We start from the raw sequence: 72,089 nt of genomic DNA on the forward strand, positions 1-72,089 counted from the left end.
GTTTTTCCTTTGTAAAAGAATCATCTGTTCTATTATTTGACCAAGTGAACTTCCCATTAGAAAAACTCAAATTATGAAGTTGACAATCATCCAACACATCTTTAAGCAGAGATGTGTTTCTCACTCCTTTTTGCACCTCCCTCTTTGTCACTATGAAATAAAATCTCATTAAAATCACCAAGACAAAGCCACATATGAGGGTTCAAAGTATTGAGATGCTGCAATATGTTGTATCCTTCTACTCTCTTCTCAGTAATAGGATGGCCATAAAAGTATGTAAGCATCCATGGAGGTTTTGGGGGATGTTGTTAACCCAACAATTAATATACCTTTATGAGTAAGTGTGGACTTCTAATGGGATATCAACATTCCATAACAAAGTTAGCCCACCTCCATGACCCAATCCATCAATAGTAAACATGCTTTGAAAATCTAAAATATGCTTCATTCGTTCTATCTTATTCTTATGTAATTTAGTTTCCATAACAAATATAATACTTGGCTTTTTATCCTTAACCATGAGGTTAAGGTCATGAGCTGTTCGAGGTTTGCCAAACCCCCGACAGTTCCAATTTAAAAAACCTTATTTCTTTTGGCGGGGCTAGCAACCAGCCTCCGCCAATACTTTCGCAATGCTTTGCTTCCTTCTCAACATCACTTTGTCATCCTTAATTTGATTACCAACATTGAGAAATTTCCTCTTCGTAAGTGGCAATTTTAGATCCAAAATAAGTCACATCATTAGTAGCGACAGTATTTCTAACCTTGTTCTTCAATTGATGTATGGAAGAAAATGGCACAGGTTCATCATTCTTTCCTAAGGCCACCAGCATCTCAGAACCAACCCCATCATCAATAATGGGGTGAACAACATGAGATAATGTATCAACATATGTAGATGAGATTCCATTTTGCAAGATAGGAATAGGTGTGGCATTTATTACAGTTGTAGCAGTTACAGTTGAGGAAGTTATAATTTTTTATGAGCAGCCAATCACATTCCCCTCCAGTTCTTTATGTTGTTGCCACGTATCAGTCACCTTCTCAACTATCACATAACTGTCCTTGCAGTTACTAGAAGGACAGGAAGGAGGTAACTGTTCTGCAGCACGAAGGTTGGATGGCTATCTCGATAACCTAGCTATAACGCCCAAGTCCCAGAGGGGTCGGAAAGTTACTACATTTCACTTAAAATCATATCTCACAATACAGATGTAAACTCCAATTTCTCAATTACACATAGATCTCATTGTTTTAAACCAACTACCTCAACATAATTAAAGTAAAACACTACAAAATCACAAAATAAATGTCAGCCTTTCATAATATCAAATCGGTAGAGCAAAACAAAACTACTAAATAAAGTCTCCAATAATCAAAGTACCATCTTTGTACTTAATCCACTATGCTCACATAGTCTTACCCATACTTTTTATTCTTAATCCTCAGCTGAAAGATCCAAAACATTTAAAAATATTGTGAAGATAATGGGTGAGTTATCAACAACTCAGTAATCAAAGAACATATACTAGCATGTAAACATGAACCTTTTCAGAGAGTTCAGGATGTAGAACCAAAACATTTCAATTTCAATATGAAAATCTCAAAACGTATTATCATAAAATTAGAGCGACATTTCAAATTGTTCATATTCAAAAAACAATTATTCATATTCAAAAACTATTTGGCATAACATGACTGAACATCTTCATCATATCATATTGTATCGTATCGTATCATATCATATCACCATTTCATATCATATACCATATTTAACCTCCGTGGTAAGGTTATGCTATCCCTGGTGGCCAAACTAGGTAGTATCAAGATCTAAAACTTTCCCTTATTCATTCTCGGAGCCCCGAGTGTGCACACATGAAAAAACACACAGAAAAATCACTTTGCTTCCAAAATGGGTGCACTGATATCAGAGATGTTAGTACCAACCATATAACAAAATCAGATTCATCATATCAGAAACACAATCATAATCATAATTGAATCAGAAAGTCATGCCAAAGATTTTTCAGATGCATATCATATCAAACAGAGTGTTGAACATATTTATATCATTTTCACAAATTAAAAACAGATTCAGAACATCTTCATATAATATGTACAAAACTCTCAAATTTAATATTTGATCTTTTGCACATTTTAGAAACAACATGTCAAAATATTGCTCATGTTTACACAAGTCATGCTATAAAACATTTTATCTTTTATACAAATTTCATAAGTAATGCAGAATATATAACTGATGTTTTTTTCATATTTTTTTTCAAAACATATCATGCACATTTTCATTTTCTTTTTATGCAAAGTCTAGCATAAGAACTTTGCTTATCTAAACTTTTTAACTTTTCTCACAACAGTTTCAAGCGAGTAAGAATTGTCACTTATAAATATGCAAAAGATTCAGAAATAAGCACATATTTTGCAAATTAAAAACCTAAAATGCTTAAAAACTCATATATCCTAAACCTAAAATTCTCTTATCCTAAAACATGGTCGCTCCCAAAATATTTTAATTTTCACATATCTTCTCTAAACTATCACATGATTAAACTCTAATATATATATATATATATATATATATATATATATATATATATGTATTTAACATCTAAAACCTTGGATTTACTTATTCCACCAAGGATCAAGGATGAAAAGTAAACCCATGATTACCCGAAACACTTAACACATGAAATCTAATTCCACCTATTCCTAAGCCTACCACATAATTTCTCCAAATAATTACACATTTAAAACCTACAATATCTCCTCAACCCAACATCCATTTTTCTCTTGGTTTTAAGGTAAAAATAAAATCATCAACCTTAAACAATTTATACAAGCTTGCATGTCCCTTGTGGTTAAACTCATAACCAAAAATATTCATGCAATGTAACCCATACATGTTACTATTAATTTTAAGCTTAGCCCTAACCCATTAGCATAAAACTACATTGGAGGGAGAAAGAGAGAGAGAGAGAGAGGAAATTACCTAGAGGGGTGGTTTGTCTTAGACTATGCAACCGTGAGGTGGGAAGGGCGGTACTAGGCTATCCATGGAGGCTGTGCCGAGTGTGGTTTTTCCCTGTGAGCCAGAGTAGCCAAGTCTCCATCAATGTGGGTCTTCGATGTTGTTGGCTAACGATGGTTGTTGTGGTTTAATGGTGTTGCGGCTTGGAGTATTAGTGAGATGAGGAAGTTCACGGTAGCGGCTTGTCGTGGGAAAGAAACAGTTTACGATGCTGTTTATGAGAGGCGATTAGTGCATGCTCTATTTTAGGTCATATAAAACAAAGGCTTTCGTGGCTCAAGGTTCATGCACTAGGGAAGGCTGGAGCTTTCTCTACCATTTGGTTTGGCTCGAAAGGTGGTGGTGTTTGAGTCTGTTATGGATGCTTACTACAGGCTGTGGAGAGGGACTAGAAGCAGGGATGCTCGCATGGGTTGGAGTGACGCTGTGAAGCTACTAGGTGATGCATAATCGTGGGCCATGGGAGCCTCATTTTCCCTGAGAAGGGGCTTTCATGGTTGGCTATGCAGTTGTGGTTTTTCTGAGGTGAGCATCACTTTGTGATGTCTCGAGTAGTTGGTGGTTTTTGGGTTGTTTACGGCGAGATGAGTCCCGAGAGAGAGATGTTAAACAATGAGGGTGATGTCCAAGTGAGCAACGTGGGAGAAATAGTGAGAAGAAAGAGTCTATGGGGGAGTGGGGAGAAACAGCGAGAAGAAAACTGACGGGGAGGAGAAAAATTGAGAAACTGTTGGGGGAAGGAGGAGAGAGAAAAGAGCAAATAAATTGACTTATCAAACGACGTCGTTTAAATTGGGCTCCTCCATAGGCCTTGGTGTTACACCATCAATGAATTTCCCCACACCACCACGTGTAACAAAAGAGGTGGCTCGCAACCATGTTCCATATTACATATTAGAATTGGATGAAGAGGTGGTGGAAACATATTTGTTCAAGCACCCAGGATTTCCATGCAGTATAACTACAGAGAAACAAAACCTTGGCAATCTTTCATATTGGAAAGGCAAAAAAAACATGATGATCTTTCAAGGACAACATATTTCTCTTGCAAGTGGTGTTAAAAGATCAACTTCTACTAGAATCCGCATGTACTTTCTCCAACCATTGCCATTTTCATCTACCTCCACATTTATGACTTTCCCAATCATTCTACCAATTTGAGATCCAACTGTGCGATTCATACACCCAAAAGACAAGTTATGTAATTGAACCCATAGGTAAGAGTGACTAAACTAACTCACTCGAGGAGTAAGACCGTCAAAAGACTTCAGAAAAATTAAGCTCTGGTCAAATAGCCATGGTTGGCTCTCCCATACTCTTTGAAGGTCTTGCTCAGAACTGAATTAAAAAATGAACAAATTCACCCCCACTTCTGTAATGCGTACTACATTCACAACTTTCTATACTTTGAGCATAGTTATTCTAAAGGCCTCTCAATCAATCTTCCTTTCAACCATGATCTTCCCCACAAGATAGGATTGGCTTTTTGAGAGTGTGTTCAACATCAGTTTCAACTACTACTGCACCCTTATTTTCTATGTCCGTAAGACTTAGTCTATTCCACAACATGATAATATCCTCAGCCATTATTAGGAGTGACAATATGTTATACAATCCGTTATCCCAACACGAATATGACACAAAATTAGCGGGTTTAGGTTTGATGTTAATGGGTTCAGGTCAAAATGGGTTGACCCGTTAAGACACGATTCATTAAAGAGTCACTAATGGGTCAACCCGCTTAACCCGTTAGTTAGACCCGTTAAAGTTTTTACTCAAAATTACAATTGTATCATTTCTAACCTAAAAACAAAAATACCTTAACCCTATTTCATATTTTCTATCTCTCTCTCTCCCCTTTCTCAGTTGAGTCAATTCTCACGAGTCACGACTGCTTCTCACACTTCCTCTAGATTGTAATTTTGGTGTTTTTATTGTTTGGATTGTAATTTTAGACTTATGTAGTTAGTTTTATATTTTTGGAAGATATTTTGATTTTAGATTTTATATGAAATTATGTTAATCAAGTCAAATGGATTATTTAGGTCAATTCAATCCATTTATATAAACAGGTTGACACGGGTCAAAACGGGTCGTGTCAACCCATTATTTTAATGGGTCGTGTTAGGGTTTAGAAATCTGACCTATTAAGTTTAATGGGTCTTGTTCGGGTTGACCCAAATCATATGATATACATGACACGAACATGACCCGTTAACACGATTTGTCACACCTGGCCTTTATGACATCCAATACAATCCAGAAAATAGAATTAAAATTCTTTGAAAATTCTTAAAACACTCTTGCCAATGTCAAGAAACAAACAGTGCCTCCCACTCAAGATTGAAGGCATAAAACTTCATCATCAAGAACCCCGAGCAAAGCCTTGAGAGAAAACTCTTACGTTGTAATCGCTTCCTTAATCACCAGACTGACTAACCCTTTTGTATAGCACTTCAAAATGATTATTTTTTCTTAAGGGTTAAAGATGTTTAAAACATGCTTAAAAGAAGAAAAAAATCATTTGCACTGGTGGGCAAATAAGGTGTGTGCCCTAGCATTGTCCTTATTAATTTTATCCACCTTATGAAATAGAAAATGCCATAACCAAAATTAATTTTTTATTTTATTTTTAAATATACTTAAATTAAAGTAAAAAAAACTTTTTAAAAAAAAAATCTTAAAAGACTCAAATAAAAAGAGAAAAAAAGAATTCAAAGTTGAAAATATAAAAGGCATGGTGTGGAGGTGTCCCTCCTTTCCAAGCCACTCTATGGTGGCCAAATTACGTGGATTTAGGTGCCATAGGGTGGTCGGCCGCCATTTGCCTATCTTTTTTTTGGCTCCCACACCTTAACAATCAAACTCACATGGTTTCACTTCTAGTAGCCTAAAAAAGGGCCACCACACCATGGTCACCTGTGTGTATGGTTGACGGTGTGGTGGTTGAGACTTAGGCTACCATGGGATGGTGGACCATGTCTATGATGGCCATGAGGCATGGCCACCATAGGGTGGTCGGACTCAACCCCCCAATAATGGTATGGAGTGGGACTGTTTGCCTTTATTTTTCTCTCTTATTTTAGTTTTTTTAAGTATTATATATTTAAATAAAAACGTAATTTTTGATGTGATAGGTGTAATAAAGCAAGGGCGCCTTTAGTAGGCGTGCCCCTGCTGCTTCCCATATTGGGATGCCAGGCATAACGCCTGGTATTACTCTAGGCTTTATGCTTGGAGTTAGCAGGAGTAATGAAGGTTGGCCTTTAAGGCCAACCGACTGTTATAATACGAGGACTGATTTAATTCCTCCATTTATGAGATATACACATTTTTTAGTTTTTATGAGTATTCTCTCAAAATTTGGATTCTTTGGTAAAAACCTCTTAAGTTGTGGGCATTTTGAGTGTGTTTCTAGATTTATCTACGTAGCACACTCACACACCGGATGGAGACGAACTTGAATCGAACGAAGATTTGAACGCTGGATTCACTCGTGGAACAACTACATAGATTGGCCTTGAGGTATTTTTTATGTGGTGTACGTTTCCATGAAATCTAACATTGGCATTAGAGATTTGATCAGTTGTTCCTAGTGATATATATCTCTATTTCTTGTTCATATAATACGCATATTGTTATTCTCTTGCATTTATATATCTGATCATGTATGTATTTTTAGTTAAGTCTTTGTTTATATAAACATGTTTGAGACTTTGTTTGATATGCCATGATCTATTATAGTCCGTGATATATATCTTTGTTTACATGATTAACCTTGCACCATTGAAAGATATATCTGACTATGTGAGTCTGTTTTTGCATTGTTGATATACATCTATTAATTTAAGATATTGTATTGTATATTTCGAATCAATCTATTTGTTTAATAAAAAAAATGAGAGGGAGGAATATGAACAGACTCACCATGAGAGGGAGTTCTGCCTACACAAAGGTGACTGCTCACACCGCAAGTTCAAACTCACATCATGAGTTCAGCACACTGTATCGTAGCACTACGGTGGTCCTTTGCTCACCGCGGTGATCCTGCAGGTGTTGCATGTCGTGATACTGCACACACTAGTGAGTGCTCCTCCAGCCTGGAGCAACATCGAGATGCGGCGACTCACAATGAGGGTGGCAATGGTACTTCTGTGCTTTTTTTATCCAATGGTACTATTCAGATGAACAATATCCTAATTCTATGGTAGAAGTTAACTTCAGTCATGTGTTAAAAAAGGGCCTAGGCTTACCCGACAAGTCTTTCTTAATGGGCTTAATTTTTTGGGCAACTGAGTTTTTTCTTTTCTAAGGTTTACTATTAAAAAATTAATTTTTTTCATGTGGGTCTAATGTTTTATTCACTTTTTTCAAAGCGATGGTGCGGTAGTTGCACAATTCACAATTGCAAATATATTTTCTCTTTATTTATTTACTAATTGTGCCAAAACAAATATGTTTTTCATTTTTTTGGCATAATTATTTCTTCATACATATGATTTATGAAATTATTTTATCACTGAATTTGTTAGGCTATTTATTTGTTTTGGCCTACAAATATTTTTTTAGAAGTGATATATAGTGGGAGTATAGTTGAAATTAAATTGTATTTTAGTCCCCATACAATTTAAATTTGCACAAAAATTAAGTTGAAAGTTAATAATTAGATATTGCGGCAACAGATGAAAATGAAGCCTAGCGAATTTTCGAACTTGAAACATGTCTAAATTATTTTTCTCTTTAACTTAGATTGACACGGCATATGAAGAGACTCCAGAAATAGCATCTAGACTAAAATTTGTACAATGTTTGATATGGACATACGCTCTTTGAGAAAGTAGGGGTGTAGAACCGGATCCGGATTTAGATATCTAGCCATAATCAGATCTGGATTTTAAAAATGGGGCGGTTATCCACCTGGATAAATCCTAAAACAATATATGGATTTATCACCAGTTTTTGGATGTCAACCAGATATTCGGGTTTATAATACATTTTTTGATTTTTTTTTAAATGGCTTTTTAAAACTTTTAAAAATGTTTTTATAATAGCTTTTTTTTTAAAAAAAATCGGATATCATGTTTAATACCCAGAATTTAAAATATATATATTTATATTATAAACACTTTTTGAAAGGTTTTTTTTTTAAAAAAAAAATCTTTTTAACAATTGAAAAGGCTTTTTTTTTTTTTTTTATAGGCCTATATGTTTATTTTTTTATGCAAAATAAATAATAATAAATCAACACACACAATACATGCAGAGCACTACATATTACATTGTTGTTTACATCATAATGCAAAACATCAATTTACAAGGAATAAAATAAATAATAATGCATCACAACTAATTAGACTAATACAATGCATAATACTACATTTGATATATGTACTGAATCTTCTTCAAAATATGCAGATCAAGTATAACAATATATAAAATGAGCTTCAATTAAATAAGTCCACCTCCTCATCTATTCTCTTCCAGGTCCGAGGCATGCATGTCTATCACCGACTTTGAGCATATGGGACAGCAATATCTGTGTGATGTAATAGAGTCAAGTTCAAGAGCAAACACAAATGTTTTGCCATGTAAACAAATAAAACTAGAGCAATAAAAAGTCGAGATTTCTTACAGTTGTCCTGAATTCAATCAAAAGCATACATTGCTCACAGAATCTAATTCAACTGGATGGGTTCTAGTTGTACTCAGCTTTCTAGACCTCCCTCCTGTTTGGTACTGGTGACATGTTTAAGTAAGATTATAATCATGTTTTCCAACTCTCTAAGGAACAAACTACAACTAATTGATTAAAGGGATTTATTTACAATAAAAAAAATTAAGTGCTAGCAAATATTTCATACAGCATGCAATGCTTACTGAATAATGATAAGATTTACCACTTTCTTTATATTTTCAACAAGCATGTACAGATCACCAAGCTATCAATAGACTTTAAAGTCTTCTTATAAAATCATACCTGACGATCACAATACACAAAACATAATAGCCCCGGCCCGGTCCTTATTACGAACAAAGAATGTTTAAGTTGCTGAAGTTGAAGGAGAAGGTTTACTTAAGACGAAGAAAAAATGTAGAAATTAAGTTAAAATTGGTAAATTAGTAATAAAAAATCAAAATTAACAAATAAAAATATTTACCTTTGATATCTTGAAAAAAAAAAAATTTGTGGCAAAAGACCATATTTCTTGTGGTGGCTCCTCCACCTTCTGAATATTAATTGGTTTACTATCCAACCAATTTTGAGTGCAGATTAATGCTTGTACAGTCTCCAATGCTAATGAGCTTCGAAAAGGGTCTAATACATGTCCACCGGTGCTGAATGCAGACTCAGATCCAACATTTGAAATAGGTATGACAAATACATCACTTGCAATATCTGCAAGGATGTGATACTAAATGAGTTCCTCTTCCACCAAGTAAAAATCTTAAACTCGGGTGTTTTTGGTTCAATTACATCTAACAATTACATATCTACCTCCGAGCTAAATACCGAATTGTTTTGCTCCTCAAGATATTACTCTAGAGTTGTATCAAAATCTCCACAGTTTGGGTCATCACCAATAATACTTGAGGAACTTCAAAGACCAATATTTGATCTTCCACTACCTAGCCCATGAAACTTATAGCATTGCTCAATCAAACGATTCATGAGAAATCTCACTTTGGCCTCAATTCTATCTCCCCATTCATCTCCTTTGCACATTTTCAACCAATATGTCAATGCTATAATCTTATATCAAGGGTTAAGGACAAAAACTACATAAACAATCATGTTCATCCTATTTGTGTTCTCTCAATATTTATCAAACTTAAGCTTCATATTAGACGTCATGCTTATCAACACAACATCCTCACTCAGACACATTTTGTTCAAAGTGTGCTCAATTGTACAAAGTTGTTGAAATAACATAATTGAGGTCAAGTACAATGAGCCGGTGATTTTCAAGGTGGCATCATATAAAATATTTAGAAATTTAATAAAAATTCGAGCCCTTTGCCAATCCTTATACGGAGGTGCCAAAAGTTGTGCATCCTTCATTCCCATTAGTACAAAAGCTTTTTCGTATTTTTTAGCAACATTCAACATTAGATATGTGGAGTTCCATCTAGTAAAAACATCTAGACACGCCATTTTGCTACACTTAATATTCAACTCGTTTGCACATGTTTTAAACATATCAAGTGTTGCCAGTGAGGAAGAAACCATCTAACTTCATGCCACAGCTTTTTCATTTCTACCCTTTTTCTCTCTAAGGAATAGGGTTTTTTCTGCTGCAAGGTTCTTGGCCTTCACGTGAGGCTGCATGGCAGTCGCAGATGGTGGCACCGGTCGGCCTTACTTTGCTGACCTGGTGGCTGCTGTCCCTCAACCCATACCTGAGATGGTGCTTGCACCCAGACCTCCGAAGATGGTGGAAGGAGAGGTTTATTTTAAGTTTTCCAAAGAGGAGATTGCATGTTTAGCGGAGCCATTTTGCTATTATGTCGTGCTCGAGTTTCTGAAGAATCTCCCTTCATTGGATGTTGTGTGTGCATTCATTCATAGTCGATGGGGGCTTACGGCCATTCTAGTAGTATCTTCAATAAGGAGACCTCACAACGTCTTTGTACGTATGGCTAATGAAGCCGACTTTACCAATGCATTGTCACGGGAGGTCTGTGAGATTAATGGGATCTTTTATCGTGCATTCAGATGGTCACTGGATTTTAATGAGGATGAAGAGCCTTCAAGGGTTTCGGTATGGGTTTCTTTGCCGAGTCTCCCTCCAAATTTTTATCAAGAAGCTTTCTTGAATATCCTTATGGCGCTCATTGGAACGTTTATTCGTTGTGATAATCTGACTCGTTGTGCTACGAGAACAGATGGAGCAAGATTATGTGTGGAAGTTGATGCTGCAAAACCCCCCCTGACTCATTTTTGGATTGGGGCGCAGGGGTTGGCCTCGAGTTGAAAGCAAGAGATCGTTTATGAAACGCTCCCTGCATATTGTTCTTCTTGTAATATGCATGGTCATAACTCGCGGATTTTTAATCTTGGGAAAGCTAGCAAGAATGGGAGAAGTAGAGTTGGTAGAAAAGGCCAATCGAAGACAAAGAAACTGGTAGAAGATAAGGAGATAGAGCCAAGTGCTTCTGATAATGTTGAAGTTCCCCCTCTTGTCGCTATGGAAAATACTGCTATTGTTGAAAATATTATGAGGATGGAAATGGAAACAGAGGATGCAGGGGTGGAGAAGATGATTGACTTAATCCCTCCATCGGCAGATCATGTGGTGCAGTTGGTTTCTGAGAAGGAAGATAATCCGGTGCAATTGGTAGACCATGTGGTGCAGTTGATATCTGAGAAGGAAGATCATTCGGTGCAGATGACTAAATTAATTCCTCTAGTGATAGATCATGTGGTGCAGTTGGTGCCATCTGCTGAAACAGAGGCTGAAAATGAAATGGTGTTAAATGCTAATGATCCAGATTGTGTTGGGAATGTTATGGGTGTGTGTCGAGTGGAGCATTCTATGGATAAGAATTAGAATATGCTTGAGGCCCAGATTGAGGACGTGAATGTTCCGATAATCGTGCAGAATTAACCATTGGTGGAAAAGGAATCTGATGAGGAAGTTGATGAAGAAATCCTGATGGAGGAAAATTTTTCTTCAGAACCAGAATTGAAGCACCATCCAGAGGTTTTTTCATAGGATAAAGAATATCTTACAGAATCTGAGGTGAATGAGAGTAAACAAATGTATAAGAAAAAAATGTTTATTAAAATGCGAAGTTCTTCTCAGGTCCCTTCCCGAAACTCCAATCTTGCTCAATGATTGATTCCATCTTGGTATGGAATATTAGAGGGGTTGGGACCTCTAGAAGTAGATTAAAGACATTGGTTGGAAGATACAAATTGAAAATTGTTGCTCTATTAGAACCTTTTCAAAATTTAGAAGGTGCTCGTAAATTGGCAAGATGTCTAAATTTTGATAAGGTTATTTCAAATGAGGTGGAAGGAGGAAAAATATGGATTTTTTGGAGTAGTAATTATAAGGTGCAAGTTGCCAGGATGGGAATGCAATTTATTTCAGTTGTTGTAGGTGATGGTGAGGAGAAGTTTTTGCTATCTGTGATTTATGCCAAATGTTCATGGGTGGAAAGGAGATATCTGTGGGAAGATCTCAGCATTAATAATTTGGGTTCAAAACCTTGTGTATTTGTGGGAGATTTTAATATTATCCAGAACGATTCAGCAAGGAAAAGAGGAAGACCTCGGCCTAATGTTGCTATGGATGATTTTAATGATTGGATTCATCAAGGGGGTCTTATGGATATGGTTATGAAAGGGAGTATTTTCACTTGGTGTAATGGGCAGTCGGGTTTGGCCCGTTCGTGGGCACGGCTTGATCGCACTCTAATGGATAGTTCTTTCATTAATTTGTTTCCTAATGCTATCTTTTCTTATTTGTCGAGGTCTACTTCAGATCATGCCCCCATGTTCATTGATTTCAAAAAAGATCCTTTCTCCTATGGGCCAGCTCCATTTCGTTTTCAACAAATGTGGGTGGATCATCATGGTTTCCTGGATTGGGTTCAGTCTGCTTGGAATTTACGGGTGGAAGGTTCTCCGTTACAGATTTTAAGCAAGAAATTAAAACAAACAATGGTGATGCTTCGGGAATGGAATTAAAGGGTATTTGTCCGCACCCTGGGGCGTATCGATGCCCTTGAAAAATAGGTTGGGGTGATTGAACAACAGCTTCAAACGAATTGGGAGGTAAATTTGGAGAGAGAGTTACATGAGGCAGTCTTAGATCTAGCTGGTTGGAGGCGTTGGGAAGAAATGAGATTGACACAAATGGCTAAGTTGAAATGGAAGTTGGAGGGCGATCGTAACTCAAAGTTTTTTCATGCTTGTCTTGCTAATAAGAGAAGGAAAAGAGTGCTGGAAATAAGATAGAATGGGGTGGTTCATGAGAGTCTGGAAAGCATACACCAAGGGGCGGTGGAGTTTTTTCAAAACTCACTTCGAGGAGAGCCACCCGTAGAGCAACCTATTCTGGAAGGGCTCATTGATCTGGTCATACTAGAGGAGGAAAATGTCTCCTTGCTTCACCCGCCTACGCTAGAGGAAGTGTTTGAGGCCTTGTCATCCATTCCAAATCATAGTACTCCGGGTCCTGATGGGTTTGGATCGGGTTTTTATAAAAGCAGTTGGGATGTGGTTAAGGTTGATGTGTGGAAAGCAGTATTGGAATTCTTTATGACTAAGAATCTTCCTAAATTTTTCACGACCTCATATTTGGTTCTTATACCAAAGATGGAGTCGCCCACAGGTTTTGATAAGTTCCATCTTATCAATCTTTGTTCTGTGTTTTATAAAATTTACTTCAAGATTATTGTCTCTCGATTAACAGGTATATTACCTCTGTTGATTTTTTTAGAGCAATGAGCTTTTATTCCTGGAATGAGTATTTTTGAGAACATTAGCCTCACCCAGGAGTTGGTGCATTCTATTAATAAAAGGATCCACAGGGGTAATATTATGTTAAAAGTGGATATGGCGAAAGCTTATGATCGGGTGGACTGGGGGTTTTTTATAACGCTCTTACGAAGGTTTGGTTTTTCCTCTCAATTTTGTGATTTGATTTATTCAATTTTGTGATTTGAGCTTTCATGTGATTTGGTTTTTTCTCTCAATTTTGTGATTTGATTTATTCATCTATTCATGATGAATGGTACCGTTAAGGGTTTCTTTCCGGGTGGTCGAGGTCTTCGTCAAGGTGATCATCTATCTCCTTATTTGTTTATCATTCAACAAGAGGTCCTATCCCGTTTGATCCATAGGAGTGTGCGAGAGAGTCAGTTTGGCCTTTTCGCTCAGGCCCGAGGTACGCCTATTGTCTCTCATTTGATGTATGCTGATGATGTCATGGTTTTTTCTAATGGAAGTCAGAGGTTTGTGCAGGTTTTTCAACAAATTCTGACTCAATATGAGAGGTGGTCAGGACAAACTATCAATGTTCGGAAATCTACTTTGTATTGTTCAGCTAAAATTCCTACTAGGCGCAAGCAGCGGCTTTTACTTCAGACGGGCTTTATGGAGGGGAGTTTCCCTTTCAAATATCTAGGAGTGCCGATAATTCGAGTACAGTTCCTCTAACATTTATTATCTTGTATTATTGCAGTATATTAATCATGCATAATATCATATATATCTACAAATCCAGTTCCTCTAACTATTCACTAGTCGACCAACAAAATTCCAACCCACGAAATATAAATCAGCCATACAAACAAATCCAGTTCCTCTAACTAAAACCCAACACTCATAATCAAACGTAAACACAGAAGCACAAATTGACATTCACATTCACAAATCAGAAAGAGCAGAGATAGAGAGAGAAAGAGAAAGAGATATATATATATATAGAGAGAGAGAGAGACAGTGTGTGTGCGCCTGTGCACGCACGCGCGTTATACGGATTTTTCGAGTGGAGTGAAACTATGAGTGACAGAGTGTGAAAAGAAAAAAGGGGTTGGAATTCGTATGTTGATGACAAAACAACATCGTTTTGTGCATCTGCAAATTTTAAAAAAAAAATTAAGAATGGTTACGAATATCTGGTTATATAACCGGATCCGTAACCGATTCTGGGTAGATAAGAGTATATCTTACCCGCCCGGGTCTAACTGCCCAAATTGACCCTTGATTTCCGGATTTCGGACTGGATCAAAAAAAAAATTCAGTCTGATTCTACACCCCTATAAGACAGAGAGATTCACTGTAGTATATATGTCATACTACATATACTTATGTGACTAGATATGGAAGTGAATGAGGGGTTCCCTATTTCTTCACTGTGTGAGTCCTATTTTTTACTTTTGAGTGCCCTTCTTGACCTTTGACAATGTGATAAGATGGAAATTCTAATGTTTACTACTCTAGCATGTATCTCTAATCATGTTTGATACGGTCTAAAGAAGTATTACTGGGAAAGCAATTATACTAAATTGAGTGACATGAGGGCGAAGAGAAGAGTATTCGACAAAGCATCCTCAGTTGTGTTTGCTGACGTCAAACTTTAACACTACAATTTGGTAGTGAAAATTTTTGTGAACACATCGCGATGACTTAGAAGCAATGAAACATAATTTTGAGTTTTTTTTTTTTTTTTTAACTCAAGAGGGATCAAATATGCTTGATCAGATGTGATCGAATGAGTCTAGGGCATATGAGACACTTTAGGGATGTTATGCTAGTCTTCTCTAGGAGAGATTTGGTATAGTGCTCTCACTCATTATTTTTCAAGAATACTCATGGTTGTACAACCCATTTGTTTGTATGAAGAGATAGAGAAGACAATTAGAGATATATGTATGGGGCATGCACATTGTGTATGAGTAGGAGATGTAATAAAGCAGGAGCGCCCCTAATGGGCATGACCCTGATGCTTCCCATATTGGGATATTAGGCATAATGGAGTAATAATGTATGGCATTACTCTAGACGTTATGCCTGGAGTTATGGAGGAGCAATGAAGGTTGGCCTCTAAGGCCAACTGACTATTACCATACGAGGATTGATTTAAAATCAGTCCTCCATTTTCGAGATACACATGTTTTTTAGTGTTTAGGAATATTATTTCAAAATTTTGATTCTCTGTGAAAAAGGTCTTAGGTTGTGGGCATTTTGAGTGTGTCTCTAGATTTATTTACGTAGCATACACACACACACACCGGAGAGACGAACTCGGATCGAATAGAGATTTGAACCTTGGATTCACTCGTGGAACAACTACACAGATTAACCTTAAGGTATTTATTTCGTTGTGTATGTTTCCATGAAATCTAACAATAGACTTATATATGTTTTCAATCAAGTAAGCTGGACAAAATTAGTAACATAGTGGGCAAAAATTTCAAGCTTGTCGTAGCATAGGGGTTATTTCTAAAATAATAATACAGGGGTAGTTTCAATCAAGAAAAGATATAGGGGATTATTGACCTAATTCTCCTTTTCTTTAACGAATATGATCTCATGCTAATGATTAGATTAGTATTTGCTAAGAGATTATTGAAGAGACACCTCCATGATTTGCATGATTTGCTGTTGCAATTGCTCTGTATCACTAGTCGCTATAATCCCTCCTCTGTGATACCAGTCGTGCACCATTTTAGCATATCATGTGTAAATAGCGTATCTGCTACCTCTAATTAGACCAAATGTATATTTCTATCATGTTTACTTCTCTGTAATTGCTATTTAAATAAAGTATCATCCATTGCTTGATGTAAGGCTATTCATTCTTACAATTATGAAATGCTGGTTAGGAGAAGTTTTGAGAGTATTTTTGAGATCTAGTGTTTAAGTTTGTAAAAGTTGGAGAAGTTTGAATATATTTTTTAGGGTACGTTTTGTTTTGGCTGTTGTGTCACATTTCTATTTGATACACTTAGAATTTTTATCATATTAATTTAAGATAATTAAATTAAATTTTAATAAATAAAACAAGAATTTTCCTCCTGCCATCTTCGGCGCATAGTATTACAGATTGTCTTAAAAATATTTGATATTAGAGTCTTTAGGAGTTTAAGGTTTAGATTTTAGATTTTTTTTTTTTTTTTTCCATTTAAAAAAGTTAAATTTGGTGTAGTTGGGCCTCTCGTAGATCAATCATTAGCACGTTGAAGTGGCGAGTCAAAATTGAAGGGTGTCAAACACACCCTACCCTAAGAGCAACACCTCTCCCTTCATACACATTACTTGACAATTTAAGAAAAATATTTTAACTATAGATAGATTTTATAAAAGCAAATCTACAAATTGATGTGTTAACCTGATACATTAGATTATAAAATTACTTTTATTATATAGTAGATCTAATGTATTATATGAAACTATATTAATTTGTAAGTTTAGTTTTATAAGATCTCTTTATAAGTGTAGCACTTCTCGACAATATTTAACAAGTCAAAAGTACTAAAAAAAAAACATTTTTTCAATGTCTAATTATGTAAAAGTTATTATAACACTATCATTTTCTAATCGAGGGTGTTTTTTTTTCTTCAATGTTTTCGAGCACTAGAGGAAATAAAACAGATGGGCACGTGGGTTGTTCATGGTGCACCCATGGGGAAAATAGCTTTGTCGGGAAAATGTGGAGGGTATTGGCATTACCAAATTCATGCAACCGCACACTTGGCCTAAAGACTTTTACAATTTGGTTTGAACACTCTCACCTCACCTTAATTACTGTGAACAACACGACAATATGTTTTTTAAAATTACGCGAGTGCCCTCCCTCAACCTCCTTGGCACAAAGGAAAAGAAAAATCGGTGGGCTCTTTCTACCCTGATGACTACAATGCCCCTCATCTTTTCCGTTTATGACACGCGTTAATAAACTAAATAATACTTTCCATTTTATCTAAACTAGAGAAAAATGTTTATTCAATTTAGTCCCAACATCTTTATTTTTATATTTATATATATATATACAAATTGTTAAATGAGAAATGATTTGTATAAATATCAAATAAATAACTTTTATATAAGTCTTTATAAAAAAATAGATTATACTTAAGAAAAAGTATAAAAAATTATTTTTTATTAGTCTGATCCATTTTTTTATAAATAACTTGTACGGAATTTATCTATTTAAAACTTATACATAATATTACTGCTGTTAAATATACGTCTTTAATATGTTAATAACAAAAGAATTTGCTCCATTTCTCATTTTCTTTATTATTTTTAAGAACATTGTTAAGTACAAACAATTTGGTGTACTAAATTACGTATCCACACTTATATGATTTTTTTGTTATTAAAAAAAATTTAAGAAAAGAATAAAGTCATTTATCTCACGAAAATTATTTTCATATTTAATTTATACCGTTATATTAAACGAATATCTTACATATTAATATTAGTGTACGATTTGGTATGTGCATTCGCCTGCTAGAAGATTTTTCCTATTTCTATAGACATTTATGTAGTAATTATGGAATGAGTTTGCTTAAAAGGGAAGATTGTCAGCCACTCCGTCCGCAACTTAATTGCTGTACGTTGTACCATTTTGATTTGATTTTGACACTCACTAAGGAGTGACCGACTCATTGCCAACAAGTATGGATAATGGCATTAATTATATGCAAAACCCACCTAATATTTTCGGTTTTCGTATTGATTCTCATTTAAACCCTTAGTTTCTTGTCGATGCCCACACTATTTTAATCAGAAAATATAAAATGGGAAGGTCAGAGGTTGGATATTGATGAGACCCATTGGTATAAAATCATGATCAATTATATTATCATAACGGAAGGTTTATTATTTGGAGTTCTTAGAAATATTATTCCTATATCATTTTTTTTTTAAAAAAAAAAAATTGAGTTAGAGAAAATTTATTCTACATATTCTAGCATATAGATTTGACTAGCATTCGTTGAACATATAAGAAGTATGCTGTGATATTAGAAAAACATATCTTCCTCACACGTTTAAAAGATACCTCACAAATTAATATAAGGAACTTGAAAGAAAACTCGATCTATTCCTTCGAAATCGATTAATATTAAGATGAAGAAACATTCTATGTTTAGATGCAACATCGATCTACAAAAGACAAATTACACACTAATGTGTCATTACGTCATCTATTAATTGATAATTATTTCAGTTTATTAGTAAGTATGCTTAGTATTTTTGAACACTTTGTGACCTCTCGAGCACGAGCTCCCAACGTGACATTGAGAAATGAAAGTGAAACGTCAGTGTGTAAAGTCTATCTAGGCATATTTCTAAGATAAATTATACTTATTACTTAGCATCTCATTTCACAACCAAATTTTCTAAGAATCGATGATTTTTTTTTTCTTTTTTAAATTCTATAATTTCTTTAAATGGAAAGCCAAAACTTTCATTTAAGAAAACTGGAGATGTTAAAAAAACTTTAATTTGGTTGTCAAACGAGATGATTAATCTCCAAATAGTTCAATCACAGGGGTATCTCCGTCCAAAAAAAATCATCAGTGCAGGATGGAAATCCTCAATCCTCCACGTCCACGTGAACAGATTCTAGCGCTCTTTCTCTGCGATCCTTTGATCGATTCCACCTCTGCGTGTGCATTTCTATATATATAGACTTCGTAAGAGCCAGATCTCATTCACTCTCTCTCTCTCTCTCTCTCACTTTCAGAAAGAGAGAGAAGCGACTGCTCTGATACATCATAGCTAAACAACGATATATAGTTCAGAAAATCTTGTCTGAGATTCATGTTTGTATTTGATTGTATCTGATCGAATGCTCTGAATCCCGCAGTTTTTCGTTTTTGGTGGCCAAACACAGCCTCCATGGTTGGAGATCGCAGCAGGCAACCTGCATTATTATTCCCCCATTTTTGGCCTGGTTCTTTCGTCTGAGAATTAATGTTCAGGAACTGCAGGTAGGGTTAATTTACATTCTCTCTCTCTCTCTCTCTCTCTCTCTCTCTCTCTCTCTCTCTCACACACACACATTTTGTATAATAAGTCCGATAATTGCATTGGCCGCCTGTGGAGGACATAGATATGTTATGAAAGAATTCAATCGACTCCGATCGAGTACGGTTCTCTGTGATTCAACGTGCGTCTATCCGTTGAATCCATTTTCATAAAGATTTGGAATTTTAACCAGAGCAGTACTCTTCTTTTCTCCTTTATGTATATGTTCTTTCAAGCTTTCTTCGATGGACGAGTACACAACTTTTACACGGAAATGACTTTTTCCAATTATAACTTTTGTTTTTTTTGTTTTTAAAAAAAATATTTACAATTATAAATTATACAACTATCACGTAATTAATTTTAAAAAAATTAATAAAATATAAAATACATATAAAAAAAATTAATTTTTTAATAATAAATTCCGATCATTTTTTTTCCAAAACGATTGCCAGTTGAATGTAAAATTACTATTTTTTTTAAACAATCTTTTGATCTGGAGTTTATTCATCTTCTTTTATATTATTTGTGAAATATTTTAAATAATTTTTTTTATTAAGCAGTTTTTTAGAAACAATTATATAAGAAAATTGACAAATTTAGGTGATAAGCTATCTCAAGCTATATAATATGCCAATGCCTAAAGAATTTTTTTTAATTGAACAAAGTATTTTTCTGGATTAAAAGTCGTTTAAAATTTATATAATTATTCCTATTTTTTCATAGGAAAAAATGAATTTTGAAAAAAAAAATCTAATTTTCAGGTAATTATAAATGGCCGTAAAAGCCATGGGATTACGTACATGATTATAATCTGAGTACTCCACATGGCACACATGCAAGTGGGTCAAAATTTTAGTGGATCCCAACCATAACTGCATGTTAAACCCCTGATAATGATGATATCATTCTTCCTCGTTCTTTATTTCTTGTTTTTGTCTCATCAAATTAAATAAGATGGCATCAGCTTACTTTGCATTGGAATCTACCTTTTCAAGTTTTTTTTTTTTTTTGGTTTGTTGGTTGGTTGGTTTACCACAATGTCGGTTCTAAGCAAAGACCTGATCAATATTGAATTCTCGACACTTCCGATGTACGTACGCACGCGTGGCAATGAATATTACTTATTCCAAGCTAACAAACAGTTCGTGTCCGTAAATTTTAAGGAAAAAATTATGCCAATGGATTTACCTAATTAACAGGCTAAGAATTCGAGGGTTTGATGCTTTCTTGACTGATATTGTGCGCGTTTTGGATTTTATCTGTTGGTTAAAATACTCTTGAAAATTAGTAACGGAGAAATTAATAGAGAGCATGGAACTCAAAACTCTTTGCAAAACTCGTTCATGAATTTTGCTTCACCGTATTTTAAAATCTCTTCCTAGGACGTGTAAGTCACGCAGTATTCTATTTAAAAAATAAAAATATTTTAGTCATAAAAAGTAAATCCAGAAACTGATATAGATTGATATGATACGTTAAATTATAAAATTACTTTTATTATAAAATAAATCTAACAGATTTCATGAAACTACATCAGGTTTGTTTTGTATAATCTCTTTGTATCTGCAACAGTTCTCAATGTACGATATTTACATTCTTAAAACTGTATCTAATATTACTTAACGAAAAAAAAAAAAAAAAAACCCGTTATGTTTAAATAGATTAACAGATCGTGGCACTTCGATCTTCTGATGTTTGGCTGAATTACAACCTAGGAAGTATATATGTAAGATTATGGTGAGCTGCATGCATGCATGTTGCATTGGGGTCGAATAATAACACGGCAAAAGATCATTTTGAGGAGGAAGTAGCTGAAATGAATAGTAATATTGAATTTAACGACGATGATATCCATGATACATGGCATGTGCTGTTCAGTATTGGCATAAAAGTTGCATTCATTGGGACGTCAAAATTAAAAGTACGTACGTAGTAGTAGTAGGTATATAACTGACATACATGTGGAGAAATAAATTTTTTGTAAATTTTTCTTTTAAGTACAAATAGTATTTTTCTAAATTAAGATTAAAGAATTATGCAGCTAGCTAGGAGTTTGTAGTTGCATTAATCACTTTCATCTGTGTCCACCTTGTAATTATAATGTACAGAGTCCAACTTTGTTGGTAAACTGACTTGTTGCAAATTTTGACATTTAATGTTCTCATTCATGTTTCTCTCGTTGTTATCAAGGGATGCGTAGTTCCCTATACTGTCCTTATAAGGACCATCGCCTTAAGTCCCATCTGCTTTCAAGAACACCACCAAAAATAAATGAAAAAAATCCGAAGGATTTTTGAGTTCTCTGCTGAACTCCTCCCCCTTTGTGGCTGCAGGATCGTTTGCAATATTATTCTGAAAGAGTTTGATGACATTAATTCAGTCCATCCGGCCAAGTGGTAAAGATCAAAGCTTCTGCACCAGCAAGAATTCTGCTACCATTAATCTGCAGAAAGATATATATTCAATTCTACAAGCCATGGCATGCACCTCATTGACTATTCCAACGTCTCCAAGGGTTGCTGCAGCCTCGGAAGACATGTTCTTCAAAGAGCACATGAGGGGCCTTCGCCGCTCACGCTCTAGCAAGGACCTTCGCAATGGAGCCTGCATCCGAAGATCCTACTCTGATAACCACTTTTTTCACTCCAACAATCGCATCCAAGCCACTGCTACACAACCAAAACTCAAGAGCAGTCGTTCTATGGGAATTTTCCCATTATTTCAATTGCCTAGTACCATCTTCCCAAGCTCCGTTCGATCATTTTTGTTTGATCCGGAGACAAGTAAGGACATGAATGTAGTGGAAAAGGATATGAATATAATGGAGGACTCAGTGGAGTGTGGTGAAGGAGAGGCCGGGATAAAGAGATCGAATTGGATGGAGAGGTTACTGGAAATAAGAAGTCATTGGAGAAATCGGCAGCATAATGAGGGTGAGGATGAAGATGTGACTGGTGAAGAGTGTGACATTGGTGAGTGTGATTGTGGCGGAGATGAAGGCGGTTGTGCCGTCGATTATAGTTCAGAAGACGAAGGCCGAGGAGGAGTCAGATATAATCGTGAATCATTCTCGAGACTTCTGGCTCGAGTGCCATGGTCTGATACAAAGCTGTTTTCTCAGTTTGCGTTTTTGTGCAACATGGCTTATGTGATACCAGAGATCAAGGTACCTTATTCTGCTTCTTTCAGATGGGGTTTCTTCAATTTTTGTTAATTGCTTCGATTGTTTTTCATATATATATATATATAGTCAAGTATGGTTCGTATAAAGAAATAACTTGATCCCACTGATCTATGCAGGCAAAAGATCTGAGAAAATATTATGGCCTGCATTTCGTCACATCTTCATTGGAGAAGAAAGCAGAGGCAGCCGCAATTAAAGCAAAACTTGATGAGGATTCCTCTGCCATACCCCAAGCTGCCTCAGAAGCAGCAAGTGAATTCAGTTCTGAGAAAGATGTGGCCTCTGAGAAGAAGTGTCCTATCCACCGATCTGTTGCTTATGAGATTGCGGCATCAGCCGCTTCTTATGTCCAATCTCGTACAAAGAGTCTTTTGTCCCTTGGTTCTGAATCACAGGAGGAGGGTGATGACGAGGAGTCAACCAGAGGCCAGCCACAAGAGGACGGAGAAATTTCACCCCGATTATATAAGCCAGAAATGGCTGCTTGCATGGCTGCTTCAACAATGACAGCAGTGGTTGCAGCTGGAGAGAGGGAAAAACAGGAGGCAGCAAAGGATCTTCAGTCACTCCATTCATCACCTTGTGAATGGTTTATTTGTGATGATTTAAGCACGTACACTCGCTGCTTTGTGATTCAGGTAATTCCTTCTTCAGCCATTCATCACAGAAGAACAATAGGCCATTGATTTTCTATTTTTATAACTACTGAATCCGACAATGAAGACTTTTTTCTTGTGAATTGCAGGGATCAGACTCCTTGGCTTCTTGGCAGGCAAACCTTTTCTTTGAACCAACCAAATTTGAGGTAACAATCTCCTCCACTCAGTTTATTAATTCGTGTACCATACATACAATGAGACACAACTGTGAATACCTGTACTGGCGGATACAGGGTACAGATGTGCTTGTTCATAGAGGAATTTATGAAGCTGCAAAGGGAATATATGAGCAATTCATGCCAGAAATAGTTGAGCACTTGAACAAATATGGGGAACGTGCAAAACTTCAATTTACTGGTCACTCTCTTGGGGGTAGTCTCTCTCTTTTGGTCAACTTGATGCTACTGACCAGGAAGGTTGTCAAGCCCTCCACTCTCCGACCAGTGGTCACTTTCGGCTCACCGTTTGTGTTCTGTGGAGGCGAAAACATACTTGATGAGCTGGGTTTGGATGAGAGCCACATTCACTGTGTGATGATGCACAGAGATATTGTTCCTAGAGCCTTTTCCTGCAACTACCCTAACCATGTTGCCACAGTCCTGAAGCGTTTAAATGGCGCCTTTCGCTCGCATTCTTGTTTGATAAAAAATGTAAGCATCATCTTGATCATTCTCTATCATCTTTCCAGTTCAAATTCAAAATTAATAATCTTGGAATTGTTTAAATGTTGAATTTGGAGCTTTGAATTTTTGGTTTTCTCACTGACATTTTCCCTATTCCATGTTTATGCAGAAACTATTGTACTCTCCTCTGGGCAAACTATTCATTCTGCAACCTGATGAGAAGTCATCTCCTCCTCACCCTTTACTCCCTCCAGGTAGTGCTCTATATGCCTTGGACAAGAATCAATGTGGATACTCTACAAATGCCCTTGCAGCCTTCCTAAATAGTCCCCACCCCCTAGAGACACTAAGCGATCCCACCGCCTACGGCTCAGACGGTACGATCCTCAGAGACCATGACTCGAGCAACTACCTGAAGGCTGTGAACGGGGTTTTAAGGCAACGTACAAAGATGGATGTTCGGAGAGTAATAGAACAGAAGAACCTACCGTGGCCGCTTTTGACTTCACCATCTCCACACACGTGGAATCACGACAGTGAATTGAACAACAGCAGTTTAGCAACCAAGGAGATAATGACTGGAGTTTGATAAACACATTCACAGGGATGCCAACCCTTGTAAATAAACCAAGCAAATCAGCAAATTGAATTGAGGAGTTTTACATGTTCTAATCGGTTTTGCATACATGTGTTCCTTGTAAATAGATAACATCCTACTCTAATTTCTGTATGTGTTACTCATCTGTTTCATGTAAATGGCCAAATATATTACTTTTCAATGTAGCTTGTGTTGCTCAACATCGACAAACATTTACCAAAAACATTTGATATTTCTGAGAGAAACGTATCTGGGTATTACATGCTCACTCAAAGCTCCGTCATAACTTAGGCCAAAAGAAAAAAAGGCGAAGGGAAATAATCAGTTGATTGAGAATTTGTGATAGGGTATGGAACATTGATGGGAAAAAACAAAAAGAGACCGATGAATGAACTTTCTCTCTCAACACTAACCAACAAACAAAGAAAAAGCTCATTTCAACAAGGTTACAAAGCAAGGATCACCATTGAGCAACCCTCATTTACTCTCTGCAGCCATCCTCTTGCGAATTTCGAGAGCTGTATTGAAAATCCCAAGCGTTGGCTTGTTGCAGACAAAGCATTTCTTGTTCTTCGCATGATGCTGAATATGAAAAGAACAAAATTTCAATTACACTACTGAATGAAGGAGAGAAGGGCAACTATGTAATCACAGGGACATATTTTAAAACGGTACTCTGTGATGCTCAAGCACAGAACCAAGGCAAAAAAGAAAAACACCAAAATGATGATATATCATTAAGAGAGTTATTACAACAATGCAGTTTTACTCAAAGGTTCAGTATCAGCAGTTGCCTAATCAATTTTGCTAGAGCTTCATAATAAAAGATTTTATGGCATCAGTTTAGCTGTTGATCCTGGGATTCTAAGCCCAAAAAAGATTTGTTGAACCCAACAAACACTTAGATCACATGCCTGAAGTTGCAGACTTGACATTCTGCAGAACAAGGCTAGTCTAAACTTCACAAGCAATTGGCTCAGAATTGAAACCCCAAAGAAACTAACAAAACCCAAATTACACCCTCCAATAAAAACTATCAATTACAGAAGACACCTGTTTTTAAGTAATGCAATGAGAAATAAGTTGAAAAATCCAAAGCATAGAGTTATTCAGACAAACTTGACAACTATTATGTGTCTGATAAAAAAGAAACCCTAAGGCCATCTTTAAACCCACTTCTAGACGAGAAACGCTTCAAAACGGAGACACCTAAAATGTGGTTTTATCGGAAGCCAATAGAGAGATAACACGTAAGCCTTCCTCAATTGTTCATGTGGGGACGCATACAGGGTCATCCTCCGGAACGACTCTCCTTCCCGATTGAGTTTCTCTTTCTCTCTTCTTCCAAATCGATTTCCTCTCTCTCCTTCGGTAATTCCTCCCAAACGACTCTCCCTCTCTCACCTTCGTGCTACTCTCCCTCTCTCTCCATCCTTTGCGATGCCGAGGTTGCTCTCATCATCTTCTCCAATAGAGGAAAGTTGTACGAGCTTTGCAGCAGTTCAAGGTATTCACCAAAACAACAAAACCACTTTTGCACCCTCCAAACCACAAAAGGCAATGTAAAACCATCAAAACTTCTTCCTTCTATTTTTATTATTCTATTTTCTAAGTCATATTTCTTTAATTTAGATCTCCAAGTTGATTTTTTGAAAGAGAAAAAAAAGGTGATTTTTTTTTGTGCTATAGTTTTTTGCCGTTTTAGTGAATTTCTCGACATTTTTAGCAGGTTGAGTTGCTTCGGTGTTTGTATTCCTATTAGATCTGCAACTGGAAACCCATAAAAAGAAGAACACTATTGGATTGACTCCATTTCGTGTTATCTTTGCTTTATCTTTGGGTTTTCAAAGTCTCTGCCTTCCATTTTTCTTTTGATCTTTCCCTTCTTTCGCTCCCACTTGTAAAACCTGCATTTTTCCTTTTGTGTTTTTCGTTTTGTTGAAGAAATCTGAGAAACATCCAATCTTAGTTTACTGTTTGGTATACACTGCTTTAAGTTTCTTTACAAGAAGTCGGAAGATGTGATTCAAGTTTCAAGTGTCTCAGAAAAAGATTGATCAAACTTAAAGTGTTTTTTCCCCTTCAGCGGCTTTAAGACTTTTCGTAAATTTTTTTCGTTCCTTTTCTACTCGTTTTTCTCCGAGAACCAAACAGAGAGAAGCTAAAATCTAGAATAGATCTTTTCTATTTCCGTTTCGCAATTTCTTAACCACATCCAAGTTATTAATAAACCATTTGTATGCCCTTTATTTACAGAACCGCTCTCTCTCTCTCTCTCTCTCTCTCTCTGTGGATTCTCCATGTCAGGTGTTTTCTTGATCAGTACTCAGGTCATGAGAGGGAGCAGAGGTTTTCTCTTTCGACAGAGAGAGTGAGAGAGCAGAGAGAATCGAGAGGTAGAGGACGCAGATCTCCTGTTTACGCAGAGTGTAATTTGGTCATGTGCTCGCTTACGTGTCAGCTTTATACTGGTTTCCGATATTCTCACTTTATAGGAGTCTCCGTTCAGAAGTTATTCTCCTTCTAGACCTATGCAAAATAGGTCTAACTGAAACCCAACATAAAACTTTAATAACAAATCATGAAACCCTAAATTTATCCTCAAACTTAACCAGCTCAACTTTTGTGTGTGAATGAAACCCTTCTAATCAGCATTTTGCTGTGAAATTCACTCATTGAACTTGATTGCATCATTAATCTACATCATTCCTCAAATGGCAACTCTACTCATCTACAAGTTTAGTGGTGTACATAAGCATGCATGTGTGTGTTGGGGGACAGAAGCGGTAATAGAACTTCTTCACAATCCTATATTGTGTCATGTTTCATAAACCACAATTTTGTATGGTAAGATTCTTCTTAAATTTGGAAGGTTGCCTAGCTTTTTGTTAATGATTCAATGTTTTTTCTTCTTTTAAGGAATAAAGCCATCTTAAATCCACAAACAGTAAACCAATTATGCTCCAGAACCATAGATTGGTATAGATGAGGTACCTTTAATGCACAATGCTCACAGAAATAGTGCTTGCACTTGGTAACAACAGGATCAACAAAAGGCTGCCTACAAATGAAACATGCAAACGGCAAAGAATCATCATCATCTTCCTCACCAGGATCTGCACCCCCATCATCCACGTCATCTACTCCCAAAGCTAGATTTCTCTTCCTTGCTTTCTCTGCTTCCTCCCAATCCTTCTCCAACTGCCATCCAGACTTGTAATCCCCTCGATCATGCATAAACTTACATGAATCTCCATACCCACAGTAACCAGTCTCTTTGTAATCCTTACATATGTCCGGCTGATAATCAAATCTTGCTGAAACTCTTATGTGAGCAGAAGCCCTCAAAGGCCCATGTGCCCCACCTGCTTTCTCGCTGGCAACTGTTTGCTCTCTTCGGAACCCAGCCTTATAATCAGTATACCCATGGATCCCTTTATAAAGCTTTTCATCCCCAGAGCTCTTTCCTTTCCGCTTCAAACCCTCATCTGCTTGCTTAAGAGCTTTCTCACGCAATGCACGAGCATCTCTTGAGAACTCAGTCTCAGTTTCTAGCGTCGCTGTTGCTCTGCTATCATGTTCAACTTGAATTTCCTTTGAAGACTCAAACTGAAAAATTGGTGTCTCAGATTCCTTTTTTGCTTCAGCAGACGTTGATGTATTGTGCTTAGAGGATCCAGTAGAGAAGTACAGCTTACTCTCGGGCTTTAAGGTTTTCTTCTTGTTCTGTAAGAATGAGGTTTCCATTTTTGAATCCTCCTCTTCATCTTCAACAACTGTTCGCTTTCTGATGTTTTTGTTCCGTGATGGCTTCCTGAAGAAGTTGCAGACTGAAAATACAAAGGATTGGAAAAATTGCTGGAATAAAAATAGCCAATAGCCGCAAAAACAAAAGAGGAACAAGAAGATCCAATTCCTGAGGATGCAAACAAAGAGAAGAAACCACAAAAGAAAAGGACCTATACCGTGTTCAGGCTGTTGATTTTCACCCGGATCCGCCATATGAATAAAAGAAAAGGCAAAGATACGAAGTCCTGAAAAAGTGATCATGCACAATGTTATTCCCAAAATTAGTAATCCCTTCGAGAAAAAAATAACGCATGTATGTACAAAAGATCAGCAGATACTGCAAAACTGGCATCTACATAAAAGACCATAACCAACCAACAAAATATCCATCACATGCAGGTCTAAAACTTAATATTGAAGAAAGATTTTTCAACACACACAAGCATAATAACATAAAATCAGGCTGTATTTTCTTTTCACATTGTGAACAGCAACGCCGCAGCATGTATTTCAAGGATTTTGTGGGATTGGCAGAGTGTTTCATAGAAGTCAGATTCTTCTACTACCTCTTGGCATAAAGAGTGAAATAGACTCTGCAGAAGACATGAAAACCCAACGAATCAAAAGCAATCAATGACCGAAACTTAGCATTCTCATCAAATAACTTGTTCACTAATATCAAACAAAGCCCACAACAATTCATCAAAACCAAGATTCATATGAATACCATGTCATCTTTCGCCCCTAATGAAGATCTCCATGATTGGACACAACCACCCCTTAAAAACACTTTGCATCCCTTAAGTTTGTCATGGGTTGCCATACCCAAGTACGTAGAACTCTAAATTGGTATTTTTTTAATGTTGACACATGGCTGCTACGAGATTCTTAGTGTTGTCATTCCCGTGTACTTGGGCTCTTCCCTAATGATCAATAAAATCTTGTTTACCTATAAAAAAAAAGATCTTTAGGTGCTGATTGTTTTTATTCAATTAATCACCCGTTATGGAAGGCAGGTAGAAAAGATGTTCCAAATTGACTTCCATTAGGTCTTGCGTTCCATAGGAAAAGTATCTTAAACTGATTGTAAACCAGAGTTTTAGGACTAGAAGCCCTAAAAGCAGTGATCAAATATCTTCAGTTATGTTGGCCTCAAACTTTGGCATCAAACTCAGAATGAAAATCTATTTCAGAAACATCTTGCAGGCAACAATAATTGCAGGCAATTCAGTTTCTGATATTAAAGGAACCGAGTCAAAAACTTCTAGTATACAAGCCAAAAAACAGTTTAGACTGTGCTCAGTACATAGAGCAGAAATGAGTAAATACCAAAATCTATTTAAGTCAGTAGATTTTATTACACATCTCACAGATTACGTTCATCTAATCAACACAGCATATTCCACAATCATAGTTTATACTCCTAGATAAATTTTTATTTGCCATACGGAGAACACAAATTGACCTAAAAAAGAAAAAAAAAATTGTTTATGTTTCATGCATACCCACAGATAATTAGAGGGAGAAAATTCAGAAATCTAATCATCAAAGCAACTAGATCCAACCCAAAATTCGTAGTCAGAAACTTCAAAAGAATGAACAAAGAAAGAAGGCTAGTCAAAGACCCATAGATCCATACCAACCAAAGTTCTAACACGGCAAATCCAATCAGAACGCAAAATTAGAATAACTAAAAAAAGAACAAAAAAACCACCAAATATGCCAAAAAAATTTATTTCTTCCTTGAGTTGCTGAAAATAAGGAATCAGAGGAAGAGAACAATACCGATTGAACCAGAAATTTCCAGGCATCAACGAGACCCTTCTTGAGCCAAACCGATAGAGAGGAAATCGCACAATCCTGGGACAAGGAAAAAAGTAAGGAAACGGAAGAAAAACATAGCGGGGCGTGGTGCGGCTGGTTGCACAGCCATACATACGCACACAGACACTTGGTCCTCGGTGCGGCGATGCACACACAGAGGGGTGGGAGACAGAGCGAGAGAGAGAGAGATAGAGCACCTGGGCTCTCAACGATGAAGGACTCCGAGCGTGAGAGAGTTAGTCTTCGTCGGTTCAGGCCGTGCGAGACAGGGAGATAGCGGGAGCTTGCTTCCGGCCGGAAGAACCGAGCGAGAGAGGCAGAGAGGAGCAGAGCTTGCTTGAAGGTGGAGGGACAGCGTGAGCGACGACGTTGATCTTCGGCAGTGTTGCAGGGACAGCGAGAGAGCGTTAAGGAGAAAGCAAAGCTATAGAGAGAAGGGTCCGGGCACGTGTGATTTTTTTTTTTTTTACAGAGAACAACTTTTAGAGCGTAGGGCTGTCAGGTTGAGAACTAGAGATTTTCATAAGGGCTTTAACTAAATTCGTGGCCCATAATACTGAATAAGAGCAATCTGGTTTGAATACGCAATCGTTTTGAAAGTATTTTAAATAACATGGAGTTCATATATTCACAATACAATGTTTGACCAAATTCATAAATAATTCGAATAGTAGTTCACACCTTTTGGTTTCCTAAGATTATAGTTCGTTCAAACAGCTTTAATAATATAAACCCAACAAGTAATTCGAGCAATATAAACCCAAAGTTGTAACTTGTACACACCATCCTTCATATTTGTTTGTAAGGAAAATGCTAGTGGAGTCCCTCAAAATTATTACTCAGAGTTTCTACTCAATCTCTTTTTATTTTTATTTTTTATTTTTTACTTAATGATTCAAGAAATGACTATTAATAAAATTGTGTATTTTTTATTATTTTCTTAATGATTAAAGAGGTTAAAAAAATATTAAAAAAAATGAAAGAAAAAATAAATAAATTCGCACTCTTGTTTGTACTTATATATATATATATATATATATATATATTAAGAGTATGTCTATGTACCGTCCCGAATGGGGACTCCCCTTGCAGTCCTGCATACGTGTCTCTTGTATGAATGACCATACTGCACCTGATTCCATCTTCTGTCAAAATAGCAAGAAATGGGTAGTATCTGAAATCTAAAAAATTTCCATCCTCTCTTCAATTTGTGTCCGACAAAGTCACAGTGGTCATGTCCTCCACCATTGTCGGCCTCATCCACCACCGTCAACCATCGACCACCGATCCATTGGTGTGTTCGTCTTGAGTTTGACCACTAATCCATCTACTTCAAGCTCCGTCCGCCGGCATCGACTTGATCTTCTCATCCACCACCGTCGATCGTCAATCGTCGACCACCTAAGGAATCGTTACTCTCACCTTCTAATTTCAGCTCCCAATCGCTGCATTTTGCACTCTCTTTTCTATTTGTATAGTGTTTTTTTGGCTCTATGTCAATATGCAGCAGCTATAATTTTCTTTATAATTTGTATATTTCCTGTTGTGCTTATTTTTCTTAATTTCCTCTTATGCTTAAATATATCAAGATGGTTCACTGGTCCATTCTTGATGTTAGTTTTGTACTCTAAATAGATATTCTTGGTGTACAACTCGATGGGAAAATTGGAAGAAAGCACATTTGTAAGACCTACCAACATTGCTCCAAGACCTACCAACATTGATGTAATGCCTGCCCACACTGATGCAATGCCGGCGAACATTGCTACATTCAATCAGGTATTATTATCTTATTCGAAAGCCATGTTATTGGTTTGATTTATAATTTTGTTATAAATCATTAGTCAGTATTATTTCAGGAAATATCAAGGCTATTATATCTAGATTGGTCAACGTATAGCTATATGTATAGTACCATGGAACTATACCACCTGCATATTTTCCACTTTTTGCATCGTGTCCAAATGCCAACCTTTTTATATGGAGAAATCTCATTTTCAAAGTAGTTATGTTCCAAGGGATTTGTCGAGGGTATATTTATGATTTGATATTGTAAATTGCAGGAACTGACAGGAACTTACAAGAGTCTCGTTTGCGCCACAAATCTCATGTCCTTTTGGACCTCCAATTCCCTATTCGGGATATTCAAATAATCTTAAGGAGGTGACAGAGGCCGATTATTCAAGAGAGAAACATGTAGATGAGGCCAATACAACTACTTCAATTATACATTTGGGGAATACTGGAAGTACCCATATTAGAGCCAACGCCGAGAAATGATGATGATGGGATTTTAGAGCCAACGTCAAGGATTTTTTTTTTAAAACTGAGCATGAACTCATTGACTACTATAATCAATATGGAAAACAGACTGGATTTGATGTAGTGACACAAATAAGTAAAATGAAAGATGATGGGATGTTAGATATGTAACACTTGGTTGTGCTTGTGATGGTAAGGTAGAGAACCGTACTACCAACAATTCTAAACCAAGTTTGACAACAAAGAGATTAATACAATCTTGGTTGGTGATGTCTTGCACATAACTATTGTTTAGAATGCACACAACCATGGACTAAGTCTATGAAAGGCAACATTCTTTATACATAATCGAGCTATTGATGATTTCGTAAAAGGACAACTAGATTAACAACAAGGGAGGCATATCTATAACTCAAAGTTTTAACTCATTGGTTGTCGAGACCGATAGATTCGAGAATCTTCCATTTATTGAAAAAGATGCACATAATTATATTGATAAGACCCGAAACCCTAGACTGGGCAAAGGGGGTGTTGATGCACTTCGTGGATATTTTGAGAGAATCTAGGATAAGAATGATGGGTTTTACTCGTTTGTGGATTTGGATGACGATGGAATATAACATTGTGCTTTTTTAGGTTGAAGCACGTAGTAGAGCACTGTATGGGTATTTTGATAATGTTGTGACATTTGATATAACACACTTAACAATTTGATATGGCATGTCATTCACCCCTTTTATCAATATTAACCATCATGGTCAATCAATACTTTTGAGAGTATGTTTGACATAAAGTGAAAATACTAAAACATTTATCTGGTTATTTGAAACTGTTGAAATGCATGGATGGGAGAGTTTCAAAAGCTATCATCACTGATCACAACAAGGCCATGAAAAATGTTATCGTAATAGTTTTTCAAAATATCTGGCACATAAACTGTTTGTGCCATATAATGCGAAAACTACTAGAGAAGTTGGGTTCACATTTTGAATACAATTATGGTTTGAAGTGTGTATTGCACAAATGTGTTAATGATTGTTAGATTTCTGACGACTTTGAGAAATCTTGGGAGGTGCTTCTTAATACTTACAATTTGCACAAGCATGTATGGCTTCGAAGTCTGTATAGTGAGTAAATGTATTGGATTCATATATATCTAAAAGACACATTTTGGGCTACAACGAGCACAACTCAAATGAGTAAGAGCATGAATGTATTTTTTTTGAAGGATTTGTATATTCAAAGACCACGTTAAAAGAATGTTTTTATCAATTTAACAATGCATTTAGGAAGAAAGTAGAGAATGAGATGACAACGGATTTTCACTCATATAACTACACAATCTCATGTATATCTCATTTACCCGTGGAAAAGAAATTTCAAGAAGTGTACACTAATTCAAAGTTTAAGAAAGTACAACTTGAAGTAATAGAGATTATCTATTCTCATTGTGTTCTCAACAAAACTGAAGGGGTGATTTCAAGATATCAAGTTAATGACCAGAGACAAGTTAAAGACTGTATCCAACGAGTTACTTATCAAGCATACTTCAATGAAGATGAATGCATGTGCGAACTATTTGAGATAAGAGGAATTATATGTAGGTACATTCTTACAATTTTTTTCTGTAAGAGATGTTCGATCGTTGTCGAAAACATACATTATGGACAGGTGGAAGAAGGACATTAAACGTAGATATACTCTCATTCGAAAAGTTACAATGACTTGAGTGGTAAACCAGTTGCTGGTAAGTACTCTAGTTTGATAAAGATATGCTACGAAATGGCCACAAATGCAGTAGAAAGTGAAAATAATTCCCTAGACATGGCACATAAGTTATAGGCATGAATTTAATTTACACAAAGAAAACTCCAGCCCACGCTTGCAAATACTGGTACTTCCATTGATGTCGAAACTGGAAGTTTGAATAAAGTGTCGAGTCCTCATGTTGTTAGAGGCTAAGAGAGGACCTCATCAAATAGGAGACAACCTACAATAGAGAAGTTGCAGAATAGATCAAAAACCAGAAATAAACACCCTAGTGGCACGCGATAGAGGCAAAATGTGAGATGATTTGTTTATGATTTAATATAGGCAGAGTTTAATTTTTTTACTTATTTAATTTGTTTAAATATTCAAATCGCATGTTTGAAAGATGTATTCAACCCAACAGGTGTGATAGTGTTACCTAACACACAAAAAAGTGTTTTTTTGCAGGTATATATTACTCTTTTCTTTTGTTTTTATGCTAAAGAAATAATGAGATTTTTAGTTATAATTAATTTTCTAAACTACTTGTAGGTGGACTTCCAATATCATGGCCTCCTTGACTATTGATGATCATATTTGCATGATGATCGTTGTTTGTAATGAGATTTGTATAGGTTTGGCTTAATGAGATTTGCATGATCGTTAAGAGATGAGAAGACTGTGTAGACTGTTGTATTTGGACTACGTTCAGAAAATAGGTTCATGTATTTTGTAACTTCATTTGTATAACTCAATGGAATCATGAAGCGTTCAGTGTAATGTTGTAACTCAATATACTTTGCAACTTGTTCGAGTAAACCATTGCAAGAGAAAGACACTAGGAAACTCGTAAAAGTCTTGAAATATTATGATTTATATAGATGAGATAATTTTGATGACTTGAATGGTGTTTTATGCATTTTAATCATTTTATGAGTATGGATTGGTATAAATTTTGGTGGACAGGATGATGGATTCGTATATGAAAATGATTACAGGATTGGTACAAATTTTGGTTACAAACCAGATTGGTCATTATAATTTTCTAAATCCTAGTAGTGTATGCTGCCATCATTTTTCTCATGTTCAATTTGCCATCATTTATATTCTAAGAGTATTGAAAACATAACAATACAAATTGTTGATTAAAACATAACAACACTTAATAATATATTAAATAAATATTACATGTTAGAGTTTGGTACTGTAACACCCCCTTCCCTATGGCTAGGAGTGTAACGTGTTTCTCATAAAATATAGCCTGACAAGAAATCTCATATTTAATAATAAAAAAATATTTACTTCCTAAAAGAAATATTTAATAAAAACATGTCTTCAAATAATATTAAAAGAAACAAAAGAATAAAATTTGTCATAAAAAAATAATTTATTCTAAGAAGTATGGGGTTTAATCAACTGTTCCATATAATCCTAGTCTACCTGCTCATGTTCATCATCCTCACCTAGTGGTTAAAAACATGAAATAAAACTAAAATGCATCGAAGACTCTGTAAAAAACTCATTATAACGTAAACATAATAAATGTAGGATTTTTCATAAAACATTTCAGGTTGCGAATTTAAATTTATGATCATTCATACATAGGGTCATGTCATGCATGACTTATCTTAAATTATCTGACTTATCATATTTATCTTATAGGCCAACACGCTTAATCTTATGTGCAAGGTGCACCGGCCCCACGTCTACTGGTCACAAGGGGAGCCGCTAATAGTATTTTAGTATACTATAATAAGCAACGCTTAGGTTCGTGGCTGACACGTCCACCCATAAAACTGCCTTGGTACCATGCAACAGAAAAGCATTGTATTGATTGATTATTGAATGAAAAGTTTCATTTCAAAAAATAAAAAATAAAGAAAGCTTACGTAACTTGATCATAAAAAGCTTACATGTCTTTATGTAAGGTGAGATGCATAACATATATGATACGTACATAATTTTAAAATGTTGAATTAAAAGTTATGCCAAATTTAACATATTCATGGACTATGATAAATGATATGCTTGCATAAATTGTGACATATGTGGTAGGTAAAAGAGGTTATCAAGAATTAGCTTTAGTAATAATAATCTAATTATGTGATAATCCTAATTTATGATCAAACTACTTACCTTGTGTCGCTAATTCTAAAATCTTGCTACACAAATTGTTACCTATACGAAATGCCATATGTCACTAATTTTCTAGAAAAAATATATTATAATATTTTACTTAATTAAATAAATACTATGGAGAGAACTTTAATAATTATTCTATTATATACCAAATTAATAAATATTAAAATGATTTAAATAGTAATAACGTATCTTCACTTAAATTGTAACTTAGTAGGAAATTATATTTTACCTAAACTTAATCAATTAAATAGTGAAGCTCATTTCATAAATAGACTTGATCATATTTATAGCGCAAAAATATAAATTAAACTTTTATGATTTACTATAACAATTTGATTGTAAAAATTATACTTAGTAATATAATTAAAATCTCATAAATATTTCATGTCTTAGTGTAAGTAATAGACTCCAAATAATACAAGTAGACTATAAAATAAGCTTAAAGTGCATAATAACACGTTTAAATATTAATATCATGTATGTAACAATTTTTAGAAACTTGATCATGTTTTTCGAAACAAGTGCTGCAGAACAGTGAAATAAATGGAAATTTTGTGGTAGTCTGACGTATCCTTTATGTGTAATGGCTACGAGTAATTTTCTTAAAAAGGCAACAAGCTTGTGATTTGATTTAACACTGGAAGAAAAGTTGCATGTCTAACTTGCATTTAGGCTATACGTATAGGGCTACAAATGTAATTTGTTCGATAGCTCGCTCGATACTTGTTTTGTTAAATTTGAATCAAACTCGATTCGTGAACAAAAAAAAAAAAAAAAAAACTCATCCGGGAAAACAGATATCCGTTTTTTTAATAAATGACAGATACCCAATAAAACTCAATTCAACTCAGCTAAGGCTCGTTAGAACCTGCTCTTTTATGCCCGAGTCGACTCGTTAGTTCAACTCGATTAAAGCTCATTCATATATTGATATAAATATACATACACCTATATATATATATATTAGCTAATAATATAAGCATAGCAATTTTACAGTTAAAATATATAATATATAACCTAATTACTTATGCCTATATATTGAATATACTTCATAGTTATATTTTATAATTTTTACAATAATTAGTCGATAAGATTTAATAATTTCATATACTAGTATGTGGAAACTATATATGAAATAAATATATGCTATCATATTATGTGTATGTATTAATAATTTATCTAGGTATATAATATATTGTTAATATGGATAAATATCAACTAGTTAGATATTAATTATTTATAAAAAATTGAAAATCTTATAATTTAATAGATGTTCTACTTGTTAGTTGCACAAATTTAATATTAGACCTTTTATTTTTTATTTATCTAAGTTATTTTTTATTATATCTTCTTCAAAAATATAAAAAATAATAATCAACTTGAGTCGAGCTCGAGTTCGAGTTCGGCTCGACTTGACTCAAACTCTTTTTTGGACGAAATCGAAGTCGAATTGAAAATTTAGTTTATCGAGTTGAGTTGAAACAAAATAAAAATCTCAAACTCAACTTGAGCTCAAACTCAAATTTTTTGAGTCGAGCCGAATTTGGTAAGTTAAAGACCGGCTTGGCTCCGCTCGATAAAAGCATTTTAGTAATAGTTTACACTTATATGTGCTTTATGAAAAGCTAAGTACTATGGTCAAGGGCACAATGGTAACATCTTTTAAAAAGTTTGGCAGGATATAAAGAATCTCGTTTGTTTTCACAAAACTTCTCAACTCATCTTATCTCATCTAATTATTACAATTTTTTCAAATTTTCATACAAAATAAAATAAACAATTCAACTTTTTCAAATCCGAAAACAAAAATAATATTAAAAAAATATATTCCAACAATATTTTATTCAATTTTTAACTTTCATCTCAACTCATCTCATCTCATCTGTGAAAACAAACGAGGCTTTAAAGTACTTTCATAACAAGCAACCATTCATTTACTTAAGGGAGAGCGGTCGTGCAGCAGATAAGAGTTCGAGACTCACCAAGAGAGAAAAGACGCCGTGCAATAGAGTTGGGCTGAGGTGAACACGTCAGCAACTATTGGGGTTTAGTGGTGGTGAAAAACAGATAAAACCTCCTTGTTCCGTTAGATCAAGAGTAACGTGGAGTGAAGAAAGTGAGGGATTGATGTGGCTTACCGAGAATGGGCAAAGGACGTCAGATCACAGTGGTTGAGCCTAAAACACCGGTGACAACGGTTTCTGGTAGAACAAAGATTAAATTTTTGTCGTAGTTTGGTTTAGGAAAACAAATCGTGGAGGGAGAGGGCAGATATGTGACGATGGCTTACCGAGAATGGAAGAGACGCAAATTTGGGTGGCTGGATTGAGTTCAACGACGGTGGCAGCTTCGTGGAGGGAAGACGGCGGATTTCAGTTGGCCTGATTTGCAGTGGGGACCAAATGGTGGTTTTCCTCACATTGAATTTGGTTGGGTTGGTTATTCCCGAGGTGAGGTGGTTTATTGTGTTGTTGGGTGTTGGTTTTTTTTTTTAAATTTAATCTGGGGTGTAATGCGTGATTAACAATGGCTTGAACAGAGGAGAACTAAGGTGAGAAAGTTGTGTTTTGATTTCTTGGTTGTTGGCAATTGCATTTGATGTGTTTTGAGGAGTTGGTAGATGGAGGATATATAGATGGGAACTATCTTGGAGTGTTCAATTGAAAGTGTTTCACGAAATTTACAGGAGAATGACTCTGTATGTTCACCGAAAATTGAGGGATAACAATTGGGGTAGGGTGCAGTGAAGAGAGATTTATTTATAATAAATTTCGGTATAGTTAAAACAGACTTGGGGCTCAATTGGATACAAAAATTATCTCATCTAATCATTACAATTTTTTTAAATTTTCACACAAAATATAATAAATAATTTAACTTTTTCAAATCTAGAAATAATAATAATATTAGAAAATAATATTCTAACAATATTTTATTCAATTTATATAAAACTATATCATCTCATCTCACTAACCAAACGAGCCCTTAGGCACGTTTTTCACATAGGGAGGATTTGATAAGAGCACTCACAATGGATTATTCATCCTATCCTTTAAAATACATCACCAAAACTTACTTTTTCTATTTTACATACTGATTTTTACAATATACTATACATTAGCTTATCTATTTTTTTCTTCATGTCATTTAAATATTATACTTTTTAATCTTTTTTTATTTATTTCAAATTTTTTATTTAACTACTAATGATATCCTCATATCTTTTGATATTTACAATATCTCTCCATATACAATGTCATATAATTATGTTATATTTTAAATTAATCCAAATCTATAAGCTAAATCAAAATATAAATTAATTCAAAAAATAAAAAGAACAAATTATATAATAAAATTAATCCAAATTAGATGGATTTGATATTTATTTGATATTTTTGTATAACCTATAGCAATTCTAATATATATATATATATATATATATATATTTGATATTAAAATTAAAGTTGCATTGTTGAGGAGAGTAGCAGACAAGGAAGTATATTTCATATGAAAATTAACGTTAGAGGTGCAGTATCGTGTAGATCAGTACGTGGGAGACTGATTGATGAGGGAGAAATGATTAAAAAATAATTTACAATTGTGAACAGTTACCGCTAGATGTAGCAGTAACACTGTAGTCAACTGTAAATTATAGATAAAATAGATAATCCATTGGATGCAACTTTTAGACCATTTTCTTTAAATTATACAGAAATTGAGGTTTTACATGATCAGTTGGGAGTGCTCTAATTCACTAGAAATTTATTGTTTACATTCGAAAAAATTAATACAGATTTTGGATTAAATATTTATAATAAAACAAATACTCAATATTATAAAAATAAATAATAAAATGATTAAATTTATTTATATATCCCCAAATTAGGATCGGTATGTTAAAGGTACACAGTTCCTAGAGAAGATTAACAAATGTTATACACCTATTACAACCTTAACAAAGTTACACAGTTTGATACACATTTACTTAATCTGCAGTTATTCTTGATCTTATCCAACAACATGAGATTAAAATTGAAAGTATCCAATGCACGCAGAGTAGCATGCGTGTATGGCTAATATCTTCCATTTGACCTTGAAGCTCTTCTTGATCATTAAGAAATCCCAACACTCTATTTTGGATGTTATCCTCCAGTTTTTAGATCTTTTTTTTTGCACGTTGGAGTTTTTTCTTTCTCTTTTAGACTTTTTGCTCTCTTTTGAAGGTAAAATTCTCTTTCCTTAAAAATTTCTTTTTCATTTTCTTCTTCAATATATGTCCATAAAAACTAGTTGCAGCATGCCCTTCCCTGTAACAAACAGCTTGTAAATCATTGTGAAAAATTACGATTACTTCAACAATGTAGGAAAGTAAAAGTACACCAACAAGAGTAATTTGTATTGACCTCCTTATCGTATTTTGGACAAGAAATAAAAGGTCATTTTGGATTTCTTACGATGTTCAAGAATTTGAGACGTACCATCAACTCGCATAAATACTTTGGAGTATGATTCGAATAAAGATCAACCAAACAAGATGAAAAATGTGATAAAGACATTGCATATCAACAACACGAACAACCTTGAAACAAGTAAAGAGACTGCTGCAACATAACAAAGAATTCATGGATTATATAATATAAAAAAAAATATTGAAGCTTTTGAAATAGACTGGTTGTTGTAACATAACAAAAGTATATTTGCTTCATGAGTAAGCAAAGGGCAGTGCAGTAATAGAGGGCTTTAAAACCTTGATTGCTGCAAAACTGGTATTGGACATGTGTCTCAACATACTTTGAATGTCAATGAAAATACAAAGTTTTAATTCAATTACAACAACATAAATTAAAAAACAAATTCTTTCAACAAAAAGTCCATATTTGAATATGTCAGTCATGACCATTACGCTATGAGAATTTCAACTAATGATTTTAGCTACATAAATGATCTTTTGGAAAGTTTGTGGATAATTTAGTATTTTTCCAAAAACCTTTATCCCCTTATTAATCCCAGATGATTGTAGCCAGAGTATTAGCATAGGTTTTGAGTGCTCCAATGATTGCATGAGAGCTTCTTATTTGCCTTTGGAATCATGATGACAACGACCACAAAAGTTTGGCATTCAAGGAGCACTTAGCTAGGATCCAATGCCTGCTTTGGTTAATGAATCACAGAAGTATCCTGTTGAGGCTGTCATCGGTTTTAAAATGATAAAATGCCATAATTGATCAGGAGTCTGCATGCAAACTGAACCATATATTGACTTCCCCAAAATTTAGATGTACAATGGCAAACCTAATAAAGAAATACATCGCTCCAAGTTCTGGGGTAAACTATTCAAAAGAACAGAAGATCATGCTAGTCAATGTACAACTTTCAGATGTACCAAAAGGAATCTTCAATACCATAAAAAGCCTTCGTTTGTTCAATCACACTTGATATTACATTTTTCCATTTCACTTGGGCATTTAGAGGATGTAGCAAAATTGATTGTTTTCTCAAGTTTCATTTTCTGATATAGACTCTCCAAGCTATAGTCCAAATATCCTCGTATGTTTTAATCATAGGATACTTGCAAAGAAGTAAATTCAACTCAAACTCATATTTCAACCTAACAAAGATGCAAAACCTCATTTGTATAAGGAGGAGTAAGTCCTACTCTATTATTTCAATGAAGTGCAGTGGCTTCCAAAAATTCCTTTATTTTTTTCCTACCAAATTGTTAATTGATTTTTTCTTCAAATTTGGGTTTTGGTTTATTTAAGTAGAACTTGATTTTCTATCAAACTTATAGTAGAAAATAAAAATCCACCATCCAATCCAAGTGAGCCTAAAAGCAAACATTTGGTGGGCAAAAACAAAAACAAAAACCTATCATCCAATCCACGTCCTTTCGCTCCCCCACTCCCATTTTCCAAGCAACCAACCAGAAACTCAATGAGAATAGAAGTAACAAAAATTAAGAAGGAACATAGTTTGTAGATAGAATATCGAACAAAGAAAGAAAAAAGGACACCAAAGTCGTTACCTTGCTAAGGAAGGGGATGGCGGTCTCTAGCTGACGAAGGGTATGACTGTTAGGGCTAAGGAAGGGGATGGACTTTAGGGCTCAGATAGGAATCAGTCTTTTTTCATGTGAGGCTTCAATGAAGTCTTTCTCACTAAATGAAACGATGTATTTTTTCACTGAATGAAACTTCACGTAGGGCGTGTATGATGTGTTGGTTTTTTTTTTTTTTTTTTATCTGGAGTGTAATGCGTGATTAACAAGAATATGAATAGAGGAGAACTAAGGTGAGAAAGTTGTGTTCTAATTTCTTGGTTGTTGGCAGTGGTGTCTAATGTGTTTTTAAGAGTTGGTAGAGGGAGAATATATAGATGGGAACCATCTTGGAGTGTTCAATTAAAAGTGTTTCAGGGAATTTGCAGGAGAATGACTCGGTGTGATCACCGAAAATTGAGGGATAGCAAAGGGGGTGGGGTGAAGTGAAGAGAGATTTATTTGTAATAAATTTCGATATACTTAAAACTGACTTGGGGCTCGATTGGATACATAAATCATCTTATCTCATCATTACAATTTTATTAAATTTTCACACAAAATATAATAAACAATTCAACATTTTCAAATCTCAAAACAATAAAATATTAAAAACTAATATTCTAACAATATTTTATTCAATTCATATAAAACTATTTCATCTCATCTCACTATCCAAACGAGCCCTTAGACACATTTTTCACGTAGAGAGGATTTGGTAATTCACTAGAAACTTTCTGTTTACATCCGATAAAATTAATACATATTTTGGATTAAATATTTATAATAAAATTCAATAAATAAATACTCAATATTATAAAAATAAATAATAAAATGATTAAATTTATTTATATATCCCCAAATTAAGGTCGGTATGTTAAAGGTATACAGTTCCTAGGTTTGAAGATTAACAAAGGTTATAAACCTATTATAACCTTAACAAAGTTACACAGTTTGATACACGTTTACTTAATCTACAATTGTACTTGATCTTATCCAACAACATGAAATAAGAATTGCAAGTCTCCAATACACGCAAAGTAGCATGCGTGTATGGCTAATATCTTTCATTTGACCTTGACGCTCTTTCCGATCATTAAGAAATCCCAACACTCTATTTTGGATGTCATCCTCTCTTGTTTAGATCTTTTTTCTTGCATGTTGAAATTTTTCTTTTCTCTTTTAGACTTCTCCCTCTCTTTTGGAGGTGAAATTCTCTTCCCTTAAAAATTTTTCTTTCATTTTCTTCTTCAATCTATGTCCGTAAAACCTAGTTGCTGCATGTCATTTTCTATAGCAAACAGCTTGTAAAATTATTGTGAAAAATTACGATTACTTCAACAATGTAGGAAAGTAAAAGCACACCAACAACAATAATTTGTATTGACCTCCTTATTGTACTTTGGACAAGAAAAAAAAAAGGTCGTTTTGGATTTTTTGAGATGTTTGAGAATTTGAGACGTACCATTAACTCACATAAATACTTTGGAGCATGATTCAAATAAAGATCAACAAACAAGATAAAGAATATGATGAAGACATTGCTTATCAGCAACACGAACAACCTTGAAACAAGTAGATAGACTGTTACAACATAACAAAGAATTCATGGATTTAATAATAAATGAAAAAAAAAATATTGAAGCTTTTGAAGTAGATAGGTTGCTGCAACATAACAAAAATATATGTACTTCATGAGTAAGCAGGGGCAATGCAGTAATAGAGGGCTTTAAAACCTTGATTGCTGCAAACCTGCCATTGGACATGTGTCTCAATATACTTTGAATGTTAATAAAAATTCAGAGTTTTAATTGAATTACAACAACATATATTAAAAAACAAATTATTTCAACAAAAAGTCCATATTCGAATATGTCCTTCATGACCATTACACCAAGATAATTTCAACTAATGATTTTAGTTACATAAATTATCTTTTGGAAAGCTTGTAGATAATTCGGTTTTTTTCAAAAACCTCTAGCCCCTTATTAATCCCAGATGATTGTAGCCAGAGTTTTAGTGTAGGTGTTGAGTGCTCCAATGATCGCATGAGAGCTTCTTATTTGCAGGTAAATTTATATATAAGTTACTTGAAACTTGAAATATTGTTTCTATTAGTGTATTATCTATTTAAATTTTAACTTTATTTTTTAATATTTTTTTAGATGATTGTTCAACTTCATCAACAACCGAGCCTTGAATATCCAACCCAATTACATAAAAACACTTCTTCGAAGGGCTCAAACAACAAGGTAATTGGCTCAACTTTACCGTTCAATTTACTTTCTTTTGTATTTTTTGAAATTTTATGGTTTATACCATTATTCACTTAACCATTATTCACTTAATTTCTCTTTTCAGGATTTTGAGTTTTTTGAGTTGAATGAAGTTCTACAATACTACCCTTAGGGTTACCAAGAAGTTCTACACTTATATATCAAACTCCAACTTCTTCACAATTCTTGTCATTCTTATAAATAGAGCGTTTCTATTTGTAGCTTGCAAAAAGACCACGAACCTCAATAAACATGTACGAAACTACTTTGAGAAATTTCTAACGAGTTGTTCAACTTCATTCAAGATTTGCGGTCATGAGTATGTGACAATCTCTTTTCCTGCCCTGATTTAGCCCCTGATTGATTACATTTTGGAGTGAACTTCTGCTCTGATGACCAATTTTAACTTATTGTTGCTTCAGTTAGTTGTTTATGATCTTGCAATTGCATTATTATTTGCAAATATGTAGCTTTGGAGGATTTTGAGAATGGAATTAAGAGCTACTAGAGTGCACTTCTGGTTGATGCAAGGCCAATTGGTTGTTGTTCTTGCAACTCAAATGGGCATGTTGAATGTAAATGGTGTGTAACTTGCTCCAAATGGAACACTTTTTGAGCATTTACACGGTGAGTACCTTGCTTTCATTATTGGTATTCTTATGGACAGAACATAGATACATGATGAATTATCAAAAGTAATGGCGAACTACTTTTCCTTTAGTTGTTCACCATAAGTTTGAGTTGCAACATAAGTGGGCAATGGTAGATTATATGCATCTTTGAAATTAGTGTGTATAAAGTTGATTTGCTCAGTTATTTGGAGGTACTTTTGTCTTTCAGCTACTTAAAAAAAAATAAATAAATAAATAAAAGAAAGAAAGAAATTAAAGGAAGAGGGCGGAGCCTCTTATGTATATTAGGAAACCCTCACTTTAGGCAGAGGAAAACTGTGGTTACAAAGATCAAACCATAAGGAGCAACCAAGGAAAAGAACAAACTATAAATAAGAAAAAACAAGACCAAAAAAAACACCAAGGTATTAACAAGACCGCAACATAGGAAGACCCCATTTGTTCATGCGAAAATGACCATAAACCTCTTTGTCCATGCCAACTAAAGAGTGAAATAAATCTTGATTGCTTGTAGCTCCCAGTTTTGAAAGCTCATCTACCACCATGTTTCCTTGTCTAGAAATAAAGCAAAAAGTTAGGTTGAAGTGTTGTAAAAAAGATTGAATGTCCTCCAAAGAATCCCATAGGTACCAAAGAGTGCAGGTAGAACTCTCCAACCAACCCAAAATTACTCTTGAATCACTTTCGAGGTCTAGGTTGAAAAAACCAAATCTCTTACACAGGCATAAACCATCTCGGACCACCTGCAACTCTGCTCGTGTATTAGTATACCTAGAAAGTGAGAAAAAGCAAATACAAGGTCACCTGTATGGTTCCTCAAGATGCCTCCTCCGCTGCTTGCTCCTGGATTACTGAGACTACTCCTATATATGTTTAGCTTCCATCTGTTTGTGACTAGCACCCTCCATAAAACCCAATTGGAGCCATGACTTTGCACACGTTTAATGGGAATGTTCAAGCTATTAAGAATAACCTTGTCTCCCTCATAAAGCTTCTTAATACGCTGCAACCTGCTTGCAATTTCTTTCAACCAGAAATTAATTTGAAAAATGCAGCTTTCATAAGAAGCTTCCGCTCCCTCCATATGGGTTTTACAACCACAGGGCCCAAATGATAATAGAAGGCAGAATGTAACATCTTTCAGCTGCTTGCATTGTTGTTTAAGATGTGTAATTTTCATGGGTCCTGTAGTAAAAGAGGCTGAACACTTGGACAAGGGAATGGCTTACTGTCTCGAGCATATGCACCAGCTGAACTAGGGGTGTACATGAACCAAGTGAAATGACCGAAAACAGATCAGACCGGCAGCCGGAGCACAGAACAGGCCGAAACCAGCAGGGAACCAGTCGGCCACCGGTGGAAAATAAGTAGAACCGATGTCAGCCAGTTCGGTCTTGGTATGACCCAGTAAAAAACCGTTGAACCTGCCGACCGGTTCTACCATTTTTTTTTTTTCATTTTATACCTATATAAAAACGACATTGTTTCACTTAAATGAGTGAAACGACGTCATTTTGGGCCCCCTCAATTGAAAAAGAATAGTAAACGGCGTCGTTTCTGGTTTAGGTTAAATGAATCGCATCCCAATCCCCCCCTTTCTTCTTCTTCACTTGTGCATTCTGTCGTAACGGCGTTTCTCCCTCTCCTCTCAGACTCTCCTCTCCCTCTCCTCTCATACTCTCCTCTCCCTCTCAGCCTCTCAGAAATCCATCGCCGACGATCCCCACGCCCAGTGGCCAACGCCTCTCGATTCTCAAACTCTCTCGCTCCTCTCTCAGACTCCCAGTTCTCCTCAACCCCCCGTGGCGTCTTCTCTCTCTCTCTCACCGTGACGTCATCGCACGTAGAGCCACCTCCATCGCCACCGAAGACACTGGTGAACTGACCAGATTTACACCAAGACCGACGTCGATGAATTTCTCCTCCTTCACCGGCTAGTTTCGGTCGAGATTTACACAATTTTTCTTTATCGGTGCAGTTTCGGTTTTGGACCAAAACTGCACCAATGCCTTTAGTTTTTACCCCTAAGCTGAACCACCCACCTATAGCCCACAACAACTTGACTCGTCAGCTATCAATCTCATTGAGGATTATTCAGCCAAGATCTCAAAGTTCACTTTCTGGATTAACTTGGGGAGGTGTTGCCTTCCTTGATGGAGACAAGGAAATTTAGTATCTTTGTTTTACTTTTGATTAAAGCAGTGTATTGTGTTGTGTAATGTAATGCATAAATACCAAACAATGTGATTCGTAGTAGATTGCATGGGGTGCTTTATGCATTTTATATGATGAATATTAGGATTTTCAAAATTATTTTTTTCTTGAAAAAAATCTAATACATAGACTTTTATAAAAAAACAAAACAAAACAAAAGAGGAAAAAAAAAAAAAAAGAATCTGGGTACATATACATTTACAATTATTATTAATGTGATAAAATATGAATAGTGCTATATATATTTACAATTTTATTTATATTTTTACTTACAAGACTTATTTTGTTAATTTTATTTTGAATTTCAAATTTCATAATTTTATCGTTTTCCAAAAAGTATATTTATAAAACATTTCTAGATAGCAAGATGCAACAACTGGGAGAAAAGAGGCCTTGATAATTCTTTTTCTATCATATATATCCTATTCGTGGAATATGAGTATATAATGTCTTCAATTTAATTTTTGTAAGTTGTTTCTTTGATGTCTTCGTAAGTTGCTTCTTATTGTTTTGCGTTAATGTTAATGGACGGAAAGGTTAACGATGGGACCTATTGTTTTGCGTTAGTACCCTTTTAGCAAAGCCATAATGAACGAACATAAATGCACCAAATTTTAAAAAGCAAAGGAACTTCAAAGAATATATTCAACATAAACTATTTTTCCACGATAATTTGGGTAAATGACTAAAAAGAAACCGCCTTAGCTTTTCGTCTACTTGGACCGCAAACCTGGAATATTTCTTAGTCCCATCTTGCCAAGAACAAGCTTGGGAATGGCAGGAGGGTTGTCAAGCCCCATGCTTCGGCTGAATTCATTAGCAAGCTCAACAAGCATATGCTTGTCCCGGCTGATTTTTTTATTGGAGTTGTAATAACCAAGCCAGGCCTGGTATGCTGCTTCTTTGTTCTTCATCTCCACCTGGGATAGACCTCGTTCAACCTGTTTAATATTTGTTTGCCAATGCATTAGAAAATGTTTGTGGGAATGTGTCTACACATTTGACTAAATTACTATTGTATGCTCTGAGGAATATAAAGTGTAAGAAAAACCCTAAGCAAAAAATTAGACGGGTGAGAAAGATCAAGATCTTTCTAAGTTCACCTTTTTCTTAGTGTCTGGATCAACTGTAGGCACCGGAGCCTTCGTTATCGGCAAATCCTTCACAGTAGACAAAAAGAATTCCTCCCAGGGGGTTAGTAACAATATACCTTGCCCTTCTTTACCTTTACGCCCTGTTCTACCAAGTCGATGTATATACTGCTCTCTATCTGCTGGCAAGCCCACCTGTTATAGCAGCAACCGGAGAAAATGCGTAAAATTAATACTAGCTTAACAGAAATATGTACCATATATTTGAAAGGCTTGAATACTGGAGAAACAATAGATGAAGCTTTTTAAGAAAGTCGTTTCGCCAAGCAAATTACAGCAAGGATTCAGACAATCCAAAGACCCAGATAAAAAGGGTTCTTAAAAGGGTGTCTAATCATGGCTTTTCTATGAACCACCAGGCATAGAATGCTTCTAACAAAGAGGATACTCTAAAAATTTCCACTAAAATGAATTGCAAAGGCCGTTGATTAAGTCCTCATGAACAGAAACTAACATTCCACTACCTGTATGACAAGGGTGACATCTGGATAATCTACTCCACGAGCAGATACATCAGAAGTCACAAGGATAAGCCCCTTTGACTTTCTGAATTCATCAGATATCCTGGTTCTGTAACTCTGTGGCTTTCTAGAATGGATCTCTCTGACATTCAAGTTCAGCTCCCCAAGAAGGTCAGCAACCAATCGTGTGACCATGGCAGTTGTGCAGAATACAAGAACCTGCACAAAAAGATTCACATCACATTTTCAGAGAAAACCTGAAAAAGAAATGACAAATAGAAACTGTTGCTATCAGTGACAGTTCACGAAAACCATGACAGCGTGACACCTGAATCATGATCTCCTATTTGAATCAACACTTGTTGCAACCTCCAAATATGTCCAATAATGTGTAGTTGTGAACCCATTGAAAAACATCTTCACAATAACTCTACTACATACCTTATAGTCAACATCATCGGCAATATGTTCTTTTAAAAGAACATACAGTAGGGAAAAATGCTTGTCCAATGGAGCAACTAAATGCATCTGCCTGACCTGAAATGACCCAGCATTTAAAGAATTAAGCTATCAACATATCATAAAATTCAAAGAACTAAATAAGAAGAGTCTCACATAAAGGCCTACCTGAGAATGTGTCTCCTCACTGCCCTCTTGAACTGTATTGATAAATTCATGATCTCTTTTCAAAGCAATGTGACTGATTTGACGAACCTTCATTAAAAAAAATAAAGAAACTTAGAACTGTTTAAATGTTTATGTAATATATATGCAAAAACAAATAGTGATAGAAACCTCTTCTGGTACAGTGGCAGAAAACAATAGAGTCTGTCGTTGTTTTGGAACAGCAGCAATAATCTTCTCAATGTCTTTGCGAAAACCCATGTCTAGTAAATGATCAGCTTCATCCAGTACGAGGACTTTCACACCCATCAGCCTTGTTGCAAAACCTGCGGTATTCTCAATATGATCTCTGAGCCTTCCAGGTGTAGCAACAAGAATCTGTAAGTTATGAATGTATGAAATATATAATAATATCCAATTATGTATTTTGAAACCATCATAACAAGTTGCGCTATTTGGCTTTGTAATAATGTATATCTATAGAACAAACTCAGTGAGGACCCAGATCTAATTAGCTGGTAGCCTGGGATTCCTCAAGCAAAAATAATGGCATGAGTAGAAGGAAGCTAGACAAGAATTTAGATCATTAGGATTAAAACTTGTCCAATTGAATATCTTATGAGTGCAACAAACAGCAGAATCCTTGGGCAAATAACAAAGACATTCACCTGGCAAGGGTTTGCTTGCATTCGTTTCTGTTCTAGACCAAGTCTTGTACCTCCTATTACAACTTGAACGCCAATAGAAGGATGATACTTCAACAAAGTGTTAGCTTCTGCAGCAGCTTGGCATGCAAGCTCTCGAGTTGGGCATATTACAAGCACAATGATTGGTGGACGCTTTTGATCTCGACCAATAGGCAGTGAGTTTACAACAACTTCAATAGATGGAAGCTGAAATAATCAACAATGAGTAGTGCTTAGACTCCATCCAATCAATAGATCTAGATGCAATAAAACAAAGAAAGCCCTTGTTCAGAGAATTTCTTCTTTTTAGAGATTCTAAGTCATTTTCTGCAGCCTATCAAAGTGCAAAACTTGTGTCTAGAATGTCTACTTTTACTTGGTCAGACTTTTGTTCTCAAATCAAAATAGAAACATATTCCACAGAGTTGAGATAACAAGAATATTAAAGGTTTCATCTCAAATATATTTTTTCCAATTTTCAAGAAAGGTATCACTTTATTCTTTATTGGGAAAAATATTGTCCTTAAGAAAGAAGAGTTTTATCAATATCATCGAGATCAAAACATTAGAAAAGATTTAATAAAAAAATATTTGATTACTAATAAAAAAAAAAAAATTACCGGTACTTATCAAAAAAATATCAGGAGAAGAAAGTTCTTTTCTTTTAGACAGGAGTTTGTATTAATATAGATTTAATATTTTGTCTTTTTCCCTAGGGTATAGAACAAGATGGGAGCTCTGTCTGGGTTAAAAGGTAAACATGCACAAAACATGCGCAAATAAGGATCTCACCAGAAATGCTACAGTTTTTCCCGTGCCTGTTCTAGCCTTGGCCATAACATCCTTTCCTGAAAAACACATCTGTTTAGAATTCACACCATCAAATGGAAATACAAGACACTTGGATCAAAAGAACCAAAACTGAGCTCACAACAGAGAGAATGGTAGCCATAATGCAGAACTGTAAAAAACAAACCTTTCAGTATGACTGGGAGAGTTGCTTCTTGTACCACAGTCATTTTCTCATATCCAGCATCATTGATTCCCTTTAAGGACAAAGGAGATACTGTACACTGATCGAATCTGCATGCATTCACAAAAGTAAAATAAGAAAAAGATGTAAGAAATAGAAAGGGAGCAAACTGAGCCTTGGGGAATGGAGCTAAAGATTATTGGCCAGCAGTAGGAATAATCTTATGTCACAGACTTATAAATACAAGATTTTTGGCCAGTAGCTTTTCAAAATCGTCCCACCCAAATACATTCTTTCTTCTAAAATCCACAGTTGACTCCTTGATTGCACAACCACCTCGGGCTCAAAAATACTTGGTAAAAAAAAAAAAAAGTGGTCCTTGTTGTTGTGATCTACAGCAACAGGGGAATGTGGTACACGAACAGGTTCGCTATAAAAGTTAAGTTGAAGAGGCTCACTATAAAAACTAAGTCTCTTTCTTCAATTCAGTTTGCAGAGCAACCTATTCCAACCATAAAACAGCATGAACATAACATTATTAATCGACTTCTAATTCCAACCTATTCCTACCACGGATAGTTGTATAGCCTTGAATACACAACTTGGACTACCTTCCCTTGGTACAACAGAGACAGACATTTCCAAAATATTGATTCGAGGATACAACCATAAAATAAACAGTACCGACTAAATGGCCAAGTACAAATAAGTTCAATTAAACAGAAATCATAATAGTAATGCCTTTTTGGACATACCTAGTTTCACTTAAATAAGAGTCGGACTTTCCAGGTGAAACCCTTGGTGTAACCTTGTCGCTAACTTCCTTATCTAAGCCAAACAAAGCATTCGCGCTCTTCTTCAATAATGGATGATCATCATTATCTTCACCATCACTGTCTTCCTCGCTAAGCAAATCCCCTATACCAGCCATTAACTTCTCTCCATCCTCATCTTCAACAACATCATTATCACCCTCATCATCCATCCACTGCGGTTGCTTCCTTGAATCCTTCCTGCCTTCTCTTAAGCCGTCATTACCTCCTCTACTTCTTGCATCCCCCGAATCCGTATCTCTCCCGCCTCTCTTTCCCCTCAATGAATTCCCATTCCCTCCTCGAGGTCCGTCGTTCCTTCTCCGTGAAAGACCTTCCTCATTGTTAAACCGCCCAATCGTTGGTGAACTTCTCGAAAACGAATCATTTCTTGAAAAAGAATCATTTCTCGAAAAAGAATCATTTCTTGAAGATGTACCATTTCTGGAAGATGAACCATTTCTCGAAAAAGAATCATTTCTGGAAGATGAACCATTTCTGGAAAATGAATCATTTCTGGAAAATGAATCATTTCGGGTCCGAGTTCTGTTCCGAGTTGGCACACCAATCCCGCCCGAGTCGCTCTCCCTCCTTCGTTTCATTGGAAACGGCTCCCCACCCTTTTCTCTATCTCTAACCCTAATTCTACTCCGAGTCTTATCTGCGTCCGAGGCTTCGTCCTCGCTAGTGAGTTTCCCACGGAACTTGTCGGTCCTCAACTCGCTGACCCAGTCACTGAGTTCCGCCTCGTCCTCAATCAAGCTCTTGGGAGTTCGAGCCTCCCCTCTCTCACGACCCGCCCTGAACTCGGATCCGGACGCTACCCTGGCTCGGAACTGCCGTGTCGAGAATCTCCGTAATACACCAAGTTGTTCATTGTGTGTACTACGAGACCCCAACGCCGAGTACCTCAGCCTCAACGGGAAGATCCGAGAGAAAACGGGCACGGCCTGAAACGACTGAGGAGAAGTCCCGAGTTTCATGAGAGGGAAACGGGTGAGCGGAAGAGACGGGTTGAGGAGACGAAACTGCGGGAGGAGCTTAATGGGCATAGTAGAACCTGGGGCTGGATTATCCACTCGGACAATGGAAGGAGAAGTAAAAGGGTTAGGGTTTTAAAAGGGTTTTTGAAGTATAAAAGGGGGGTAGAGAAACGACCACAAAGATCCGTCGTTTATTAGGAGCGTCGTTGGTGCTGTCGTTTTCCGTACGAAGCACTAGAGCAGAAGAAGCTCAGCAGTTCTGGGAACCGAGAAATGATACTTGCAATCATGAGTGCGTAGGTGTCGTACAGTCATTTTAAAAAAAGTAAATAAATATTAGACCTATATAAAAAGAAATTAATTTTTTAATAGTATATATCATTTTTTTTTTAAAATGACTGCACGACACTTGCACACTCCATAACTATACGTTGCATTATTTCTGGGAACAACACACCTTCGCACGCTGTAATGTGATGTCAAAAAAAGTTACGTATTTTGAAGAGAAATCTTTACAACCAGTCGGGTTTATGTTACTCAAATAACGACTCTTCAATAATGCAGTGACACCTAAACTTTCTACCACAACAATCTTGTGGAGGCACTGTATTAGATTGGAATAAAATTTGTCATTCCGCTGCTCCCTCTGGTTTTCCCTTTCGCCCCCCTTTGGTTTGCCCTTCCCCTCTCGCACGGAACACATCCCAACGGAGTCATAATAGAACCCCCCCCCCCCTCTTGCATCGCTACATTAAGCCACCCCCCACGGAACCCCCCTTTCACATGGCTGCCTTCGCACGACTTCGTCTCCTCTCGCCCGAGTGGAATTGATGCTACTAATCAGTGGAGAAGTGCGAGTGGAATTGATGCTCACGTTGCAAATGTGCATGGAATTTCCAGTATTCTTTTCAATTTCGAGATTGGCAATTTGGCACTTGGGCAGCAATTAGGAGAAGCCAGGGGCAGCTCAAAGGCAAAGCGACTAAGGCGCTTGCCTAAGGCCCCCCACTCCTTAAGCCCCTAATGACTAATGTAGTTTGTTCAAAAAAATTGACACAAGTCATTTATATTCTTTCAAAAAATAAAATTGATAGAAAATATATATTATAAAAGGTTAGTATTGTAACCAATACATCTTGGATATTCTTTTAACATTTTGCTATGAGTTGTAAATAAATTAATAATTAATATTTCCAATAAACACCTTATAACATAAAAGCGTAGTTATTTCAGATATACAGTAATTAAGAATAGAATATAAAATTTAGATTATAATCTCAACTTTAAATAATATTAATCATGATCTAAAAAAGAAAAATTTTATGATTTTTTTTTTCGATTTGGGGGAGGTGGTTTTGATTTTCAGACCTCTATTTTGGAGGCTGAATGTTATGACAATCAAGTCACATGTCTTCAATTTAAAAAAAAAAAATGATTGATCTTAAAACTTACACAAAAAAAAAAAAAAAATTGGTATATTATACAATTAAAATGTTTGTTGATTTGTATTATATTTAATTGGAGAGTTGATTGAATTATTATATTAAAAATTTATAAAAATAATATCGTCTTAAATTATGGCCTTAGGCCACCGTGTGCATTGAGCCGCCCCTGAGAGAAGCTGGCAAAAACCGAGATACCACTTACTGTTCGACATTTACATTTGGCTATTATTAGCGAGAACAAGAAGAAAATTTGCGCGAAAATCTCAGATTTTACAATATAGCTACAAAAATCACGCATACAATCCCAACCTCTTTTTTTGTTTTTACATGCAGTGGAGAGTATGATTCTTCTGCAGGATAGTTTCTGAGGCTTAGAAACTGCATTATATACTGATCATAGTGAAGAAATAAATAATTTTAATCTAAAGAGCAGTAGTTCCTTTGTAAATGGTGCTCAACCTAAGTCTAAGGTTGCGTTTGGATGTTGAAGTGAGTTGAGTTGAGTTGAGATAATAAAATATTATTAGAATATTATTTTTTATTATTATTATTATTTTAGGATTCGAAAAAATTGAATTGTTTATTATATTTTGTATTGGGATTTGAAAAAGTTGTAATGATGAGTTGAGATGAGTTGAGATGATTTTTGGTTCCAAACGAAGCCGAAAGGAGCGAATTGTCATCTTCGTTCTTCTAGAACGGTATCTCTACAACTTCCTCGCATATGACCCGTCTTGAGATAATCCATTGCTCGACTTGGCATCAACAACTGGCCGTCTATTATTCTTTTGCGATTCGAGTTTATGCTCATACCCAAACCAATTGATCTTAGTACTGCTGCTCCTCTAGAGGCAGGGTGAGGTTAGGAGGATTCAGTGGAAGAGGGAGAGGGGAAGAGAATTTTTTCACATTTTTAACAATGTTATCAACATTCCTTTTCTTATCTAGTAGTTTCTTATTCTGCTTTTTTTCTTTCTTTCTTTGTCGGTGAAAGTGAAGTGGTCGGGGATGATGGCTGTGGTGGACTGGTGGAGGTGGACTGCTGGCAGAAGAAGGACTGCTTGACGGTGAAATTGGAAGCCGAGCTCAGTTCCTATCGTGAAACACTCTCTGGTTTCCTATCTCTTGTTTGCCATTTTCTTTCTCACGTGAACGAGTGTAACTTGAGTTGGTGTAATTTCTAAGGTGACAACATATAAGTGGAAGGTTGTTATTTGAGGAAAAATAGCTCGATCACTTAAAAGCGGTTCTATATTTTGAATATTTTTTTTCACGATTACTGTTATAGTCATAAAGAGATTACATAAAAGTAAAGTCATAAATTGATGTGATTTCATATACTTTTTTAAATTTATTTTACAATAAAAGTAACTTTACAATCTAATAAATCACATCATGACATATCAGTTTGTAAGATTATTTTTATATAATTCATTTGTGATTAGAGTATTTTCCTTTATATAATATCTATCCGGTTGTCTAAAATTACTAACTATACAAAACCTTATATTATGACACAATAATATAATTTGTATTTATTGTTATACATACATATATACATACTAGGAGTGGTGGTGCAACTTGCGAGACACGTTTGCTCAGTTGGAAGAAAAAAATATATACTAAGATATATAAATTCTCTCAGTAGAGGCAGATAATATCACAAAACAAATTAAGAAATATAGTTATCATATCTAATATGGAAGAATGATGTGTCTATTCTATATTAAACATAAGATAAACTGCATGTAGATATAACAATGAGAAAATAAAGATGCATGATAATTAGATTGTACTCATAAAGTATTATGTTACAGAGTGAGAAGTTAAAACAAATTAGAAACTGGTGCAATCATGTTATTGTTTGAGGCAAATTTATATTTGGAGCTCATGTTATTGTTTCAATGACTAAATGGATGGACAGGACAGGACGTTGAATCTCTTGTGCCATTATGTTGTTGAAATTTATCTAGTAGTTCCACACTAGATCTATTATTTTTCTAAACTTGCGCCACAATAGTTTGCAATATGGTAAATGTTCCTCTATGAAATAGGTTTAGAATCTTAGGAAATCTTGGTAAAAATAATGCTATTAAAACACATGCATGTATTCAGATGTATTTATTTTGCTTTCATTTGTGATGGTGCCGGACTTAGGAGTGGTTTCGATTCAGAGATGAGTTGAGATTGATTGAGATGGTTTGTAAATAGTAGAATAAAAGTTAAATTGTTTATTATATTTTGTGTGGAAATTTGAGAAAGTTGTAATGATGAGATGAGATAGGTTAAGGTGGGTTGAGATAGCTTTCAAGAAGTTGTTATATATAATTTATAATTTTTCCTAAACTTTATGTCAGTATTCTATATACATGGAAAAACAATATATTAGTACGTCGTATTTATATTTCATGAAATAATAATAATAAATTTTTAGTTTAAGAAAATTTAAAAAATAGACAAAAGGAGAATCGAATTGCGTTGCTTTCAAAGTTTCACTTTGCAGTTTGTCACCTGTACGAAGCACCAAATGTTACTAAATTTGTAGGAAAGCGTGCCGTAACATTCTAATTAATTTTAAAATCATACCTAGGAAATAATCTAATAATATTCAGTTATACTAAGATTAGTATATAGTAATATTATTTAAAACTTATAACATGTTCCTTTATTTTTTAATTAAAGTATAGCAAAATAATTTTATCAAAATCTGAAAAAATAAAAATAATAGAAATATTAACTTAATAAAATAGATTCCATAATACTATAGGCTAATCATAAATTTAACACTTAGTAATGTACTTTAAATATAATTTAAATCTAATATACTTTAAAATATAATTTAAATCTCTTGAATATTTTCTATAAAAATAGAATTTATGGGCTAAAATTTTTGTTTAATCTAAAACTAAGCCCAACTTAAATGTTAAACGCAACCCCATTTAAAACTACATAAGAATTTTTGAAATAAATAAATTAAGCATATTACAACAATTAAGCCCAACATAAGATGTAAGTCTAATTAAAATCAAGCCCAGCCCAACATAAGATAACTTATTGATTTTTGTAACAAATAAAACCCAAGCCCCTCAAAGGAATCAAGACCACGTAAAATACCGGCCAGTCCAAAAACCCTTCAACCATGGCTTGAATATATATATATATATGAAAACAAAATGCATTAATATCAGCAGAATTACAAAGAATTCTTATCAACTCATACAACATGGAAAACAAGCATTGGAACATTAGCCCCCACATTACAAGCCAGCTACTTGTAGCTCTTCGATCATCACCAAGCAATCACTTTCAAGAATAATCTGAAAAATACCACTATGCATGCAAAATTGAAGTCCTCTGAACATAGATAAGAGTTCAATTGTTTCAGAGTCAACAACGTCATTTTCAGCTTTACTAACTACCATAACAACATTACATTTCTCATCTATGAGTATTACCCCTACCCCTGCTTTATGTTGATTAAAGAACATAGCTCAATCAACATTAAGGGCAGGTTTGGGGGTGAGTTGAGAATTTTGTGTTTTGTTTTGAAGTTTAAAATATTATGTTTTAATATTATTATTGTTTTGGGATTTGAAAAAAATGTATTGAGATTTGAAAAAGTTGAATTGTTTATTATATTTTGTATAAGAATTTGAAAAATGTGTAATGATGAGATGAGATGAAATGAAAATTTTATATTTTGTCTCTCCCCCCAAACCTGCCCTAAGTTTGAAAAAAGTTGAAACCATGAGGAGGAGGCTTCCAACTACAATGTGTCTTAGGGTTTGAGCTAAGTATAGTCACCAACTCCTTGTGAAATTTCTGCAAAGACAATGCATGAGCAATCATATATATGGGTTCAAAAAAATGTTTTTTTCATGAATCATTTTGTTTCTCCTAAACCAAAAATCTCATGCAATTAAAAAGAAAGTAATCAAGTCATCCATTATCCCCTTCTCTTTCAGCATCAAAACTAAGTCTAAGAGGCTTTGATGTTCTTCATTGTCTTGTAGTAGAGGCAAATACCTCTTCTAGAGTTCTTTTATTATAGGACAGTAGATAAGAGCATGTGAAAGGTCCTCATGTGCACCTTTGCAAAAACAACATGGGGTATCAACTTGAACATGTTTCTGCCTTAGATTGTATTAAATGGGTAAACAATTTTTGCCCTCCACGTAAATATCTTATCCTCATGGGGAACTTTCATCTTCCACAACACTTTCCACAAGGAGTTCTATTGGTTAAGAGAAGAACTTTCACCTGCACTTTCCTCCCATCTTCTTTTAAAGAATCTATATGCACTCTTGACACTAAATCTCTCATTATTCTCTTGACTTCATATCCATTTATCACCACTACCACCTGGGTAGATAATAATTTTTGGAATATCAGTAGTTGTATTTGGATTGAAAAGAGCTTTAATTTTGTTCACGTTGCACCAATGTGTATCATTATCAATGAGAGAATCAACAGTTTCATTCCACTCCCCTTCTTCCATCAAATTCAATTCCTACTGTAGAGGTTTATGTCCTGGGATCCAGGGGTCTGGCCAAATTTTGATCAATTTCCCATCACTTACTCGCCACTGACATCCCTGATAGAGATACTGCTTAGCTTCCCACATTCCTCTCCAAGCATAAGATGGATTAGAACTTAACTTTGAATCCAAAAAAAAATCTGATTTTGGGAAGTATTTAGATTTATAAATTCTGTGTAGCAGTGTATCTTCCTCTTGCAATATTCTCCACCTTTGTTTAGCCAAAAGAGCCATATTGAAGATCTTTAAATCCTTAAAGCCTAAGACACCACTGAACTTGGAATCACACATCTTTTTCCAGCTGACCCAGTGAATCTTCCTTTCATTTTCTTTCCTCCCCCACCAAAATTGTGCCATCATACCCCCCCCCCAACTCCTTACAAAGGCAATCAGGTAACTTAAAGCAACTCATTACATAAGTTGGAATGGACAATGCCACAACTTTAAGTATTAAAATCTCTTTATCTCTTGAGATAGCTACTTCTCTTTCCAAGTTTGTAATTTATGCCACACTCTATGTTTGATCCCAAAAAAAGTATTGGACTTCGCTTTACCAACCATTGGTGGTAGTCCTATATACTTTTCATACTGTTAAATAATGCTTCCACCCCATACAAACATTATTTCCTCTTTGACATCTACTGCTACATTCTTAGTGAACACCATAGTTGTTTTATCTCTGTTAATCTTCTATCTAGAAGTATATTCGTACTTCTCCCAACAACTCTTGAATATTCTTATTGGTAGTGGTGTCAGCAATGTTTTTAATTTCGTACCGTACCGGCCGGTACGGCCGAAATTTTTCGTTTCGGCCGTCCGGCCGGTACAGGTACTAGATATATACCGTACCGGCCAAAATACCGGCCGTTTCGGCCGGTACCGGCCGTTTCGGCCTAAATTTCGGCCTGTACCGGCCTATATTTCGGCCGGTACCGGCCGATATTTCGGCCTGTGTTTTTTTTTTTTTTTTTTCGTTTTTTCAAACTACAAGTTTATTTTTTGACCCCCAATTTAGATTAGACTATTTATAATTTATATGTATGTATGTATTTATATATAATTTATTCATATATAAACTATTATTTTAGAATATAATTGTTATATATATTTATATATATAATTTATTCATATATCGACTATTCCGAAACGGTACACGAAACGGTACCGGTACCGAAATATTTCGTTCCAGTGTCTTGACCGGTACGCCATCCGGTACGGTATTCAAAACATTGGGTGTCAGTTTTACAAAAGATCACACTGTCATTTGCAAACAGCAAATGGTTTAATTTGGGAGGCCCTCTACAAATCTAAACTCCCGACATTATATGGTTATTTGCAACTTCTCTAAGCAGATGAACAAGCCCCTCATTACAAAGTAGAAAGAGATAAGGAGACAGTGGATCCTCTTGTCTCAATCCTCTACTTGGAAGTATGTGCCCTTTTGGAACCCCATTGATCAGTATAGAAAAAGAGACTGAAGTAACACGCTTCTTAGCCATATGGATCAGTTTGGATTAAAAGCCTAAATTGGTCATAATCTGCTGCAAGAAATTTCACTCTCCCCGTCATAAGTTTTGCTCATATCAAGTTTGCGGCACATGTAGCCTTTTTTCCCCATTCTCTTCTGTCTTAAGTAATGAATTAGCTCATAAGCAATAAAGACATTGTCTGCTATTAGCTTACCCAGCACAAATGTACTTTGGGATTCAAAAATAATACTAGGCATTACCTGTTTCAATCTATTTGCAACCACTTTGGAAATAAGTTTGTAAATGACATTACTCAAACTTATGGGGCGAAAGTCAGCTACTTTCAAAGGGAATTGTTTCTTAGGAATCAAAGAGATGAAAGTATGATTTAGGTCATTAGGGAACTCTCCAAAGTTAAGTGCATTTAGAACAGTTGCAATAATAGAATTGCTAATGATATGCCAATATTTTTGGAAGAAAATGGGGGCATATCATCATAAACATTACGAAGTTTTTGCATGTATTTTACAATATTACGTTACGAGTTTCTGAATCATTATATGTCACATCAAGTTTATACTTTCATGAGCTTATTAATGTTGATGCAAATCTAAATGCATTTTGTGACAGTAGTGATTCACGCTTGAGTATAATGGCCTATAGAATGAAGTCAAAATATAATAAATATCAGTCGATCATAAAAGAGTCAATACGTTGTTGTCTATTGCTGCTATTCTTGATCTCGGTACAAGTTGGTTACTCAAGCATATTATTTTAATCAGACATTAGGCATCAAGAAGGGTGAGAAATTTGTTGAAATTGTCAAGAAGGACTTGGAGCTATTGTATGTTCGGTGGTGGGCACTCTAGCGAGTATAGGTCAATTGTCTCTCACACTCATAGTGAGAGTAATATATCAATGGGGAATAGTTTTTTAGTTGACCTTCCGACTTTTATGAGAAACTTCCATAAAGAGCGAAAATCAACGTATTTGATGGATTGTAAATAAAAGCTAGAGCGGTATTTATTAGAGGATGTTGAGGTTCCCACATACACATTTGATATATTAATTTGGTAGAGAGTTAGCTCTAGCAAATACTTAGTTATTGCTCAAATGGCAAGAGATGCATTAGCTATTCCTATCATGACTATAACTATTGCAAGATTTAGTACAAGATGCCACGTGTTGGATCCACATGTTATTTTTTTTTAATAAGAAACAAAATTCATTCAAATGAAATGAATAAAATACAAAGGAGTCCAAACACAATACAACATCCAAGATTCAATTACAATCCAACATCCACCAATACTCTAGTCATGATAAAGTTTGGACATTGATGCCACCATTGAGTTGTATTTTCGACCAACTCAACATGACGAGCAAGCAAATGGGCAGCTTCATTACCCTGACGACCAACATAAAAAGCCTCATAATCCTCAAAGCTTTGAAGTAGACACTGAATTTCCACAATTATGGGGCCTTGCTTGGAAATTTTAGGTTCTCTAGATTTCATAGCTTCAATAATAATAGAAGAGTCACAATCCAATACCAAACTAGAGATACCCAAATGAAATATCAGTTGTAACCCCCGAAGAGTAGCCAATGCTTCAATATCATCCACTTCAAACATACCCACTTCCTTCCTACTCATTGCCATAATAACATCACCCTTAGCATCCCGAAGAATAACTCCAATACCAGCAATTGATGAAGATCTAAATATAGCCCATCAAAATTCAATTTAAACTTACCCCCGAGTAGGGGCTTCCAAGAAAGATCTCACACTTTGTTAACAATGAATTGAGTTGACCGAATAGAAATAAAGTTGTCCACATACCCAATGCAATTATCGACTATCTCTAGAAGAAAATAATCTGAATTTTCAAAGATGGTAAGATTTCTATATTTCCAAATACCCATAAAATAGTGAGGAGAAGAGTAACAATAGGGATTGTTACCACGGTTTTCCTCCGTCAAAAGTGGGGGTTCATTAATAAATTTGGGTAGGGGTCACTATTGAACATGTGACTTCCTTCTCTTTCTTAAAAAAAAAAAAAAAAAAAGTAACAATAGGGATATTAGCCTCCATTACAACCCATAACACATCCTTTATCTACAAATTAACATGTAAAACTCGAAAAATCATAGGGCATCTAATTTTCCATACCTGCCTCGTAGCCAAATGCCACCAAAAAATTATGATTGCGACTCTCCACCTCCGATTTGCATCGATCACAGATTGGATTGGGTAAAATGTGTCTTCTCATCAAATACAACTTTCTGGGTATACTATTAGTACAAACCCGCCAAGCAAAGTTCTTTAATTAGTTTGGTAGCTTCAACTTTATTTTTAATTTTTAAATTGAAATTTTACAGGTTCCTTGTATTTTTAATCCTATTTTTTTGAGTTTTTATTTTAGTAAAGATGGTAAAAAGTATTTATTTTCATAATATTATATGTTCACTTGCAACCAAAAATTGTTTTACATCATTTTGCAAAATTTATCATTATTTATTGTCTTCCTAAGGCTTGAGCCCAAAAAATGGGCTTTATATGGAGCCCACTGCATGAGCCCAAAAGCCCAAAAGTAGGGCTTAAAAACTGGATAGGTTTTAACATTTAAGACACTTTTTCAATAGTTTGCCCCAAAATATGAGTTTTGTATGGAGCCCATTCCAAAAACTAGGGTTTAAAAACTGTTTGGATCATAGTTTAAAACAAAGCCCACTAAAAAATAGCCTAAAACATATGTGGCCCAATTTAAAGATTCAAATCTGATATCCACTCTGACATCCGTTCCATTTTAACGGAGTCTGAACGGATTGAATTTTGTATGTATTGGAGGCGGAGTTAAAAAAGTGGCTAGAATCTGGTTTAATTGGAGTCGGAGCTAGAAAAGTTGAATCGAACTCTAATTTAATTGGTGCTCAGCCGTGTGGACTTGCTTAAGCAATAGCTCTAATAAGAGATCTTCCTTTTGACGACGGAGGAGAAGCTAAAAATTACTTGTCTACCTCATCTATGCATAGGGAATCTCTATCAAACCATACGAGTAATGTTATATATAGTTTTAGGGTATATAAGTTTTTGCACTCTTTTTAAAAAAAAGTGAAGCTTATCATTAAAAAAGATTTCACGTATATTCTATATTTACTTACTTTTTTTTAAAATGAGTGTCCAGAACTTATAAATTATAAAACTGCAAGTATCATTTCTTATTTTAGCAACATTAATAGTGTCAATACCTTCATGAGATGTCTCAAAAAAATCCCATGCATCATTAGCTATATGACATGTGGAGTTATAGAAGATAAAGGTTTGCAACCAACGGATAAGGCTCAAGGTGATAAGGAAACAGCTGCTGTTCAAGATGATTTCACCATACTGACATATCATAGGACTCTATCAACAAGAGTACTTGAGATCGATTGATGTAGTCTTAAATTCTATATTCAATTCATTATTTAAATAGTAAGATCTATCCTCCGCAATCTTTGTGTGGAGTATTACATTTATTCAAATATCTCTAAATTCTTCAAGGCATCATAGTCCCTAGACTAACGCGGAATTATTGATCCTCTCCCAACCATGACTCCCTCTGTCTCATCTGTCAACTCCTTTTATAGGCTCTTCCGCTCCGACTACTCCTGGTATTTTACATGTTTTCTAAAGGAAAACTATAGATATTCATTTATAAAATAAAACCATATATCTTTTTTTTTATTATTAAAATTATCAAAGGTTCTGACTGCTACGATGATAGAGACAACCAGATTATTTATCCGGTCAAGTAAAAGTATCAATTGACAAATAGTGGATTGACGTTTTTGAATAGGCTACCCAGTAATGTTTTACCTTTAAAGAACTAGTAGGTTATCCCGTAATGTTTTACTTTTAAAGAGTTCTTTAAAGATTTTCCTTCGTTACCAATTTCTGTGTTATGCAATTGATTTATTTTATGTTAATGATGTTCTTATTAAATAATTGCATGAATATTGATTAATAAATTAATTGATAGAAATAGAATCGATAGACATTCGAAAGTTTACTGTACAGAATATTTAGAAAATTTCAATTTACGCACCCAACTCGTGCACCTATCATCAAAGTGAATGTACAAGGCCAGGAACAGACACTGCAAAACATGAACTTACAGCATTGACATCAGATTGTACTATAGCTGTTACACTTTCACAAAAACCTGATCTTTGTTTTTCAGCATAACCTGAGCACTTATATCTGGGTTGAATCATGTTACTCTAGAGCAGTAAAATTGTTATGATTTTATCATTTTTCAATTTTAAAATGCTTTAGACTGCAAACCCTCATGGGTCTCTCTTAATTAATGAATAATGATAAACCTACAATTCTTTTATAACTATTTTATAACTTTGTTTTTAAACAACCAATAAAATCATTCCACTTATCTATTAAGAGTAATTCTACATACAACCGTGAAGTGCGTAACCGCCGCGTAATCGCTTTGAAAAAGAGTGGGGTCCACTATTAAAAAATTAATTTTTTTTATGTGGGTCCCATGTTTTATTCATTTTTTTCAAAGCGATTACGCGACGGTTACGCAATTCACGGTTGTAAGTATATTTTCTCATCTATTAAACCCCTGAAAGTCCCGTACCCTCTTTCTATACCAAACCCTTGAAAGTCCTTAAAAAAAACAAAAGTAGGTCCGAATTGATATCATAAAAAGAAAATAAAAGAAAGGAGGAGGGTCTTTCTTTAATTTTCTTTTTTCTTTTTATCTGATCTGTGACTGTGACAACCGAATCCTGCCATATATATATATATAGTAACAATAATAAATGCATGTCCTATCCAACCCAACATTAATCAGCAAGGAGTACCCCAAATTAATTAATTACCACTTGTTTTCTGCTTGGACATTACAAAAAATCAACATCAAATCCTGAAAGCGAGACAAAAAGCATAGAAAGTAAGGAAAGCGTGCTAGCTTGGACACTCGCCAAAGTATTGCATGAAATAATATTTACAGTATTAAAAGAATAAATAGAAATAAAAATTACTATTAAAAATATCTATTTTGTACATATAATATAATATCATATAGATCACATATCTCTCTAAATGAGTTTTAGAAACAATCAATTAAAAGTAATCACGCAGTGAGTGGAAAGTGTATACTCTTATAATAACTTCTCTCTAACATTATTCGTATTAAAATATTTAAGTTTTGTGTATTTTTTTAATAAATACAAATTTTATATATAAAAAAATTAATTTTTTAATAATAAATTTTATTCTTTTCAAAAAGATGTTATGGAACTGATACATTTTAAAACTATATTTAACATTATTCAATAATTATATATTTTCATAATTAGGTAGGATGGCTTTTCAAAATTGGTCCATGCTTACTTGATTGATCCACTTTCTCTAATATTATTCAAAACCAAAGTTAAATATATAGGAAGCAAAAGGGCTGGTGGTTCTGTCCATTTACTTCCCACTAACATCAAGCAACTCCATACATGATCATTGTTTCCAGATAATGGCTGAGAGACAAAAAGAAAGCATACTAGAATTATATCCATTGTATGAATAAATATGAATTTGAACAAAGAAGGACAACCAGATTGAATCCATATATACCAAAATAACAAAATAATTTACTGAATTTTTTTCTTAATTGATTTCCTTTTTCTTGGACAAATGGAAGGATCTAATTGGTATGAATTGAACACTTAAAGCAAACATTTTCCTTTAAAAGTTGGACAAAAACTTAGAAGAACTGACCTATTTGCCAAGCTATCAAGTTGTCACAATGAAAAAGTAGTGTCTTAATTAGGAGCAAGGTGAGGGTGGATTTTTTAGGTTTTATTTGGTTGCATTTTTTTTATATATTTATTTATTTGTTTTTAATTATTAAGATAATTGCCAAAAGCCTGCGACCTGATTGGAGCCTCCAAAATAGAGGTCTTGGGTTCGAAATCCTCATTCCCAAATGTATCAAAAAGAAATTATTGAGATAATTGTATATTATTTTTACAGAACTTGGATGTCGGGATGATTGTCAATTTTGATGATTTATTGTCAAATTAATAAAATAATGATAAGCTTAGGAGTAAAATATAATACAATTTATATATATATATATAATTTAGCCTATACTTTTAACCAATCAAAAGCAGCAAACATATCACTACCATAGGGAATGTTACAATCAATGTATATCATCATGTATTATTGCTAATTTGCTCTCTAAAGCATCATTGTAGAAATAAGTAAAATAATGCATCAATTATGAAATACATGTCTCATGTGATGAAGACCCTAAGTCTTAAGATTAATCAAGTACAATAAATAATTAACAAAAGCCATGAACATTACACACATCAACTCAAGTCAGAATCAAAGTTGTTCATCAGCTACTTAATTTATTTGTAGGCCCAAATGAAGCTAAGACCACAAATCCTTTTAAAGAACAAAATATATTCACAGCCATGTGGTTTGATGCAGTTCTATTAATACCATCAAGACTTTATAATTTCGCTAATCACACCTCTTGTGACATTTTTTTTTATTAATTTTTAGCTAAGATTGATTAACAAAAAAAACTGAGATGAAAATGACCGGATACCAAATAGATGTGATGGAGTTGGGATTTTGTGATTATTTAGGCGAGATTCGGATACAAAAAGCCTCTTGACTCATTTTATCTTATCTTATCTTATCTTATCTTATCTCATTTTATTATTATAACTTTTTCAAACTTTAAGGACTTGTTTGGATAGAGAAACGATCTCTCATCTCATCTCATCTCATCTCATCACATCATTCAAATTTTTACACAAAATATAATAAACAATTAAAAATTTTTCGAATTTCAAAATAATAATAATATTAAAAAATAATATTCTAACAATATTTTATTCAACTCATTTAAAACTATCTTATCTCATTTCACTATCTAAACAAACCCTTTAAAACAAAATATAATAAACAATACAATTTTTTTAAATCTTAAAATAAAAATAATATTACAAAATTATATTTTAATAATATTTTATTTAACTTTAATTTCATCTCAACTCACTATCCAAACACTTCCTTAGTCTGTATTGATACAACGGTCACTATTAAGTGTCCCTTGAGATAAATGTCAACATCCAAGTCATACTAGATCCAAGTCATACTAGAAATTTAATTTGAAACACATAAGATATGTCATCTAATGTTAAATAATTCGACCTTAGATCCCAATGGGGTTAACGGACATAGAGTAGGCCACGATCCGCCGCTATATTTCTGCCACGTGTACTTCATTTTACCGAATGCGACTGGTCGCCACGTTGTATTATGATTCCTTCTCATTGGTTGGTGTGTACATGGAAACAAAAAATATTTCATACGTGTCTACAGTTAATTGGGAACTTACAATTGTTTTAATTCGGGACTCTTTCTTGGTGTTTAATGACTTTGTTAATTAATTAAATTGCTTGGCTCATAACGGCTCACCAGCCGGCAGCCAGCTTACAAATCCTACACAATTCTCAACCAAATTAAACTTAATTTTATTTCATGATCGGGTCATAATTTTCTATTAATATAACACATTTAATGCAAGCAATTTAATGATGCACGACTATCATATTTTTTTTGTTATGATATATTTATAACTCTTTTATAATTATTTTATATTTAATTTTAAAGCAATCAATATGATATTTTTAAAAAAATCACTTTTATCTTACTATCTTTCATTTGCATAAAATAATTATAGTTTAATTATAAATTTATTATTTCTCAATTTTAATATTAAAAGTTAGCATTTTTTTTTATAATAAACAAAGTATTTTATTCATAAGAGATAACAATTACCGACGTATAAAACCAAATGGTTTGAAAAAAAAAAAAGTCTGAAATACAATCCTACCACATTTCAATACTATCAACTCTCCATGCATTTCTAGCTAACTTTATGGGCTGCTCTATTTCCCTCTCTACAAACATGATTAAATGAACATGTTACAAAGCAAGTTTTGAGCCGTAAAACCTCTGCAAACAGCACAACCATAACTAAATCGACCATGTTATTTTGCTGTAGAGATTTCACTAACATCAACCAATCACTATCAACAATTATATTAGTTATACCCATGCTGGAGCAGAGTAGTAACCCTCTAAAAACAACTAAAAGTTCAATAGTTTCTGGACTTTCAACATCATTTTCAGCCTTGCTAGCAGCCATGATCACATTCCCTACAGCATCACGAAGAAGCATCTCAATTCCTGTCTTATTAAAGTCTCCAAACAAAGCCCCATCTGTATTAAGCTTCATCCCATTTTCTGGTGGAGGTTTCCAACTGAAATGGTCTTTCATATGAACCCAATCTTTACTTTAACTTCCTTAAAATTCTTCATAAGACATAAAGCATGTGATAGCACATGTTTTACACTCAAAATTGGTTGCTTAAATTCTGTTTTATTCCTCCTTTACCATAACCCCTATGCTAAACTAAAGAATAAGCTTAATATGTCAACCTCTTCACCTTCAACGAGCTGTAATACCAAATCAAAGAAATTTGCATGAACATTGCTATCCAAAGATGGAAAAAACTAATGCCATATCTCTCTCAACTGAACACAGCTAAAAATTGCATGATACAAATCTTCAACTGAATTCAAACAAAAGCGACAATTCCCCTAAGTTATAACATGCTTTTTCAACAGATTCTCCTTAGTAGGAAAAACTTTTTTACAAGCATGCCATGCGAAAACTCAAACTTTATTAGGAACACGCATCTTCCACAAAACCTTCCATAATTTATACTACCTCATCATATTAGAGCCTTCAACTAAATCAAAATTCTGATGTTGCATAATCAATCGGTAACAGCTTTTCATAGAAAACTGGCCACTTCTTTCACATTCCCATGTCCACTTATCAACCATAATTTCAGGAGAGATCAACACTTTCAAATTTTAGAAGAGAGATCTAATTTTATCCAAATTCCACCATCGAGTAGAATCATCAATAATAGAGGCTACTAAGTCACTTCTGTACTGATCTGAGTAACCAATTTCCTTCTCCAATGACTTATAACCTAGGATCCATGTTTCAGTCCACAAATGAGCAGTTTTACCATCCCCAATCCTCCATCGACACCCTTCTCTTAACCATCTCTTAGCCTCCCATATCCCCCTCCGTGTATATGAAGGACAGTTTCCCAACTTAGCTTCAAAGAAATCTATAGTAGAAAAATATCTTGCCTTTAACAACTTATACAACAAGGAGTTCTTATCTTGTAGAAGCCTCCAACCTTGCTTAGCAAGGAGAGGAAGGTTGAAAGTGCGTAAGTCTTTAAACCCCATACCCTCTTTTGACTTACCCTCACACATACTATGCCAACTAACCCAATAAATCCTTTTTTCTTCACCTCTCTGCCCCCACCAAAATCTTGACATTAGCCTTTCTAATTCAGAACATAAACCAGCAGGCAAAAGAAAGCAACTCATAGAATAAGTGGGTATCAATAAAGCTACAGCCTTCAAAAGCACCTCCTTACCCCCTTGAGATAATAACTTCTCCTTCCAACTTTGAAGTTTTTGTCAAACCTTCTGTTTAATGGACTGAAAAGCCCTTGTTTTTAAGTTACCAACAATTGGTAGTAAAGCAAGATATTTCTTGTATTGCTGCACCTCACTATTACTCCATAAAAGTTTAATTTCTTCTCTCAAACCCCTACCCACATTACCACTAAAGGCCATAGCTATTTTTTCTTTATTGATTTTTTGACCAGAAACACACTCATACATTGCACCCTCCTATTCTCTTCCAAATCAGTTTTGCAAAATATAACGCTATCATCAATAAAGAGCAAATGATTAATGTTTGGAGCCCCTCTACAGATTTTTATACTAGAAATTTCCTTTCTTAAGCTTGCCTCTCTTAACAATGCAATAAGACCTTCTGTATAGAGAAGCAAAAGATAAGGCGACAAAGGGCCCCCTTGTCTTAATCCTTGGAATGAATAATAGGCTCTTTTGGCTCTCCATTAACCAAAATTGAAAAAGTAACAGATTTCACACAATACATAATCAAATCAATAAAACTCTACTGGAAACCCATCACCTCCTTTACAATGGAAAGAAAACTCCATTCAACACGATCGTAGGCCTTACTTATATCCAACTTAATAGACATATAACATTTTTTGCCTTTTTTCTTATGCTTTAAAAAATGAACCAATTCATAAGCAATAAGAACATTATTAGTGATTAAACGACCTAGAACAAAAGCACTCTAATTTTTACTAATAATTGAAGGTATCACTATTTTTAGCCTATTAGAAATCACCTATGCAATCAATTTGTAGGCCACATTACACAAACTAATATGCCTATAATTAGCAACACTGGTAAGAAATTTCTTCTTAAGAATAAGATTAATATGAGTGTGATTAAGAGATGAAGGGAACTCACCAATATTAAGAGCCTTTAACACTGCTCTTGTGACAATATTGCCCACTACATGCCAATATTTTTGGTAAAACATTGGGGACATTCCATCTGGATCAGGAGCTTTGGAATGATGCATTTGAGACAAAGCAGCCACCACCTCTATTTCTGTATAAATCTGACTAAGAGTAGCATTCATTGAACCAATAATTTTTCCAGTAATTGACTGAAGAAAATTTGTTGAACCCCTTGGATTAGAAGTAGAAAAGAGCTTCTCAAAATAATGAAGAATAATCTGATCCCTTCGCTCCCCAAACTGCCAGGCCCCTTGCTCATCTTTAACTTTAATCAAACTATTTTTTCTTCTCGCTGAGAAGCCTTCATATGAAAATACCTTGAATTTTGATCACCTTCTTTAAGTCACAAGGCCTTAGATCTCTGTTGCCAAATGACCTCATCCCTTTCTAACCATTTTTATACCTCTTCTCAGGCCTCATTTTGATAATCTAAAAACTCTCCCATGGATCAGCTTCACAAATCCTCTCCAATTCTACTCTTGCTTTATGTAACTGCTTTTGAACATTGCCAAAAGTAGTCTTATTCCAACTGTCCAAATGAGTGCCATAAACCTTTATTAAATCCATAACAATATGCATATCATCACAAACCCTATCCCCCTCCAAATAGATTTAATAATGTCTTCACATGCTTGCTCCCTTACCCACCTATTTTCAAATTTAAACCTCTTATTTGGTCTAATATACTCCCATTCTCCCTCAACATTTAGCCAAAGAGGAACATGATTAGAGAATGCCGCCAAACCATGGATTACACATGCATTTGGAAACCTGCTCATCCACTGAGAATTAGCCATTACTCTATCTAGTCTCTCACTAATATAATGAGAGACCTCCCTCCTATTACAACAAAGTGAACTTATGGCCCCTATACCCCAAATCTTGAAGAGAACATTCATG

At 34.8% G+C, this 72,089-nt stretch overlaps 3 protein-coding genes across 5 annotated transcripts; 1 reads left to right on the top strand and 2 right to left on the bottom strand.

Annotated features, from left to right (window-relative positions):
* Positions 1 to 19,220: 19,220 nt before the first annotated feature.
* Positions 19,221 to 24,790, top strand: LOC108996459 (phospholipase A1 PLIP1, chloroplastic-like). Of its 2 annotated transcripts, XM_018972372.2 has the most exons (6): positions 19,221 to 19,501; positions 21,875 to 22,707; positions 22,842 to 23,363; positions 23,471 to 23,530; positions 23,618 to 24,034; positions 24,177 to 24,790. In XM_018972372.2, the coding sequence occupies exons 2-6, from the start codon at positions 21,907 to 21,909 to the stop codon at positions 24,594 to 24,596; spliced, it is 2,220 nt and encodes a 739-aa protein (XP_018827917.1). In that variant the 5' UTR covers positions 19,221 to 19,501; positions 21,875 to 21,906; the 3' UTR covers positions 24,597 to 24,790. The 2 variants fall into 2 exon arrangements, with proteins under 2 accessions (XP_018827917.1, XP_018827918.1); XM_018972373.2 differs by lacking the exon at positions 19,221 to 19,501 and having other exon boundaries at positions 21,794 to 22,707.
* On the bottom strand, positions 24,753 to 30,780 carry LOC108996460 (zinc finger CCCH domain-containing protein 1-like). Of its 2 annotated transcripts, XM_035691823.1 has the most exons (6): positions 30,416 to 30,780; positions 30,180 to 30,254; positions 28,875 to 28,987; positions 28,571 to 28,639; positions 27,600 to 28,435; positions 24,753 to 25,187 (listed from the first exon to the last, which is right to left on the bottom strand). In XM_035691823.1, the coding sequence occupies exons 4-6, from the start codon at positions 28,605 to 28,607 to the stop codon at positions 25,083 to 25,085; spliced, it is 978 nt and encodes a 325-aa protein (XP_035547716.1). In that variant the 5' UTR covers positions 28,608 to 28,639; positions 28,875 to 28,987; positions 30,180 to 30,254; positions 30,416 to 30,780; the 3' UTR covers positions 24,753 to 25,082. The 2 variants fall into 2 exon arrangements, with proteins under 2 accessions (XP_035547716.1, XP_018827922.1); XM_018972377.2 differs by lacking the exon at positions 28,875 to 28,987 and having other exon boundaries at positions 30,416 to 30,732.
* A 17,341-nt stretch (positions 30,781 to 48,121) lies between these two features.
* LOC108996461 (DEAD-box ATP-dependent RNA helicase 31-like) lies at positions 48,122 to 53,342 on the bottom strand. The gene is made up of 10 exons (XM_018972378.2): positions 52,181 to 53,342; positions 51,429 to 51,535; positions 51,245 to 51,300; positions 50,435 to 50,659; positions 49,938 to 50,144; positions 49,770 to 49,856; positions 49,584 to 49,679; positions 49,146 to 49,361; positions 48,634 to 48,816; positions 48,122 to 48,471 (listed from the first exon to the last, which is right to left on the bottom strand). Exons 1-10 carry the CDS (start codon positions 53,287 to 53,289, stop codon positions 48,244 to 48,246), a joined length of 2,514 nt encoding a protein of 837 aa, XP_018827923.1. The 5' UTR covers positions 53,290 to 53,342; the 3' UTR covers positions 48,122 to 48,243.
* Between the last annotated feature and the right edge of the window lie 18,747 nt (positions 53,343 to 72,089).

This window comes from Juglans regia, chromosome 7 (genome assembly GCF_001411555.2).
Source record: "Juglans regia cultivar Chandler chromosome 7, Walnut 2.0, whole genome shotgun sequence".
Lineage (NCBI taxonomy): Eukaryota > Viridiplantae > Streptophyta > Magnoliopsida > Fagales > Juglandaceae > Juglans > Juglans regia.

Excerpts from the sequence above, each read along its gene's own strand:
- LOC108996460 (XM_035691823.1), bottom strand. The coding sequence starts at position 28,607 with ATGGCGGATCCGGGTGAAAATCAACAGCCTGAACACG. Across the intron at positions 28,436-28,570 it reads AAATCAACAGCCTGAACACG|TCTGCAACTTCTTCAGGAAG; the intron begins GTATAGGTCCTT and ends TTGTATTTTCAG. Across the intron at positions 25,188-27,599 it reads GTGAGCATTGTGCATTAAAG|CATCATGCGAAGAACAAGAA; the intron begins GTACCTCATCTA and ends TTTCATATTCAG.
- LOC108996461 (XM_018972378.2), bottom strand. The coding sequence starts at position 53,289 with ATGCCCATTAAGCTCCTCCCGCAGTTTCGTCTCCTCAACCCGTCTCTT. Across the intron at positions 48,817-49,145 it reads ATGTCACCCTTGTCATACAG|GTGGGCTTGCCAGCAGATAG; the intron begins GTAGTGGAATGT and ends CTGCTATAACAG. Across the intron at positions 48,472-48,633 it reads ATCCAGACACTAAGAAAAAG|GTTGAACGAGGTCTATCCCA; the intron begins GTGAACTTAGAA and ends AATATTAAACAG.
- LOC108996459 (XM_018972372.2), top strand. The coding sequence starts at position 21,907 with ATGACATTAATTCAGTCCATCCGGCCAAGTGGTAAAGATCAAAGCTTC. Across the intron at positions 23,364-23,470 it reads CTCGCTGCTTTGTGATTCAG|GGATCAGACTCCTTGGCTTC; the intron begins GTAATTCCTTCT and ends TGTGAATTGCAG. Across the intron at positions 24,035-24,176 it reads ATTCTTGTTTGATAAAAAAT|AAACTATTGTACTCTCCTCT; the intron begins GTAAGCATCATC and ends ATGTTTATGCAG.